The sequence below is a fragment of the Anabrus simplex genome, chromosome 5 (assembly GCF_040414725.1).
Source record: "Anabrus simplex isolate iqAnaSimp1 chromosome 5, ASM4041472v1, whole genome shotgun sequence".
NCBI classification, from domain to species: Eukaryota; Metazoa; Arthropoda; class Insecta; order Orthoptera; family Tettigoniidae; genus Anabrus; species Anabrus simplex.
Window position 1 is genome coordinate 91,065,668 of NC_090269.1, and position 72,089 is coordinate 91,137,756.

At 39.9% G+C, this 72,089-nt stretch overlaps 1 protein-coding gene across 2 annotated transcripts; it reads left to right on the forward strand.

The window, feature by feature from the left end:
• Positions 1–8,384: 8,384 nt before the first annotated feature.
• On the forward strand, positions 8,385–39,957 carry LOC136873773 (CCHC-type zinc finger nucleic acid binding protein). Of its 2 annotated transcripts, none has more exons than XM_067146983.2 (2): positions 8,385–8,536; positions 38,622–39,957. In XM_067146983.2, the coding sequence occupies exon 2, from the start codon at positions 38,642–38,644 to the stop codon at positions 39,074–39,076; it is 435 nt and encodes a 144-aa protein (XP_067003084.1). In that variant the 5' UTR covers positions 8,385–8,536; positions 38,622–38,641; the 3' UTR covers positions 39,077–39,957. The 2 variants fall into 2 exon arrangements, with proteins under 2 accessions (XP_067003084.1, XP_067003085.1); XM_067146984.2 differs by lacking the exon at positions 8,385–8,536 and adding an exon at positions 8,782–8,922.
• The last annotated feature ends 32,132 nt before the right edge of the window (positions 39,958–72,089 follow it).

Here is a 72,089-nt window from a genome sequence, read left to right on the forward strand (position 1 = left end):
CTAACTCCTTCCGCTGAGACGGCCAATGTTTCAAGTTCAGAGAAGGTTTGCGGGCACGCCGCGAAACACAAATATGACCTATAGGATTGTGAAATTCCTTCTACAATAGCCTGTACAATCTGATCTTCAGGAAAATGAAGAGCAAACACCCTAGTATAAAACTTAATGTCTTGTATGAAATCAGCCAGATTTTCATCCAATCTCTGTACTCGATAATAGTACTTCTGAATCAGAGATGACCTCGCGCGGGCAGGAATAAAATTTGCAAGCAAGTGTGCATGAAAATCTTCAATAGATGACTGTTCAGCTATGGCTCTTACTATTTTGTCAGAGAGAATACCAATTGCATAAGGATAGATGATTTGCAAAATTTGACATGGAGAAAGAGAAAAAACAAGGGCATGATCCTGAAATTCAACTAATAACCTTATGAAAGAAATAACTTCACTGGTGGTGTTGACAGAAAACTTCGAGATACCTCTGAGCAACATTGCCAATGGATGAGGCAAACTGCTGAACCCAGGTGACATAGTCGGTAAAGGTTTAAGTGGCAAAGAAGTTAATTCAGAACGTACATTATTCAATGAGTTACGGCGTTCAGACTCGTTGTCCAATGGGGCAGAGATAGTTTGAGCAGCAATGGTTATCCTATTGACTTCTCCCTTAGGAGGCTCTTCTTCGCTACCTGCATTCATCGTGGTGGGTTGATCGATTTTGGGAGGAACTTCCCCAGTTAACAATTGGGTAACCTTACTGGATAATTCAGAAATATTTTCAAGCAACATACTAGCTTCCTTCCTCTGAACGTCATTCAACTTCAGAGACAACAGATCGTTAACTCTATTTGAAAAATGATATAGCTTGGCTTGCACACGCTTAATTTGATTAGGAGAAGGATCATTTTCGTCAAAAGAACTAACTACAGATGCTAGCCCAGTAGTATTCTCGGTGATCGTGGAAAGAGAGTCGTCAATTTCTTTCTCTCCCAAAGTGGGGATGGAAATGGGCAAATCAAGGGACTCTCTAAGCTTGTTTGTGTCTACCGCAACCGTGCCTCCAGATTGCACATTTCTAATAGTTAATTCATAGATCAACTCCTCCTTGCGCAAATAGTTAAGATGGAGAACATCGCGAGGGCCGGGCATGATGACAGAACAATTTTGAAAAAATCAAAAAATTCCAGCAACTGAGAAAATTGTTAAAGTTCGGAACAAAACAATGTTTAGCCGTCAAAAGGGGCTAAATTGAGACCCATTCAACCACGCTCTGCTACCACTTGTTACGGAGTATTCCGTGGTAGTTAGAGGTGAAAGAAGGTGCGGGTGTGAACAGGTCTCAAGCTACAAAATTAGAGTTCATGTAAAATTTAACAAGGTTATATTTTTTTATAAAATCAAAAAAATAACAAGCATGGCAGGTACGGAGTAGCAAGGCCACTATTCGAGAATGTACAATTACAGAGTTACCGGATGGGCTCCGAGAGCCAAACCCACAATACTTGAACAATTAGCCCAATTTTACAATATACAGGAATTCAACAAAGGGGCAGAAGACCCCAATCATGCCCAGGAGCACTTCCCAGCTGGGTCGGAGATTTTAATGGCGACATTAATTCTTCTGGCTTGGGAACTGGTTGTTTGCGTTTGTCCCAACACTGTCCTCTTCATACTCGGACAACACACCATCCTACCAACTACCACCGAAACACGCACTAGTAATTACATCCCTACACATAGGGTTGACGTCAGGAAAGGCATCATCCATAAAACAGGGTCAGTCCACATGTGATACGGTTCGCATCCTACTGAGGCCTATTAAATGAGAAAAGATTAATTACATGGCCTCTAAAATAAATAAAGTTTTTCTTAATGTGGTCTTTCCTAGTAACACCACACATCCATCGCAGCATTTTCATTTCGGCTACATCCAGCCTTTTATTTTGTGTTTGAACTATTGACCAAGTTTCTGCGCCGTATATCATGGCAGGTCTCACCGCACTTTTGTAGACTCTCCCCTTCACTTAGACATTTAGTCTCCTGTCACAAAAGACACCAGACATCCTTTTCCAATTTAACCAGGCAGCCTGAATTCGGTGCGTTATTTCCAGATCTAGATTGCCATCATCAGGTACAGTTGATCCAAGGTACTTGAAACTTTTACTTGCGTGGAGTTGATTTCCATCCATTTTCACACTATAATTTCTCTTTCCACCGAGGCACAAGTATTCTGTCTTATTCTGGCTGATTTTAAGACCCCTATCCTCCAATGGTCTAGTTTAAGTTCAAGTTGTTCTCTATTAGTGCTGCATAGTACGATGTCATCTGCAAATAGCATACACCAAGGAGCTGGTTCTCTAAGACTTTCAGAGAGAACATCCATTATCAGATCAAAGATATAAGGACTCAGTGCAGATCCTTGATGGAGACCAACTTCAATTGGAATGGTTTCCGACAGCCCTACACTGCTCCTAACTAGGTCTTTACCCCATGATACATGTCCTGAATTATGCGCACATACTTCTCTGGTACTCCCTTGGATCTCATGCATCTCCATGCTTCTTGGTGGGGCACACGATCATAAGCCTTCTCTAGATCAATGAACACCATATGTAATTGTTTCTTCTTTTCTCTGTGTCTTTCCATGAGCTGTCTTAGAGACAAAATGGCATCTATAATTCCTTTCCCTGGCATAAATCCAAACTGCTCTTCTCCTATTATTGTCTCCTGCCTAAGCCTACTTTCAATGACTTTTTTCCAGATGTCCATAGTGTGCGACATGAGTTTTATTCCTCTGTAATTTGCACAATCCTGAATGTCCCCTCTTTTCTTTAAAAATCGGGGAAATGGTACTCTTCTGCCCCTCATCGGGTATTATTTCCTCTTGGAATATTTGTTGGAATAGGTTTAACAACATATCTATTCCCTCTTTTCCCAGGCATTTCCAGACCTCTACAGAAATTTCATCGGGGCCCGTTGCTTTTTCGCTTTTCATTTTCTTCATAGCAGTTACAACCTATATCCTGCATATGTCAGTGGTTACATTATAATTTGGAATGCCATCTTCAAACACAAGCCGTTCATTCTCCTCATTAAGCAGTTTTTTAAAATACTCCTTCCATCTCTTCTTAATTAGGTTATCATCTTGAATTACCATTCCTCGTTCATTCTTTATTTGCTTGATGTGTGTTAGATCTTTTGATGCTCCATCCTGTGCCTTAGCAATTCTGAAGAGCATTGCCTCTCTTTGGGCTCTAAATTTTCGTAGACTTCATTCCATGCCATTGCCTTTGCTCTTCCAACAACTATTTTCGCAGCTTTATTTGCTTGTCTGTAGTGTTCTCTATCTTTGGTCATTCCAGATTCTTCCCAGGCTTTCTTGGCATGTTTTTTCATCTTGATCGCTTTCTGGACCTCATCGTTCCACCACCATGTTTCTTTATAAAGTGGAGCGCCCCTCCCCGATGTCATACCCAGAACTTCCATACCAACTTTCCTGATAGCTTCAGCGTTTACTATCCACCATTTCTGAACACTGTCGTCTCTCGATGAATGCGTTATTGAAATTAATAATTTGTTGGCAATAGCGTTGTGCATTAATGGTTTTATCCAGTAAAGCCTGCAATCGCTCGTCTTCTCACCTTTGTGGTATACCGGAGAGTGCACTGCCTTTCACATTGAAATCACCACGTTCAAATTGTCGAAACCATGTCTCACATGTTCTAATCAATGAAGCGTGTTCACCATATGTTTCTACCAGCAAATGATGACTTTCAACCGCCTTTTTTCTTTTGATTAAATAAGATTTGATTTTTACAGCTGGTGGATTATTATCATTTTCCCTACTACGCGAAACGGAGAATAAATATGTCCTTAAATGCTGAAAAAATAAGAGCTTGTCTACAATATTTCTGTCAAAACTACGCCGGAGACTTGAATTGCAATATTATTGATATATCCACTATTTTATTATTAACTTTTACTCGATGAATAAACGAAGGTGCAAAGTACAATGTATGCCTGGGACTTAGAAGTAAAAATTATCGGAATGCATTAATCAGCTGATTCTTGCATTTATTCAGTCAACTTCCATATACCGGTACTCTTTGATCTCGTCGAAATGCAGCATACGATCGTCAACAATCCAAAGACTGTTGAGTAATTATCTAGTGAAATACCTCGTATTCTCTTTAATTTCTTTTTAAATTGACGTTTACAGGCGCATCGTGTTATTTAATGTAATAAATTATTACCTTCGTGATAGTTTGAATGGATATATATATGAAATACAGGGTTTATTGTCTGAACAATTGTAAAAGCTCCGGAAGTTACAACTCCTTATGAAAATCTGTCTTCGTAAGTATTATACCAACGAATCTATAGATCCAAAACCCCACTGCACTTAACGCCCTTGAAAGGGCCTTGGTCTGCCCAGCGACCGCTGCTCAGCCCGAAGGCGTGTAGATTACGAGGGCCGTGTGGTCAGCACGACGCATCCTCTTGGCCGTTATTCTGGGCTTTCGAAGCCAGGGCCGCCATCTCACCGTCAAATAGCTCCTCAATTCTAATCACGCAGGCTAAGTGGACCTTGAACCAGCCCTCAGGTCGAGAGAAAAATCCCTGACTTGCTCGGGAATCGAACCCGGGTCTCCAAGAGGCTGGCACGCTACCCCTACACCAGGAGGCCGGCGACGAACCTACAGATATGTAAAAAAAATGCCGGTATATAAAAGTAAGTATTACCCAGAGCAAATCGTGCTGCTTTCGTTTGAATCTTTTCTGGCTCTCGTATGAAGTGTACTATAAGACCCACGAGAGTTGGAGTGTGTCGTTCAGCGCCACCGACAAGAGAAATTTGACTAACACTGCTCGAAAGTGGTCTGTTGCTACGGCAACAAACACAGCGATGACACATTTAAGGAAGCTATCGCCACGTGGGTTGGCTTGCTCTCAATCGGTGTTGTGATATTATTCGGAATGGTACTGTGTTAGTTGTTGCTGCTTGATATATTTACGTGTTTGTTTTTTGAATAGTATTTCGTTGTTAGTTTCTTTTTCTTGTAAGTTAATCAGTGGCTAGTCGTACAATTCTGTTCTATATTTGACAGGTACATTTGTTGAGGTTATTGTCAGAAATTGACGAGTTTGGTGATTATGAAATCTCATATTTATCGGCAATGACGTGTTCTACCTTAAATGCTGGAATTATTAGCAGGAGCTTAGGCACAGACCAAAGTTTATTGAATTATATTAGACCTACACGTTTTATTAAATACTCTGTATGAAAGTGTGATACGCCGCAGTTGGAGGTAACTATGACAACGCAGAGTACTTCGTAGTTACTGCTTTCACCGCTCAAATGTCAGACTCCAACTCTTGTGGGCGCAACTGTAGTCCTGGTGTGGGTCCTAGTTATTGGAACCATGTCCTAATTGGGTTCTTACGAAATACTTATACGTCCTATCCTTTGCATCCCTTCTACAACCCCTAAATACTCCCATAACCATGTGAAGAGATCTGTGACCTTTCTTAACAACCTCGTCAATATGATTACCCCAATGATGATCAGGGGCTGCCTAGCCGAGGCGGTAAAGTCGTGCTCGGTTCGCCCGAAAGGACGTGGGTTCGAATCGTAAAATTTAAGAAACGAGATTTCCACTTCCGGAGGTGCATATGGCCCTGAGGTTCACTCAGCCTACATCAAAAATGTTCGCCCGAAAGGACGTGGGTTCGGATCGTAAAATTTAAGAAACGAGATTTCCACTTCCGGAGGTGCATATGGCCCTGAGGATCACTCAGCCTACACCAAAAATGTGTACCAGGTTAATTCCTGGGGGCAAAGGCGGCCGGGCGTAGAGCTAACCACTCTAACCCATCACGTGTCGCGGTTAACAATGGTGGTAGCCTTTACCTTCCACTCCTCCCTGGGCCTTCATGGCCTGTACGGAGGTGACTGTCTTTGTTTTGTCTTGTCCAATGATGATCATTCCTTATATTGAAATGAAATGGCATATGGCTTTTAGTGCCGGGATATCCCAGGACGGGTTCGGCTCGCCAGGTGCAGGTCTTTCTATTTAACGCCAGTAGGCGACCTGAGCGTCGTGATGAGGATGAAATGATGATGAAGACATCACATACACCCATCCCCCGTGCCATTGGAATTAACCAATTACTGTAAGATTAAAATCCCCGACCCGGCCGGGAATCGAACCCGGGACCCTCTGAACCGAAGGCCAGTATGCTGACTGTTCAGCCAACGAGTCGGACATTCCTTATATTTACACCTAGGTACTTACAATGTTCCCCATTATGTGCTATCACCCCATTAACACAGTGCCGTAGTTAAATCTGGGAGAACTTTCCTTGTTGGTGAAACTTAAAACTTGTTTTTCATTGCATTTACCATTTACCATTAATCGCTGCCCATTTCACATCATTGTCTCGGCCACAATCCTGCAACTCATTCACTACTGTAAACAATAAATATTATCCGCAAATTGCTTTATCTGTGGTTTCAGTTCTCTTCTCATCTCATTACAGGATCAGATAACACTTCACCTACAGGTACTCTAATTCTGTGAGTTCTATTTTGTAGAAAATTGTGTATGTAAACTGTGAAACCGAGAATGTGACAAATACCACGTAACACAGTGCACTAAAAGAACAATGTCATAAACTGAATGCAGTTAGATGTAACTGTTTTGTTTGGCTTTTCGGCTGCAATAAATTCTTTTAATGCATGGAATTAGTCTGTAGATTTTCATGTTTCATGATGATCAAATTTAAACGAATACCATTCATATATTTCTAAGTTTAAGTCTTCAGGCACTCCACTAGAGAGAGTTAACAAATTCAGAAACCTAGGATTTACACTGCAAACAACAGCACCATCATACAGTCTTCACATAGAAGAAAGGACAGCGGCTGCAATTAGGGCAATATGCTACATACAGAATATCAGGAACCTGTCTATCAGCACGGCGATGGTACAATTTAGAAGTGCAATGGCCCCGATCATCTGGAAAAAGTTAAAAATAGGTGAATTAACCAAAATTGAAAAGGTGAAGGCGATGTACCGTACATTAAAAGAGCTGTGGGAGTAGGAAAGACAGCCTCTTCACGACTTCTATACGAGATGATGGGAGAAACCTACTTCATAGAGGACATCGGTATCCAACATCACCTACCATCACCAGAGCCATATCAAGAGCTTCTAAGGAGCCGAAATTAGTAGAGAGAAGCAATACAGCTGGAAGTCTACAGCTTGCATGCTGTGGTGGAGTAGTCCTAGACCAGAGAGAATTAGAAGCAAAGATATGTAATAGCCAGACTTTCAGTACACGGCTTTCACTACAAGCTGTATATTAACAAGCGATTTTACAAACCAGGCGTAGATTGCATGTGTGTGCTGTGCGGCAAAAATTGTGACACATACCACATACCGTACTAAAGTGCATGAAAAGAATGAAGTCGATCACAGACTACAGGAAGGACTAAGATTCTGTACTATGTTCAACTGAGCGCACCTTCTTATTATTATAAGTCTTTACACGTATGTAATTTTTGCACATTACATACTAAATTGAATTGTATTTCAACCAACTGATCTTACAGTGATGTTGGACACGTCAATACAGTGACGAAGATGAAAACTGAAAATACAATCTTAGTAATGAAACACAGATAAACATAATACCGATATACAAGTTCTTTTACATGAGCTTAGTATTATTTAATAAAAAATTTGAATAATAATTTCTCAAATTTTGAACAACTTGACATGTAGTCTGTCCATTTATCAAAGAAATACGCTTCTCCAAACCTCAAACTTAATTCATAGAGCTTAGTTCTGCGTGGTTTTATGTACAGATCAAGTACAGTTGTTTTTACTGGCTATTTCTGGCATTGTACCTATGTACACAACTGACTTTATGGCAACATTGATTGGATGCCCTTTCATTATATATACAAGTATTTGGAAGATATCGTAACCGCATTGTTTGGAAGTTTCTTTACTTACATCTCAAGATAATATACAGTAATATATTTAAATTGAAAAAACCTCCAATAACGCTTTTTAACGCGAGAGAAAAATGTAAATTTCAATTACAAAAAATGTAGATTTCTCTCAAGTGTAATTGGGACGATCTGAAATCAAAAGGCAATCACGGCTGAGATAACTGCGGCATATTTAGACCGCGTTCACAAATTTTATAGCAGTACTGCAATGCGCAATCTGTGAATCTAATAGCATATACTGTTGGTTGAAGAGAATTATTGTGAAAGTTTGGAGAGCTATTCAATTAACTGAATATAAAGAATGTGCCGGCAGTTTTGAAGTTGCTGATTGAATGCTTGTTGATGTTGTTCCTTACGGTTTGATCGCTTGAATTTCCACAGGTTATAAAATAGTTTTGGAAGCCGGTTATTATTTCTGAACGTGGTCAATAAGACATCTGCACGTGCTGAGGAGGAATAAGTATTTGTCTTCAGCCGTAGGAGGGCTGATTGGGGAGAAGATTTTGGAATTTGGGCACTAGGTAATTGAATTTGTGATTAGTTTGGTACAACAGTTTTTTAGAAGTACATGTAAATTTTCCTTGCTTTGCGGAATCTGTGAAAACATCAATAACCGTGTGTGAATTTTCTATTGCAGTCATACCAACACTAATACGGGTAACGATATGGCATCGTGTATACGTACACTTTTCTTTAAATGTTGTCAGAATCTTACTATTTTTATGTCATTTAAAGTTTTTATTACCTTAGAGAACGTTTACTATGGTTATATTGCAGTATTAACCTGAGGTTTGCTAATCAGACTACAAAAATGGCTACGCTTCTTCCGTGAGCTTTGATGAGTGTAACCAACTTCCATGAAATTTGATACCGGGGAGAGTTGTGCGGACTGTGATTTGAATTAGACGTATGTGCAATTTGTATTTGTTGTTAATCGTTTCTATAGTTTAATGTAAGTTTGGATCATGTGTGATTCACTGTAAATATTTATAATCTCGGGAAACTGCATTTACAAGTCGGTGGCCCATGTCTTCCTTTAAGAAATTTGTAATGATGGTGTGCTGTTATCATTTGGCCATGTCTCAGAAGCGCGCTGTTATTGGAAATGTATATCGTTAAATTGAATATTTGCCGTCCTATTTTAGTGGTAGGGTGTACTTGCGTGCTGCTGTTAACTGGTTTGCTTAAATAATATGCTTAAGCGAAAATGCATTTCGTTTTGAGTTTGTCAGTATTTCCCATTATTCGGCTCTGAATTTGTTACAGCTGATAACGGAGTTGATATTGCTATGCCCGGTGCATATTACATTGGTTTTCTCCCATTTTCATATCTTGTTTTTACTGGTTATCTAAGATCATTTCATTTTAAAGTAGGTTGAGTTGCAGTTTAACTGTGTGTTATATTATTTCATTGTTTGTGTAGGTCATAGCATATTACACCAGTCTGTGAGTTCCAACTTAATTTTCAGTTCAGGTTAGGGTGCTTGGTTATAACATGTTAGTGAGGAGTGAATTTCCATTCATCGGACTATGCTGTGGTGGTGAAGGTGAAATATTTTGTAGATTTGACATGATGCACCATTTAGAATCAATGGAATATGTCCCTGTGATCTACATCCACTAAATGTGGAAAATCTCTTTATTTACATTCTCATGTAATTTAATCCTTGACAGTTTTTAGTTTGTCTTTCATTTCTTTCTAGGTTCAGACTGGAATTGTGCTTGTATTGTGTATTACTTGCACACTTTTTAGTGATAAATTTTTGTACAGGGGTAAGGAGGGAGGTCTCCTGCCAACTGAATGGAAATGCAATCTGAATTGAATCGATAATAGGATCGATTGATATGAATTTTCTAAACCTTTTTTATCTTAAGCCAACAACTGTCATATACACACATTATATAACATTTCTCGATATGAATCTTGTTCCTAGCATGAATTCTATAGTTTGGCTTTGCTGTGTAAATAACTGTACTAGTACGTAAAGTGTACGCCAGATGTCGCACAGCGATGCATAAGCGATTCATAGTTTGTGTTTCGAAGGTTGCCAATACGAATCTCGAAGATAAACGAGGTCGACTGATTCAGCACTAGGGTGTCCATCTATCACTGAAAAGTGTGTGAGTATTAGTGTGAAATGACTTCACCTAAGAGTTAGTTTCAATTTCTTTTTCATCCTAAATTGGGTCTTACGTTTATACTAGGATATTATCACTCTTTATATGAATTTACACTTGGGGCTGAGACATAACTTACCATATTTGACCTCTCAGTTCCATACACGGTTGGTTTTCTGTGGTCTCCCGTTTTAACACGAGGCAAACACTGGGGCTATATCTCAATTAAGGCCACGGCTGCATCCTTCCCACTCCTAGCCTTTAAAGATTATATGAGTGGGATCAGAAATGAAGGGATGCTAATCACATTGGTGTGAAGAGAACAGTTAGCGAAATTTAGACCAGAAGAAGAAATCGTTTGACAAGAAAAGTCTTGTAATACGTAGGATTTGATCATTTGGTTTCTCAAGGGAAGTGTTAGCCTAAAATATGAAAATAACAATTGGTGCATTTATTCTATGTTATTATTTCCGAGGATTCACAAACTTGCCCCTGAGAAGTTTACAGGATGTATGAGAACTGTGCTGACAAAAAAAAAAAAAATCAGGGTAAAAATTGACACCTGGAGACAAGATTTTTCTAATGTTCTAAGTGGAAATCAATGAAATCTTACTTGGAATGCGTCTCAGAGGAGAGATGTCTTCAGAGCGATATCCAGAAACCCACCATCCCACCCCCAGAAGTACATTTACGTTTATAACTTAATGAAGAGTATTACACACCATTTTCATTGCTGAAGTAGTTACTCGCATTCATTTTGGCCAACGTAAAGTGGCATGTGATCTTATTCCCGTCAATTATGATAATCATAATCTGTTACCAACCCCAGCATAATATAAGCGCAAGGAAATGTAACATGTTAAAGCCCCTTTGCTTGTCCCTATATCACAGGTCTTGTCCAGGTCCTATCGTAACCGTCCGCACGGCAAGAACCAGTCCAGACCAATGGCGCATGATTCAAAGTAACAAACTTGCCGTATTTGCTATGCCAGAGAGCCAGCCGCTGCCTGTTGCTGTGCGTCTAGAGTATGGAAGGGAGGTGAAGGGGGAGACTGAGGTGATGCTCAATGCAAATGCATAAGTTTTTCATCCTTGTAAGAGACAAGGACAGTCTTGTACGACCGAGCTCGATAGCTGCAGTCGCTTAAGTGCGGTCAGTATCCAGTATTCTGGAGATAGTAGGTTCGAACCCCACTGTCGGCAGCTCTGAAAATGGTTTTCCGTGGTTTCCCATTTTCACACCGGGCAAATACTGGGGCTGTACCTTAATCAAGGCCACAGCCGCTTCCTTCCCACTCCTAGCCCTTTCCTGTCCCATTGTCGCCTTAAGACCTATCTGTGTCGGTGCGACGTGAAGCCAAAAAAAAAAAAATCTTGTACGAGTCGAACGAGGGAACTCTTTCATATCCGCGGAAAATTATTTCTGTCTCCATCACACATCCTGCTTCCCCTCCCTCCCCTTCTCTTTTTGAAAAGAAAAATTTTCTCTGACAATCTAATTGCTCGGCCATTCTTAACATAACATGAAGAGCTTCCCTGATTTTTTTGTCGGTGTATTTCTGATACATCCTTTATGTGCTTTTAAAATCTAATATAATGATGCAAGCATGGGCTATCACTAGACTTTGGTTACCGCTTTTCGATAGTTGGTTTAGTGAATGTCAAGCCTTAAAAGTTTTCAGCCACCGGAGTAGCCTGCTGTATTGTCAAAGCTCTTTCACAAGCCACTGCCAATACTAAACACCTAATCAGTGGAAATGGTAGCCTAATTTTTAGCAAATTAAAACTCGGTTTTGTGGCTGAATGCTTGTCTTTGGTCTGATGGCCCCGGTTTAATTCTTGGAATCAATCTCCCCATAGTCTTAACCCTTTCACTCTGGCGTAGTGAGTACGGTGGTGTAACCCTCTGGACGCGAGCAGTGAGTGGCTCACCGAGCCTGCTGTACAGGGTACTTATCTCTCTCCACTCTCTCGTCCGCATACAGCTCGCGACGCGAGGAGAGAACAGGAAGAGGTTAAATGTATTTAGTTATGATACTCATGTTAAACAGCTGAAAGAATCTTAACATGCTAGCATTGCCCACTAAACTTTTCAGTCCGGAATTAGGCCTAGCTGTGTATATATGTTTCCTCGGTTCCAGATACTTCTTTTTCCAATTTAGGTTTTTCCTCGGTGATTCATGCACCTGGTCTTCATTCTCACTATCTTCATCTTCAGTCGAATCGCCGAAGTAGGCCGACCTTTTAGACGACGAAGCGGTAACTGAAGTAGAAAACGTGCCTGAAATAGGTGTGATTGAAGTCGTTCAGGCAACAGATTCAGATAAATTACTATCGTCATCATCTTCAAAGTTACTACCCAATATATGGGCAAGAGCTTCCTCCGCAGCATATCTTTCCTCTGTCATCAGGCCTTCGAACTGGATACTCCTTTCATCTGGTGATCGTAGCCATAACTACGGACTTCCAAGCCAGCCACGAGAGATGTCCAAGGCCAAAACTTCCCTAGCAGTCTATTGTTGCGAAACGGAAAATAGCCGAAAGAGACAGACTTCTACAGCAGTCGACCGGCTATGAGGCACAGCTCCAGCACGACTGCTACAGCCGTCCTCCGAGTGTGCAGCACAGCTCCTTCGTTACTGCTAGAGCAGTTGACCGGAGTGAAAGGGTTAATTCCTCTGGCTTGGGGACTGGGTGATTATGCCATCTTCGCCATTCATTTCATCCTCATTAGGTCACTACCAAGCCTTTCCAGAGGCTGTGCACTTACTATTATCAAATTAAAATGTAAAATGTTACAGCATTACCAGCGGTCATACCCGTTGTTCACTGGTTTATTAGCTTCCTTGGTAGATCTGTGGTGGAGCCTGACCCATTATTACCGATTTGATTCCAAACAACAGAAGATAACCCTAAACCTGAGAGATTGGATTTCATTTTAGCAGATCTATCGATAAAAATAAAAATTATATTACACCTATAACAACAGCCCTGCATTGTCTTCCTACAAGGGTGTAGAAATAGACAGTGAAATACCAGCACTCTGTTATCTATATAATTAAGTATGAGGTCAGGAAGTACATATTATGAGAAACACATGGTGGTTTGGAATCAAACCTGTGCTCTTGGGTTGGACACCACCACTAATCTACCGAGGAAGCTAAGAATCCAGTGGACGATGGGTACAACCGTTTATAATACTACAAAATTTTACGTTCTAACTTTATAATAATAGTCGTGCATGGCTTGGTGGTAACCTAATGAGGATGAAATGAATTGCGAAGACGTCATAAAATCCCAGTCCCCAAGCAAGGGTAATTAAAAGTACAAGGAGGTTGAAATGAAGATGAACTGAATTGCAAAGAAGTCATAAAATCCCAGTCCCCAAGCCAGGGTAATTAGAAGTACAAGGAAGTTGATTCCGAGGAAGTTGTGGGGTGGGCTTACCATTTTAAACAGTCATCAATTTATCTGTATACTTCAGTTGCAAGAACGGATTATCCAGTACCTGTTTTATTACATATGGTGCAGCCATTTTATAAAAGTAACCCCTGTAACTTAAACTAAAATTATTCCAAGAACAGTAATACAACTGAAATACACAAATAATTTTCTCAACTATAAACAATCAGCAGGATGTCATACACATGCAGCAACAAACACTACCCTGTATTGCATGGGTCAGTCATGTCAGTTTGTAGTCTCTCGCTCCCTAGTTAGCTGTGGTGAACTGACGAAGCGAAGCCTTGCCTACCTATCCCCTCAGTGCCTGCACCTATCGGATATTCAGCAACAAACCACGCAAGGCAAGTCCATGGAAGAGAGATGCAGCACTTCGGCTCCAATGCCTTTCACTCAGAAATACGAGCATTGTTAATTCTCATAGCTTTCAAATTTTGTAAATGAAACGTGTGTCAGATGCTTACATTATGTGCTTTAGATTTCCATCGTACTCATTTGAGTTTTGGTCTTCGCCGATAGCCTTGGTAGCCCTCAGTGTACGCCTCTGTTCTCCATATGTTCAGTCGCTGCAACATCTGCCATTGGCCGAAATATGCAAAATTATGTTCTTCCCAGAAATAACACACATTTCATTGCCAATCACCGCATAAGAAAAATTCCTAAATAATGGGCTGACAAAAAAAAACAGAAAACGCTAATGTCATTTGTGCTCAGGTTTACTGTAAGCATATGTACTCCCATTGAATTGCTTAGTGATTAGGCAAATGGTTTTTTGTCACTAGCCAAGGCACAAAATACACAAAATCCTAAATATTGGTAAGCCAGTGGCTGACACGAAGCAGAAAATATGTGTTAGACTGTTGTTCTTATATCAGAAGTTCTGCAAAAACCACAGATAAAGCAATTTGCGGATAATATTTATTGTTTACAGTAGTGAATGAGTTGCAGGATTGTGGCAACATCCAGGGACCCACCAGCCTGCCCCCCCTCCCACCCCAGAAATAAATTTACTTTTATAACCAAATAAAGAGTAGCACACGCCATTCTCCATTGTTTGAGTATCTACTTGCATGCTGTGGCTAACATATAATGGGTTATGACCAGGGAACGGATTTATATGTACTAATAATTATTGAAATATGTACATATATATTTAGTTATTTTTATTGAAATATGGAATTATATATGGACTTAAAATGACACATATAACATTAATTTCTATTTAATATTAAAGTTTGAAGAAGCTAAACAAAGTATATCTACATGCAACATAATGTTGCATTTCTCATTTTAATATATTTGAAGAACACACAATCCTTTATTCTCAATTACCAAAACAATGGATTACAAAATGTTCTTTTAAGTGCTGGAAAGTGAATCTTCTATTATTTCTAAGGACAGATTTATACTGAGTGAAACTGCGTTCAACATTGGAAGAGGTAATGGGGGCATAATTCACTTTCACAATATCTGCTGGGGTTAAATCCAAAGTTAATTTTACATTTAAATCTCCACACAGCATTGCAGAAACCTTTGTCATTTCTTTATATCCAGGGTTCTTTGAAAGTACAGTGGCCATCTTCATTTTTGCTACATCTGCAACTTTACCTGTACCACGATTTAGTTGTTCCACAGTTTTATTCACAATTTCACAACTTTCAGAAAGTGAGAGATGCGAGTTTTGGAGCCTTTTCAGTGTTTTTGTGATGCATGAAAAATTATGCTGAATATAACAAGTCATTTCTCACAATTGTATCACAGACAACTGTTTTCGCTGCTTCAAGTGAGGCTGCATCTTCAGAGTCCATGGCATGCAGAACGTTCTTAATACAGTCTATATATTCAACATAATATTCAACCGCTTGCAACCACGTACCCCACAGTTAGAATCGGCTTAGGCGGCAATGGAATCTCTGGGTACATTTCTTTCGAAAGATAAACTTTTCTGTGGGCTTTGAGAAAAACATTTTTCACTGAGTAAATCAATAAATCTACTTTGGGGTAACTGCCTCTTATCACTTTTGCCACACGATGAAAGGTATGTGCTACACATGTTAAATGAGTCATCTTAGGATATACAACACACAATGCTTCTCCGGCTTTTATCATATAAGGTGCGGCATCGCTAATAAAAAGTAACACTTTATTATACTTAACGCCCTGTGGCCAGGGGATACCCATAGCCTCATTGAACAGTTTTGCTATAGTTTTGTTATCGCACTTTTCTAGAACATCACAGTGTAAGAGAATCCGTTTACAATCTTCGCTTAACAAACCAATGATTACATTGCCAATTAGCCTGCCTTCTTGGTCTGTTGTCTCATCAATGGAAACCCAAATTGGACAGTCTTTAATCTCTTGCCTTATCTTCCGAACAGTTTCTTCGTATATGGCTGAACAGTACGTTTTTCTGAACGTTGACTCATCCGGGATGGATCGTTTAGTACATTTCTCGAGGAATTCCCTGAAGCACTGATTGAAAAGAGGTATGTCAGCAGAGATGAGAGCACGGCAGAGATCGGTGTTGAACTCGGACATTACACTGGAAGTTGCTGGTTGTGTCGGAAACAACTGTCTCTGCTTGGAATCTCGTTTGTTAGCCTGGTGTTTACTGGTTGAAACGTGCACAAGGAACCTTGAGTAGATGTCACTGTACAATGACACAAATTACAAAATAATATCTTACTGTCAGTTGATAAACCATCTTCTTTAAATTCTGATACGTAACTTTTCAATTTTAAACTGGTTGACTGAGCTACGTTAGGCATATTGTAACAACGTTAATGTCTTCTATGAATATCACTATACAACTGCACACACCACTATGATCCGTCTCACTGCTAATTCAGACTGTGAATGACTGGTAGTGAACTACATGGAGTTATGAAGCAATCAAAGGGAATGCCGGAATTATGAACTAATCCGGAAACCACTAGCACATCGTCGATGAATGAGATTTCCCTAGTTACTAAATTACGTCACAGACACAGCCGATGTTATATAATGCAGCTTATCAGTGCTGTAAGTGTGATTCAGGTAGTCACGGTACTGACCGGCTGACCTCCACCACTTCCGGGCTCAACTCCTCTTTCTTCGCACAGCTTATGAGCTTATTTTATCAGCCCAGACGTAGACAGGTGTGATAATGACCTGCACACCAGTTAAAATATTAATTTTTCGAATATAGATTTTAAATTTATTTCTCCATTATTGAGAGGACTACTTTTTAGTCGAAATATGGACTATATTGATTTTAATGACGAAGAATATGGAACATATGTGCTAAACTCCAAAATATGGAAAAATATTGAAAATGAATACTCCATTTTCAACTCCACACGTCATGATTCGTAAAGATAATGCAAAATATAATTAATTTTAGCTTCCTAAAGAGATATGTATTTACATATAAATCCGTTCCCTGGTTGTGACATTCCCATCAGTGATGAGAAATGTATTCCGTTACCAATCCGGGCAGAGTAAAAGCACAAGTAAAAAGAACGTGTAAATGAAACAATGTTGAATACAGAACAACAATATCTGTATATTGAATTTTTTTATGAAAACAAAAGTCGGTCCGGCCATTCTATTTGGTAGATTTCCTTCATTTTTTTAACTGAAAGGTATTCATGCACAGATTTGTCATCAGGTACTATAAATCACTTAACTTCCACCTTCTCAAATTTGTGATTTTTCAATTTTTTGTCTCTTTGAAGCAGTCATATCTTTGGTTCTAATTGAGGTACGGAGTTAATTTTGGCCGAAGAACACTTAGTGGATCAAGCTCTTTCATTTCAGCTCTTAACTGTTCAAATTGGTTGATTCTGAGGAAAGTTATGAGTGCACATTCAATTTGATGTCTCATTTCTTAATTTCTTCTCATTGAAGCAATCATATCTTTCGTTCTAATTGAGGTACGCAGTTTGTATTGGTCTAAAAACACTCAGTGGATCAAGCGCTTTCTTTTGAGGTAATAACTACTTAAATTGGTAGATTCTGAGAAGTTATGAGTACATTTGTCTCCATGACGATCTTTGAAGGAGTTTTTAACAGTTCGGTGCGTAGTGTTGTTCCAAGGAACGTTTAATTCAATTTCTTTGTGTGATGTATATTCAAGTGTTTTGTTGATATAATATTACATTCTATTACCACAGCAGATCATGTGCTTTATTTCATTAACTCGAAACTTTGGAAATACATCCGTGAGGTAGTAACGAACAACACCATACTTTGTACATCGCGGGCGGAGCCAGCGAGATCCTGCTAGTTCTTATATGAAACTTATCTTAGTGGTGCGGAGGAAAGGGGACACTGCCATGTGAACAGTGGCCCGTGTTGGGCCACACTCCCTTAGAGAGGCTTTTCTCTATGGCTAAGGTGCATACTGTTCACACAGCAAGAAAAATGATCATTTAGCCTTTTTGCTGCACTTCACAATGTACACCAATTGTCTTGTCCCCTAGTTTCTAAGTAGACAGGTTGGCATAGTGCACCGCACAATCACATCCGTTGTGAGGAAACAAACTACAGTCATACTGTGCCTAGATGTACGCAATGCAAGTGGTGGCCCATGGTACTAATGTTGCGTGAACCAAGGTAAAGCTATGCTAGAGGTATTCACTTTTCAATGGCGTGTGGCCTCTGAAAAGGCCTGGTGCTGGTCCTTTGAGTTGATTCTGTATAGGCAACATGCACATCTATGAGAAAGGGGCCCTATCTATGATGAATTTTGATGAAGCTTGGGGTCAGTTGGTCGTGAGAGGCTAAGCTGCCTCGCACCCCCGCTTATATACATGCGGGGAGTTCGCGTGTGAGTGAAGCAGCACAGGTGTTAGCAGCGAAGGGGCCCCTGAAGGGTGCACCCCCCTCCCTGTGCTCTTAATTATATAGACATAATGCCGTCCCAAATGGACAAGAATACTAAATAATTGCAAGAAATAAAAAATTCCAAGCAAGTAATGATGATAATAACAACCATCCTAGTACCAAGAAGGCCCCTATCAACAAAACTATTCTAAGCAAACGAAGATAAACACAAAACCGCACTGCTATTAATCATTACTGATCTGCATTTAGGGCAGTCGCCCAGGTGGCAGATTCCCTATCTGTTATTTTCCTAGCCTTTTCTTAAATGATTTCAATGATATTGGAAATTTACTGAACATCTCCCTTGGTAAGTTATTCCAATCCCTAACTCCCCTTCATATAAATTAATATTTGCCTCAATTTGTCCTCTTGAATTCCAACATGACCTTCATATTGTGATCTTTCCTACTTTTTTAAAGACGCCACTCAAACTTATTCGTTTACTGGTGTCGTTCCACGCCACTTCTGCGCTGACAGCTCGGAACATACCACTTATTCAAGCAGCTCGTCTTCTTTCTCCCATTTTTGCCCAGCCCAAACTTTGCAACATTTTTGTAACGCTACTCTTTTATGTCATAGAAAGAAAGAGATCCACCTTATCAATACTAAATTTATTAATGTTTTTAAAACAGGACCGGTTTCGACTTTTCACAAGTCATCCTCAGCTGTCATATACATACACATTACAATACATGTTTTAACAGTTGTATCTTACAAATAAATGTCATATTTGATAGACATTAGGTAGTATGTCTAGAAGTGAAATTCTGCTTCTTACGTCTTAAGTTTAGAGGATCAAGAATATATTAAAAAGATTGTTAGGTCATGTATACTGCAGTTGTATACGTGTATCTCAAATAATACATTTTCAAAGTTGCAACATTTCTGAAGATCCAACATTGCTAATGTATGTCCTCTCTCCTAAATTCCATATATCCTCGGTCAAACATTGCGAGATCCTTTTTATGTTCTTCCAGTGATTTTGTTTTAAGATTAAAGTGACAACTTCAGTAGTTCCTATGAAGGCAATATACAGGGTCTTTATTTATGCTTGGCAGGGACTTTCTTGCTCCACCTTGGCCGCCAGTGACGGTTCATTTGCCGGCTACCACACGTGTGTATGAACGGCAGAATACGGTGCTCAAAAATCATTATCATGCATTTTACTCACTCTGTTTACAGTCTTAATTCCGTTTTCGGTTACTCTACCAAGTTCTTCAGCACTGATGGATGCAATTGCAACTCTTACATTGTCTTTAAGTTCATCTAGTGTGTGAGGGTTGTTCCCATAAATTACATTTTTTAACATTCCCCACAAATAATCATATGCAGTTAAATCTGGGCTACGAGGGGGGCACAGATGTTTACTTATGATCCTCGTACCAAACACACTTCAGTAAGGAGATAACGACCTTTACGTCTATTTTATTGCTTACTGAACCTGTAAGTTTGAATCTCTTGGCCAGTTGTTTTATTGTCTGATTGATAGGAATGGGTCTCCCTGGAAATTTTGCTCGAAACTTTTGTCTTGTCCTAGCGCACGATTTTTTGCACTTAATGTAAGTGTTTTGCAGATATACACGTTCACGGAACGAATATTTCACATACATTACAGCACTACACACAATCTCAATAAAACACCATACAATACGACATAGAATACGCAGTAGCTTCATTGAACACCCTACTATTGCGGAGCTCAGCTCTCAGCAACTGCAGAAGTGCCGGAAATTGCGCGCGCCAGCGGCCTGTCATCGGCATCCAAGTTTGAGCGATAAAGTCCCTGCCAATCATAAATAAAGACCCTGTGTTTAATCAAGATGTTGCAATTAGCACAAGTGACCTTAATTGGAATGTGGAATAATTAAACCTCATGTATGTTTTAAGACAAATATTTTCCTCTACCAAGTGAGTTGGCTGTGTATTTTGAGCTGGCATTTGGGAGATTGTGGATTTCAACCCCACTGCTGGGAGTCCTGAAGATGATTTCCATGGTTTCCTAATCTCACCTCAGGCAAATGCTAGGGCTGTGTCTCAAGGCCATGATCTCTTTATTCTCAGTCCTATCCCATTGTCGCCATAAGACCTGTCTGTGTCAGTGCTACGTAAAACCAGAAGCAAAAAAAGTTCATAGATCATCCTAATGTTGAGATCAAGGCAGAGACTTTCATCAGAAGGGACCCACGTAATGTGGACTACTACTATGTTCACAGTGCTAGGAATTTTATTTCTTATAATATTTTTAGATTCTCTTCAGGCATTTGGTCAGTTCTTCTTTCACTATATGATTATTCTTCTATTGAAAAGGCATTCAAAATATACTGTTTGCAAATCAGAATGCTTTGATCTTACATTCTGGAAGTACTTGTGTAACTGATTATGGTCCCTTACACTTATCTTGATTGTCACTAGGTCTCCGTTTATGGCCATCAACCGAGAAAGGTGCTTTGTTGAAGATACTCAGATTTTAAAATGATTTAAGCAAAGTAAACCTCACTTCTTAAGTCACAAATTTCTTACTATCATCACAATATTTTCCACTGAACTACTTTCTTGAGCTTTCCCCTTTATATGGTGTATAAGCGTGTTGTGGGCTTTACCAAGTGAGTTGGCCTTGCAGTTAGGATCGCATAGCTGTGAGCTTGAACTATGAGATAATGGGTTTGAATTCCACAGTCAGCAGTCCTGAAGATGGTTTCCTGTAGTTTTATATTTTCACACTAGGAAAATGCTGGGGCTGTATCTTAACCCCTTAAGTGGGGAGCTCGGTACACTCCGGGGAGCAATTTCTCTGATCGAAGAAAATATTCAGTTACATGCTTAAAAACAATCTTCGGCTAAGAGAAATATTTACTTGAATACTGGTATAGTGTATTTATTGATGAAAAATTATTTTACTTTTTAATACTTCGTGCAAGAATGTACTAAGTGCTTTCTCACTGTGATACCAAGCTTGTTTCTTCCTAATAGGAAAGCTTTGATTTTTGTTTATACAGTAACTTACAGCTAAATATTTTTAGCAGTTTAATAATAATCTCTGCCAGGAAATACATTTTTTACACATGTAAATTGTAGATTTACAGAGTTTACATGCACTTCAAAGATTTAGAATGGTATATATTATAATACTCACAAAATTTTCTGTTATGTTGGTCAGCACCTTTGAAGCATCCAGTTTATATACCTACAGTTCATAGGTTACACACGTGGGCTATTACACTACACTACAGGTAATATTTAGTCTTCACAGCGTTATATCTTTTACAGTTGTTAATTATGATACACACAGAAGCATATCATGTTACATACCCTGTCGTGGCTTTGCATAATTTGTATGATTCCATTCAGAAGCATGATCATTTTCTTGGTATGTAAACTTCCCACACTAACCACCTTTTCCATAACAAGAGGTTCTCATCAATTGATACTTTGCCATCAGGGGTATAATCTTCCGAAAATTTTGCTACCAGGTTGTCATGTACTAGCTTTATGTTGTAAATTTTCAGAGGAATTTGTCTATTATAAACTTCATTGTCAAAGAACTGTAAAAAGGTATGGAGGAATATCTCATCTCTGTCTTCAGCTCATAGAAAAAAGGCGTGGTCAACAAGCAATTGCGGGGAAAATTGTTTTAAGTTAAGTTTCTGTGCAATCCCCTGCAGCAGCAGTATGCACATGGGAAGCTTTATTTTATCCTTATTTGTCGGGACTTAGTCTTGGTCTTCTTCGTTTCATCTTAAGCTGAGTATTATGTTCTGATTTTCTGCTGGGCATAGAGGTTTGTCTCTTGAGCTATGCCCTGTCATATCACATCATCAAAAAATAATTCATATATTTTGCTCAGTTTTGTTTTCCCTAAAAACTCTCCCTTTAGACCATGATGCAATTTTGGATCATTTTCTGTCTATGTTAATGAAGTTGCACTGATTGGAATGTTATCAATATTATTGTCACTACTGTTACTGTCATGATAGCTACTTGAACTGGAACTGAAAATGTATTCCCTCTTTTGCGACTACTGCTCATTCGCATTACCTAGGCCCAAAACCCTATACATTTGTGCCTCCAGTACTTGTTCCACGCAAATGCTAGTCACTAATTCTCCTTCGAGAGAACTTCATTAAGATCACTATCCTCCTCACTAAATTCCAACATTTTGTTAATCGTTGCCCATAAATCATCCTCTAAAGGTGGTGGCCGGTAATTCCTTTTAGACATTTTAGCAGAAAAATATAAAAATCAAATAAAACCCTCATCTCTGCGGTTTGGAAGGAAATCGTGAATTGGGCCTGTGTTACAGAACACATGCATGATGATAAATGCCGTATGACATTCATGGTAAGCACACGTTCCTGTCTTGAAGGAAGAACTCAAGACTAAGGATAATAAATTAGGTCACAGTTCTGTTATCAGATAGGTCTGTTCAGTATTATAATCACCACAAATCCCTTCTACAGCTATATTATTGCATCCACGAAATGATAAGGAGAATGAGCTAAAGCTTCAGCGCGAGGCTAGTAGGCTGTAGGCGTCCTTGCCCGGACATAAGTTGTGTTCTCTATGATGCAACTCGTGGATGACACATAGGTATTGGAAGAAAAAATTCACATCAGGGAGCAGACCCGTCCAGAACACGTTGCTGAAAAAGAAATAAACCTCTGCAGGCAGGCAACTGAGAAATAAAAATATAATTAGTATCGGCGGATTTATGTACATTCCCCACCGAGCAAGCAACTTGTACCATGGATTTTGCCACATCGCCTACCGAACAGGTTAAGGCTACAGCTGTTAGCTTTCTCATCCTTGCATCACTGAAAATCTTTGATGGGTTAGTGCAATGTTAAAACAACTAGCAAAATAACCTCCTAGGTTTTGATTTTTTGTTGTGTTATTCCTATGATTTGTGACAGTTGTTTGTTTCCTGAATCTGAAATTTCCAAGATTGTATTTCTATGCACTGTTGTTGTGAGGAGTGTTGGGAGATCTGTAGCTCTTTCACGAAGTTAGGGTACGAACATGCCGAGTGGATTACTCCTCACTCAGTGCTCATAGCAGTGCTCTTCACTCATCATTCAAAGGCGAACATACCGGGTATGAGACCCTCGCTCTTTCTTCATTAACGAGGAAACGTTTTCCACCCAGTTACGATTGTGCAGCATTCACGAGAAGATAGCCTTGTATTCTTTAAATGTAATTTTGTTTTATGAAAGTGTTCATACTCCTGTGTATACATACAGTAATAGTGCCGGGCGAGTTGGCCGTGCGGTTAGGAGCGCGCAGCTGTGAGCTTGCATCCGGGAGATAGTGGGTTCGAATCCCACTGTCGGCAGTCCTGAAGATGGTTTTCCGTGGTTTCCCATTTTCACACCAGGCAAATGCTGGGGCTGTACCTTAAGGCCACGGCCGCTTCCTTCCCATTCCTAGGCCTCTCCTATCCCATCGTCGCCATAAGACCTATCTGTGTTGGTGCGACGTAAAGCAAAATAGCATACATGATAGTTAAGTACAGTAGCAGAAGTGATGAACTTACGATAGCAAGCAAACTGTACTTAATTTCAAGTTCTGACAGAAGATACAGCGCACATCCAATTAATAAGAGAAAGCTGAGATTGGGTGAATTCCATCATTTATACCAGAAAGTGAAGAAAGACCCACAGAAATTTCATGACTATTGAAGAATGTCAATGCAGACATTTCAGTGTCCGACTCCTTGGCTGAATGGCTAACGTTGATCCCTTCGGTTCAGTGAATCCTGGGTTCGATTCCCAGCTGGGTCGGAGATTTTAATGGCGACATTAATTCTTCTGGCTTGGGAACTGGTTATTTGCGTTTGTCCCAACACTGTCCTCTTCATACTCGGACAACACACCATCCTACCAACTACCACCGAAACACGCACTAGTAATTACATCCCTACACATAGGGTTGACGTCAGGAAAGGCATCATCCATAAAACAGGGTCAGTCCACATGTGTGATACGGTTCGCATCCGCGTCCCCACAAGGTGTGGCAAAAGGCTGTAGAAGAAGAAGGTGACGAAGAATGCAAACATTTCAATATTTGCTGAAAGGAATTGAAGGCAACATGAGACCACGGAAGTACAGCAACTATCATGTCAATCATATTTGCATTGAAGAAGAACTGGTTATTACAATAACGTAAGCAGTAGTAATATAATATTATTCTCCACTTCAATAAAGCAATCTGTACTTCATCGAAAAATTAAATTTACAGAGTATAAAGATAATATTCAACAAGTAGCCTACTAATTTAATATGGATATTTTACCTTCAATGAACGCAGGCCGATAATATTATGAGTAGGCGGCCGTGGCCTTGAGCTAACCAATCACAGAACAGCGCTCAAGAAGCACATCGCTCCAAAATCAAACCGATTTGATTCTTGAGGGAGGAGCAGAGAGAAGATGGATGAGTGAAGTGCCAGCATGAACGTCACTATTGAAATATATGTATTTGTCTTGCATCTCCCAGCTTCCTGTGTGAAGAGAAAGGACTGATGAGCCCTGAGCGAGGAGTAATCCACTCGGCATGTTCATACCCTTAGGGTCATTTTCTGGTACAGTGAACTGTGAACAAGGTTATAGCTCCTGAATACACATTATTGGATTTGCCGATAAGCACTTTTCCAAACCCCACTATCCGCAATCGTGAAGATGGTTGTTCTTAGTTTTCCATTTTCACACCAGGGAAATGCCAGGATTGTACCTTAAGGCATCAGTTGCTTCCTTCCCAGCCCTATCACTTTTTCATCCTCTGTGCCGTATGATGTAAAACTAATTAAACCCTTTTCCAATAGGACATGCAGCTCTCGCTGTATGAATGGTGTACTGATTATGGCTTCCTTCAAAGGTAAATTAGTCTCTCATTCAGGTCTCCGGGTGGGGACTGCACGAAAGGGTAATAATCAGGAAGATAGATACTGACATTCTTCGAGTTGGAGCGTGGAATGTTAGAAGCTTGAATCATTGTGGTAGCTTAGAGAATCTGAAAGGGAAAACGGAATTAACACAGAATCAAATGGGGAAAATGCAGGAGTGGGTTTAATAAGAAGAAAATATGACAGTGGGTAAGGTACTATGACCAGCATAGTGAAAGGATTGTCAAGATACGCCAAACCAATCCCAATGCTTACTAGTTTAGGAGATGATGAAGAAATGAAAAGAATATATGAAGAGAGAAAAGATTCAATACAATATGTGAAAGGGGATGAGAACCTAAGGGCTGAATTCATACACAGCACTTATGCATACTGTAAGTGCCCCTGAAAAGCCAGGTTTCATTTCATATTACCTACTTAAATGTCCCACTTATTGCTATAAGTGGACCTCCCACACACACACACACACACTTAAGTGACTCACTTATGTCGCAGCTATATGGAGGATAATGATTTTGCTCAATATGTTGCATTTCATTCACAGAATGCTTTCCGTGCACACAGCAGAGATGGAAAATTCTGTCGAAATGTAATGTGACGAACAATTTAAAGAAGGTTTCGTTTTAGCAAAGTGAGTTATGATTATTCTTCCTTTGAGAGAGTGAACATAACTCACTATCTCACCATTAACAAAGATATTGTTTTGAGATTTTATGCCACCTCTTAATTTCAGGTTGTTATTATCGTCACCATCATTACCGATATTTTGCTTAATTGGAAACGTGTTACAAGTTAAGTTATCAAGACTGTAGGCCTATGGAATAGTAAAGAACTATACTGAGTTGTAAATGAACGTGTTTCACTACCACCATTTGGTTGATTTGTGCTAATTATATGAGGTTAGTCAACCAATTGTTCGCCGGATTATATCAGAAGTTTCTGAAATTATGGCATCGCACATCAAAACATACTATTTATATTTTATTGGGGAAGTAATTAGGTCTATTACAACGTAACGGCTACGGATATTTATCAAATTATTAAGTGTTGTAAGGCTAGATATTCTACATTTGGATAACTATAAATATATTAAGAAGAAAATTAGACTGGGCATTTTCGTAGTTTGCATTGTCCACAAGAATTTTTTTTTTTTTTTCACGTCTTTCATATTCTTATAAGAAACTGTGCCGTTCTGCTTGTTCTATATTTTGTGCATGTACTTCGACACAAGTTCTTGCAGGTGCCATCTCGGATTGCTAAGTGATCCCTTATTTAATTGTGATGGGAGACTGGAATGCATTGGTAGACCAACATAGAGAAGGTAATGTAGTAGGAGAATTCGAATTGGGACAAAGGAATTAAAGAGGAAGTCAGCTGGTTGAATTCTGCACCGATCATGATTTAGTTTTTGGCAACACTTGGTTCAGACACCACAAACAATGGCTGTATATATGGACAAGACCTGGCGACACTGGAAGGTATCAAATAGACTACATTATGATTAGGCAGAGATTCAGAAACCAGATGTTAGATTGCAGGACTTTCCCGGGAGCAGATGTGGACTCTGACCACAACTTATTGCTCATGAAATTCCGTCTGAACTTGAAGTAATTGAAGAAAGGAAGGAATGCAAGGAGATGGGGTCCACACAGGTTGAAAGAAGAGTGTGAGGGATTGTTTGAAGGAACATGTTACTCAAGGACTAAATGAAAAGGCTGAAGGAAACACAATAGAGGAAGAATTGACAGTCGTGAAGAATGAGGTCAGTAGGGCTACTGAAGCAAGGGGAGAGACCAATTAAGAATCAATGGATTACTCAGGAGATACTAAAACTGACTTACAAATGATGAAAGTACAGGAATGAAAAAAAGTCAATTATTGACTGCTATAGGAGAAACCAGCATGGTGAGGTTATTCCATTTAGTAAGATGTATGATACAGGAAATGTGCCATCTGATTTTAGGCAGAATGTTATATCTATTCGCAGCAAAGCAGATGCTGATAAGTGTGAAAAGGACTGCACCAGTAGTTAAGTAAATCGTGCCTGCAAAATTTTAACACGTATTATTTACAGAGGAATGGAAAGACAATTTGAAACAGAGTTGGAGGAACATCAATTGGGCATCACAACAATTGCAGCAATCCTTTTTAAATCTGATCTTAGAGGGTCGAATTAAGGAGGACAAGCTCGCGTACATGGCGTTCCTAGATTTAGAAAAAGCATTCGATAATGTGGATTGTACCAGGCTATTTGAGATTCTGAAAATTATCGGGGTCAGATACCTAGGAAGAATTGTCTAGTCATTTCGAGCTGGCTGTACCTTCATGGTGGGCATCATATTCCCAATGTGAAACATGAGTGATTGCTATTGTATGTAAATGCGGGCAGTTGTTTGTACTAGGTTTCACCCTGGACTGGATAAAAATTGTGTAGTGGTTATTGTGCTGCATAAGGTTGGCAAATTACTGGGTAAGATATTCAAGATATTGAATAAGTTCTAGACGCTCAAAATCTGAAAGAGGTTCAGGTATTGCATAATCCAGTGTTTCTTATAGACTGGAACTGTCAAAGGCTGCCCCGGGAAAGGAAGGCCATTCCTGATATGGATTCTGAAATTATTGAAAGCCTTGGCAAACCATGTGCACAGAAATCCAGTACGAAAGCAGTTATGGTCCGTGAATTAAAGATATCCAGAATGTCTCATATTTTGGGTAGTGACGTAGGACTGTGTGCTTACAAACTACCCAAAGGATATGACAATGAACTAGGGACAGGGTGAAGCCTGGTGTCAGCACATAGCCTACTGTATGTTAACACCAAGGAGTATGCTCAATGCTTAATGTCGCCATCTGAGACAAATCGACAACACAATCCTCAATTTGTAACTAGCTCTGGCCTTGTTTAGTTTATACCTCTTTATCGTTTTCTTGGTCTTCTACTTCTCCCACCCTTCATGACTGACTGCAGTTTTCTCCTAGGCAACCTATCCACCATTCGCCTCACAACCCCACCACCAAAGTTGATTATGCTTACAGATTCGTCAATAGAGTTTGTTCTTTGAGAGTACCCTCTTGCCGTTGTTTCCATCTGTTTGCACAGACAATCACTCTTGCTACTTTCATGTCTGTACTTCTAACCTATCAATAAGATATCCTGCATCGATGTAGCTTTCTCTCCCTCAAAGCAAAGTAGATCTGAAAACAAGAGTGGTGTAAAGTTTTGTCCGGGAGCTGACTTCTTTCCTACTGTATATTGTTTGCAACTGCGAACTCATTGCACAAGCTTTGCTGCGCCGTGATTCAGTCTCATATTACGATCCTGGAAGAATACACATTGTAAATACTTAAAATGATATACCTGTTCCAACATTGTATTCCGAACCTGACATTCAGTTCTCTTAGATTTCTTACGTTCTAACATCTTGGAAAGGCTAATTATCATATTATAGTATTGCATCCCATTTTAAATTTCTAAGATATTAGACTGCGGACTTTTGGCGCAATCTGCCGTTAAGGGCAATATATCGATTTTTTTTTTTTTTTTTTTAATTTTCTTATTTCGTTGCTTAGCCTTTAGAGATAATATTTCCAAAGTTTGGAATGTGAATTAAGTCTCTAAGTCCATTAAATAACTTAAAGCTGTTGATGATGCACATAGGCCATGTCCACTTTTCACAACATGCAGTCGTACTAGTTCAAGTCGTCTTGTATTTATTGCTATTTATCCTTGCATATTAGCAGAATTCTGTACTGGAAACCGTAATATAACTACAGCATGACCGGCAAAGTTCAGTACGACTGTGTTTATGATTTAGAAGGCTGTGAAATTGGCTCGAGTATCTCTGTGGTCGCCATATGACTTGCTATGTATTGTTGATTATCTGAGTGGTGTGCATGGTAACAGCTAATATGCCTAGAAGTAAAAGAATTTTTGGAAACACAAGAAATCTCTGGTCAATAATGTTCATCGGACAAAATGTGAACCTGGCAAAAGTGGCGTAAATAACATTTAGGCTAGTATCTCCACACCTCCAAGTGCGTCTGAATCCAAACTGAAGAAAGGCTTGGAAGGTGACAAATTATTACAGCGATAACTGGAGGAAGATAGTGGATTTAGGCTAATTGATATCCAGTCATAGTGTCTACCTGAACCAGTCTTACTAGTAATAAAGCCTGTCTGCCGAGCCCTTCTGAAATCCTGACCTTCTCTGCCAATGTCTCCATGGGAAAACACAAAATCTCAATGAATCCTGAACTGATTGATATGGATGCAATGTCCTAAAATTACCTTTTACTTCTTCACAACTGTCAAAATTACCACAAATGATGCTGTTCTCGTCTATAATGATGGAAATGAAGGAAGAATTGTCGACTGAATATAAAAACCGGGCTAAGTGCCAAAATCTTTCTGAGATAAACAGAAAAAACAATCGTTTTCACAGGTTCTATTTTCTCTTCCAAAAAGGTGTAAAAAAGTCAGAAGCACTTACATTATAAACACTCATGAAAGCTTAATGTTACCTAAGGAATATTATTCTTGTAATTACCTCTTTTGTCTGAACATTTTATGAAATGAGGTATGTGCCAACCAACCCCTGTTCCATTAAAACCGTGCCAAGTGCCGTTGAAGTATCACAATAATGAAGGGCAAAATTTACAAGAGCAGAGTTAGCAAACAACAGGTATGGATAACATTTCGATAAAGAAAGGAGTAAATCTTTTTAAAATGAATTCTATTCATAAAACAAAGAAAACTGTCATAATAGTAGGCCCTAAGTAAAAGGTAGTGTTCTTGAAAACTTTGTTGTAGAAAAAATTAATAATTTGAAAACAATGTAGTGTACAGTACTTTTTCTTTAGGCTATAATAATTGTTAAACAAATATTAAAAGTTTTAATACGTAAACGGTGTTCTTCAAACCATGGCTACTGTGTTCGTTCAGCGTAAAAAGGTTTGTTTTCTTCCTTTAGGTACGGAATCATCTTTTTCAGATCTTCCTTTTCAGGCTTCAATCTTGATGTCATTCCCAAGCGTGGCAGTTCTAAGTTTTTTATAGTTTCATTCGTTACCCCTTTTTTAAACAAGTTGGTTTTTGCCCAATGTTCAAAATCACTGAAAGTTTTTTTGTGTGTATGGTTCCTGGATTTTTCTTAGTGACTTTGACCCCAACAACCTTAAAAATTTCTAAAGTTGTCGTATTAAGGCAACTTTTAGCTACTGTGCTGAAGTCATAAAAATCTTCATCAAAGTTTTTTTGCAGGCTGTACAGAGAAGTCTGATAACATTCAAGGGAACCTCACATTTCTCAACTTTTTTTCTACGAGACCCAAGTCACTGTCGCAGCTTACGTAGGAGTGGCCTGGGACAACATACTTATGTTGAACCTCATCAACATAGTTATTAGAAACCAAATATATCCAGAGAAACAATAGTATCTTATTCTTATAATGGCCCCCACTGTTGTAGCTCCATACAATCAGTTTTTTATTGTTATGTTACTTTTAATGTCTCTGCATAATATTCATATTATTGCATAGCATATTTTGCAACTGGCGATTTCATTACGTCCCCAGCCACTCAAACCCTCATGCCAAACAAACATAAATCCCTGATTGTTGTCAGCCATGTGCAAACCCAGATTAAAACAAGACAATTGTCATAAGTAATACATTTGGGAGTGGGTTAGTGTTGGTAAAGAAAACACTTGCCGCAAGTCGACTGTAATTGTACAGGCAGTGGCGGCTCGTGAAAAAAACGTCCTACGTGCTACAAAAAACAAGCTGAATACGCTGTTTTAAATCTGCATATTGCCATGATGAACAACGCATACTGTCTTCAAACTTGGTAATAATAATAATAATACAACTTTTCTCACAATTTATAACTCAGAACAAACAAAAAAAACTTTAATTTGGAAGCAGATGAATTCATCGACAACTGTCTACGAGATAAATAATTCATGCGAGAAATATTGTTTTTACTAACCTAATGGCGCAACTTACATCAGTGCAAATAGAATCGTGGGAATATAGATCCCCACTAAGAACACTAATTTAATTTCAGTTTATATACACTGTAGTGGATAAATAATTTGAAAAATCTCCGTATAAACTTTAGCACTAACACAATGACAGAAAAAACACGCACCAGTAATATAACCGCGAGATTAAAAACCACACAAAGCAACTGAAAGAGCTGCCAACTGATTCATTCAGACCTCCCTTATTACCAGAGTAAATGTCCGGCTCCATGGCTAAATGGTTAGTGCGCTGGCCTTTGGTCACAGGGATCCCGGGTTCGATTCCCCGCAGGGTCTGGAATTTTAACCATCATTGGATGTATGTGTTGTCTTCATCATTTCATCCTCATCACGACTTGCAGGTCGCCTACGGGCATCAAATCAAAAGACCTGCATCTGGCGAGTCGAACATGTCCTCGGATACTTCCGGTATTAAAAGCCATACGCTATTTCATTTCACCAGAGTAAATGACATTGTAATGCGGGATAACATTTAGGGTCAGTCAGAGGTTCTTTGACTCGCCTACAAATTCCTTATTTTTGACACAAAAGGAAGATGGATATTTTAATAAGCATGTGTGAAATAGATTGCCTCCACTTACGCTTCACTTTCGAGCCCAGACGATGCTACTCTCTAGTGGCAGACTCGCTTACCACGTTCAACATCAATGTAGCAGGAGACATCGAGTATTTCTATCCCCTTGCGGGAGAGGAAGTAACTATAGACGGGATCAGTGAAAGTTGATCCCGGTTTATGGTATACTCCGCCGGCTAGGGGGAGTGTTGCAAGTTTGGCTGCACCTGCGTATTGCTTCCTTCAGGCTACAGGCAAGGGCTCACTTCACATGAGCACGAGCCTTGTTCCCCGGGAGAACGGCGCTAGGTGTTCGACAGATCTCGTCCTGATTTTCACAAAACACAAATTCATATCGTACTCAAAACAACGAAAAGGCACCAGGATAATTGTACTGTACATAAATAATATCCCTTACAGTTCCAAGCTACGTGCTGGAGCCCGGTAGCACGTACTGACCGGCCGCCACTGTGTACAGGTATCACTTAAGGGAAGAGCTGATTCTTTGTGATCTAGTTTCATCATTTCCCTGCCTCGATCTGCTTTCCTGTGGTCAAGTTCCAGTGAGGCTCGGTGTAGTTTGTTGTTCCTCTGGTCATTTTGTATTTTGTTGTGCAACAAATCGCAAGTATTACACGTCTCTTTTCTCGGATTCCGAAATCTTGAGTTTGGAAAGTATTTTGTCACTGTTTCTAAATAAAACCGGTACTGAACTGTAGTATCATGATGAAGTTCTCTAAAAGCTGTATGCAAGTTATTATAGTTCAAATCTTCACTTAAAAACAAATTTGAACTCCTGGCCCTGGTATAGTGGCTTTCCTCTTTCGGTAAACTTTCATTATGATCAATTATTAGCTTTATGTCTTGAGCAGTGCATTTCCTTCTTTAGTTTTGTTACCCCTACGTTCAGTATAGGTAATATCACCCCGCTTTTTTGCTGCAACTAGGGTTTCAACTCTTCGCGTTGTGATACTGTGAACTTCAAGGAATGTACTTTTACACACCTGTGCGCAGATTCCTTTGCCATCAGGAAGTGAAAAGTAAACAGTTGCCTGCTGATGACTTTCTTCTGGAACTGTGAACGTACCATGCCGCCTACATTTAATATCACTAACGCCTAAGAGTCCCTTTTGCTTCACGTGGTCTGCCAGGCTCAAAAACTGGTTAAATATATTGATATTTTGTTCATAACCAATGTTCTTACCTTCATAACAGCATCGGCATACAACCTAAAAGTAAAAGTAAACCAACAAGGCATCAGAGGCATAACTATTATTGCCAAAATTAACCTGTTTGCTAAGTTACTCTGCACAATACAACTAAAAAACTAAAGCCTTAGAACAATCTTAGGCCTACTCACACAATCTTGGAATAAAGGTAGCCTATAAGGTTAACATTAGCATTCTAGGCCTACCTCAATAGTTCCCTCATAACTTGTCCCCTTCGACCTCCGCTTCTTAAATTGGGAAGCACTTCTTTCTCCACTTTTACGGCGGTTTTTAGGTGCACCCATTATTAAAACATCACAACACGCTTAAAACACTGGAACTCACACCAAAAAGCAGCACACAATACGTCCAAGTAACTACAAAACCAGTCGCATGGCACTTGGCACATAGCCTGGATTTTGATGCATGGTAGGTGGCACTTAGACCCAGGCGAATTATTGTGGCTAAAGTTTGAACTATTTGCAGACTGAATATCACATAGCCCGGTGTTTGCCGCACAGGCATAGGTACATAGCACACGTTTTAGCAATAAAATGGAATTTGATTGTTTTGGCACTTGGCCCGGTTTTTATATTCGGTCGACAATTAATGCTATTCTAAAAATGGGTCTCAAGACTGGAGTCTGCACATGCCGCATCCTCAGAACTATCGACCAAAAATCGTGTTACCGCAGCCGAAACTGAAGTTCTGGCTGGAATGAAACAAAGAAGGCAGCAGAATAGGGGTGAAAAGAGAAGAGCAGAAAATGAGGTAGACAAAGACTACAGTCCTAGAGCATTTTAGCTCAGTAGAATTTTATGAGTTATCAACTTTCATTGATGATTTCCAGTATTTCCACATTTTTTTTTTTTTTTTTTTTTTTTTTTTTTTTTTTTTTGCTAATGTTCCTTTTTTTTCTGACACAATGAAAGGTAGCTAAATGCAATTTCTTACACTTAATAAACTAATAACACATATTTTATTGCAACAGAAATGGTATATTTGACAAAATACCATTTTCAAAAGGCATTTTTTGATTATTTTTCACTAATTTTTTAATGGAAAAGTTTTCAAAACATTAATACAGTCAAGTCAGGAATCTCCTCTGGGACGGCAAAATACCACAGAAAGCGAAAAAATCATGCACTACACTTACTTCGTACCGATCCTCACGTGCCGTTTATAGGCATGTACCCTACTAAACAAAGACTTCAGTAGAATCCAAGCAACTGAAATGAGATTCATGAGAACCATGAACCAAACAACCAGAAAGGACAAGATCAGAAATGAAGTGAATAGGAAAGTAGCTGGTATTGAGGTTCCTATTATCAGTGTCGTAAAGAAACGCAGACTTCAGTGGTATGGGCACGTAATGAGAATGAACAGGGAAAGACCTGCCAGAAAATATTTCGACCTTAATCTCGTAGGAAGAAGACCACAGGGAAGATCAAGAAAACATTGGATAGAGACTAAGATCAGATGTGGAGGAGAGAGGATACAAATGGGAGGATGTACTTACTGGATCAGAAGATGTATGAAGACAGGAGGAGATGGCGAGCGCTTGTACACCACACCCGGGAAACTGGAGTTGGGAAATGATGTTGAAATGATACCAAGAAAAATATCCTTGCGTCTATTTGTTTAAACACTATTGGTGAGATCATTAACAAAGTGATCTTTTAATATCTCTTAAACTTGAACCAATATAGCCTATGTAATCTTTGGAAAGAAGTGGGTTTAAAGCCTGATAAAAACAATCCAATCATAACGATTGCTTTACTCGCCAACGTACCTAAATAATATAATACTGTATTGATTTTACGTCCCCATTGACTACTTTTACGATTTTCGGAGACACCAAACAAAACATACTATACGTTAATTAAAAAATATGGAGGCAACGAACGTGCAAAATTAAACATTATGATAGTAAAATGCATTACTGCCACATCTATAGATATCCATAAACGCGACAAGCTTTCCTGTTATTTTTATTCTTTCAGTCGTGGAACTTCAACACTATCTGGGCACTTAGTAGCATACCTAACCTAAACAATGCAGTCCCTCTTTATCTCAATTACAGCTGTTTAGGCAAATCCTGATGTGATAAATGTAGAGAACCAGCATGGAATATATTAAAAAAATAAAGATTGGGCTTTCAGTAGTGCTTCCAATCACTATGTATTAAATTCGGGAACTAGTTATCAGCTGGTGCGTTGGCACGCTTTTGACAGCACGGCTTTATTCAGAAGGGGTGATTTATGCTACACATACACCAACTGCGAATGACATAGACCATCTCCAGAAAACATTTGCCAATAGATTCTCTCTGTTTGGACTCTGTAGTCGGGAACAAAACTATTTTTTTTAAGTTGCAAAAAGGAATACTTGCAATTGCCGTGAAATGTAGCTTTGAATAACAAGCCGGTAGCAGGGAACTTGGTGGCACAATACAACGATAATTCAAATGAAAGCAATGATCATGTTTACTATGTAGTAGGCCTACTGCTTAACACGTTCACGCCCAACATCTGAGTGGGCTATTTAACTGGCTGGCCCAGCTGTTCCAGCTGTTAGTGGCACAGCAAACAACTAATTATTTTCCCAATAAGTTCTAACTGAACAAGATATGGAAACAAAATTTTGCACATACCTTAAACAAGTCCTCTAGTACCTCTGGAAGTTGTGGTAGCTAATGTTACACCTTCAGGTACTGTGTTTTCTGTCACGTGATCAGGAGAATCTTCACTGTCACTTTCACTTAGTTCAGGAATTAGTTCATCACCTGAGTCATTATTAAATAGGATGTCTGCAATTTCGTCAACACTTAGATTGTCCGTAAGCGTCTAGGTTGCACTTCAGAACGTGGCTATACACACACTTGTGCTATCACAAACCAACTACGCAGCTAGCTTGGCCAGCACTAGCCTTCGTTCAGAAATGGAATCAAAATTGCATTGGAAGGGAAAATCTCAATGGCCATGTGGTTTCTGGTGAGCAGAAGCAGGTAGAAGCATCCGTAAAGGTATTACCCTCATCTCTGTTGCACATATTTGTGACAAAAATAAACTACAACTGTATAGGAATGGCTACAATTCAAGGTTGAACTTCTCCGGGCTAACTCTGATACGGTCCAGAGCATGGACGCGCTATAGGCAATAACTCTTGATACGAGCGTGAATGTGTTGACTGCCATTACGTTCGTTTGTATTAATACTGCATAATATGATATCCTTATCCATTTTCTCTACGGGGTCGAGTATGAAGCGATGCGAATCTTCGTGGCGAGCTTTTACAACAGCATACCCTTCCTGGCAATCAACCTCATCAGAGGAGTTAGAGATGAAATGAATGATTTAATATGAGTAACTAAAACCGACTATATTTACTTTATATCTAGGCCTAAAAATCATGTGTTCACATTCTTTTTAAATTTAGAAATACTGCCTTCCAACAAAAATAGCCAGAAAAACTCTGAATATATTTGTAAGTTTGTCGAAGAATAGTGTCGAATGTTAACATGTGTAATTTATAGCTCTAATAGCCTAGAAGTCATGTTCACTGCACAAAATTTGAGGTAATTACAGATTGGACCCCTCCCCCCTTACTTTTTTTTCTTTCTTTCTGTATGTGTGGGAAAACTACCATAAAGAACATTGGTATTCTTCAATTCCCTTATGCCTTAATGTGTCATTGTTAGCTCGTTTTTTTTTTTTTGCCACTTGGTGCTATTTGCCCTCAACCTCTTCATTTCCACCTGTTTTAGCAAGTTCCTGTCCTGTCCTGTAAGGTCTTCCTTGTCAAGCTCTTCCTTCCATTCACATTTCAAACATCTGCTTCACTTTTCTTTCTTCTCCTGACATCAATACTACTACAACAGACTTTCCTCAGGCATCACGTGCATTACTTTCTTCTGTCCAACTTCTTCTCAGAATCTTATCTCTACTAGACTTTCGTATTGCTCACCTTGATAACTTTATTTCTGTGGCAGTGAATTTTTTTTTTTTTTTTTCCCCGTTTTTCTCGTAGTGATAGACTTTCCATTTCATACAGCTTAATTGGGACCATGATTGTAGTGTAGAACTGAATTTTTGTTTTCATGCTTTTCAGTCTTCTGTACTATAGGTAGTATTACTCATTTTGTACCAGGCGAGTTGGCCGTGCGGTTAGTCGCACAGTTGTGAGCTTGCATCCGGGAGATAGTGGGTTCGAATCGCACTCTCAGCATCCCTGAAGAGGTTTTCCGTGGTTTCCCATTTTCACACCAGGCAAATGCTGGGGCTTTACCTTAAGGCCACGGCTGCTTCCTTTCCACTCCTAGAAATAGCAAAAGAAAAAAACAACCAACCTCATTTGGTAGTAAGCTGTTAATGGTTTCTTAGTTCAGTGAATTGATTTTTGAGACAGTAAATTAACTGCACAAAACCTTATCAGAAACTTGATTTAATATTTCAAATCCCTATGTGAAAGTATATAGTCTTCTATCATTATACTGCTCCTGTAATGGTATGACCAAAGATCAAGATTTGTTATGAAATTAGTAAGGCAGCAGCACACTTAATTTTGAAAGCCAACAAGTAATTAAATGCACTTCGCCATGGAAATGAGATTCAAGTCTATATGGTCTGACATCGTTGTTGAAAAAATATTCACCATCAGAATGTAGGCTGGCAGGGTAGCAGAGGTGGTGGTATAGTTTCTAATTGCTAGATTGCATGCAAAAAGCCTGAATTCAATTCCAAACCTCGCTGCGGTGTTTGTATAGAGTGAGGACGTATGATGCTGTTGGTAATTTGTCCATTTGATGGAGACGGTAAGCCTTGAGCAGACCTCTTGGTGCTATTTAACAGGAAGGAGTAAGCTTAGTTATGTACTGGAACCAAGTTTCACCCTTTCTCTTCAGTCTGTCATATATAAAATAATTTTATCCCATTAACTCATTGGATGAGGTTGACGTCATGAACGGCATCTGATTGTAAAAGCACACTATGAAGATTCATCTCCTTTTATACCCGACCCCGTAGAGGAATAGGGTAAGGTTTGGACATACATATATTCTTACATATCCTCTTTTTGCCAGTAAGTACTAAAGCACAATTAGTGAATGTTCCAGTTTATTTGTACAAGAAGGATATTCCAAAGCTTAGGCTTACTAAGCTCATCTCTTCATTTACCTCATTCCTGCACCTCATAATTTCAACATACAGTTTGTTTTCTGGCATATTAAGTTTTTCAATTTTATAATGCTTTCATAAATGAAAGAATATGCAGTATGGTTAAGTTAGCATCATTCTGCATATTTATATCATCTGTCTGGTTGTAGCAGCAGCTTAATAGTCCTAAGGATAGGATGCATACTTTGTAACACACTTTTTGATTAATCTTGTATTTTGTTCATTTCAGTGTTTTGTGTGTTTAATGGCATTACTCTGCCAGTGTGTACTTAAATACTTTGTGTGTAGTTGCAGGTTGTGTCCCAGCCATGAGTTCGAGCGTGTGTTACCGCTGCAATCGTACGGGCCATTTCGCCCGCGAATGCCCTGAAGGTAGCTCTGGTGGGGGTGGTGGCTATGAACGCCGTGGAGGTGGTCAGCAGAAATGCTATAAGTGCAATCGATTCGGGCACTTTGCCCGTGAATGCAAGGAGGACCAGGACCGCTGCTATCGCTGCAACGGTGTGGGTCACATTGCTCGTGATTGCCAACAAAGTCCCAGCGAACCATCTTGCTACAACTGCAACAAGACGGGGCATATCGCTCGTGAGTGTCCAGAATCTGCATCCTCAGGCCCGTCCTGCTACAACTGCAATAAACCTGGGCATATTGCCCGAGATTGCCCCAATGCATCCAGCAAGTCCTGCTACAAGTGTGGCAAGACTGGTCACATAAGTCGTGAATGTGATCAAGATGATAACTAAGGAACTATATAAATGCTGTTATTTGGAGGTACTCGACAATTTTTTCCTTTTTTGCTATAAAGCGTAAGTGAGGTTCCAGGGATATCATGTAATCCTGCCGTCGGCTTATCATCCAGACTGATAAGTTCCTCTTAAGTTCTTGTGGGCCGACTTGGGTTTTGTGGATGGACTCTTTAAAGTGTACATATGCAGATGTTTTGTACTGTAACTCCCCTTTTGAAAGACTTCACAGTTTTTGTTTGGCTGCTGCTGCTGCTGCTCTCCATCCTGGAATGAAAATGAAATTTTTTTTTAACCTTTTATGTAGATATGTTCTGCATTAATGTTTTGTATTGTCTGAATTTAATATTGTAACTTGTCGGTATTGGGATTTTATTGTTTCATATCTGTAATAGTCTTGTTTACCATCAGTACCATGCTGCGTTTTAAGTGAGGAGTGTTTCATCTCTGCAGTAGTGTATTCCAGGGACTTGCTAGTCATGTCTTTCATTGCTGTACCTAGTTGTGTGGCAGTGAAACACACACTACATATTTTAAGAAATCTGATTCTTCCTGCATTTTTTGTTCAAATGAAACCATCTGCTCTTTGTTTTGTTCATTTCTTTTTGTTGATAATTTCCTTTAATATTGTCCATCATAGTCACATAACTCAATTGTGTATTAACTCAGTGTCTGTTATTCTTTAAACAATTTAATACAACTGACAAATCCTCTCTTGTGGCATTTATTTGATTTTCTTGAAAGTATTCCCTTGTACAGAACTTAAGGAACTTGTGATCAAGTAGACAAGGTGAGGAGGAAATGCCACTGCCTCTTGTAGAAATTGGAAGTGAGCCATATGCTTGGAGTTTGTTTTGATGTGAATAAATCATGTAGTCATCTCTTTTAGTTCTCTTTCAACCTTTCCATCCTTACAACAATGTTATGAGTAGTTCTTCCTGAGTAGGTATTCAGCCATTATTCAGTGTGCTAAAATGGTGGCAATTAAGCCATGCTGTCTGGTGAAGTGTAATTTAACTTTCACCTTTCAAGACTGACTGTTCAATGTTTACTATGAAATTTTTACATCAGTATTGTGTAAGTTTTACACACCAGCCGAAATAATTTATTTTTCAGATTGATGACGGAGCATTACATTGTATACTGCATAAAAGTGTTGTAGAAATTGTTGGAATACTGGTACTGTTTCAAGATAGAAATCAATGTAATCGATTTAACAAATATTCAATAAAAATATGTGCCAGTTACTCTTGTTTTCACCAAACCGTTGATCCTGTCAGGTATTTTATGTGCATTTAGTTCAATATTTATTTGCACACAAGGTTTCTAAGGTCTCTTATCATAATGTACATCAGTTTAACCACATAAATGGAGACGATTGACTCTATGCTCTGATTGAGATCTGAACAACTGAGATAGGAGCACTTCAAAATGGTTCTGAACGTTGGCCCCTGGAAAGACATCAGGACAGCAAATTGCAGACTGGGCGAGCTGGCTGCGCAGTTTTTGTCACATAGCTTTGTGCTAGCCTTTGGCGGATGGTGTGTTTGAACCCCACTGTCGGCAACCCTGAAGATGGTTTTCCATTGTGTCCTCATTTTCACATCATGCAAATGCTGAGGTTATACCCAACTTAATGTCATGGTCGCTTCGTACACAGTCCTAGTTCTGTCCTATCCCATTGTTGCCTTAAGACCTGTCTGTGTTGATGTGACATAAAACAAATAGCACAAAAATTTACAAATCTGAGGTACTCCCTCAGACGGAGAACCCATTGCACTGATATGGACAAGTCATGGTTGGAACAGCTCATTACCTGAAAAGTCCTTAATGTCCCTATAACAGTACATGGAACAGATAGACCCCAGTTACATGATCAAGTGTAATTTAAAAAAGAAAGTGATCTGAAAAATGCCCGTGTAGACCCAACTACGATGGAAAACCATAGATTCTGGAACTGGGGACTAGGAGAGCTGATAATTAATAAATGAATAGAGGAGCAGAAGGCTATAATGATGTCTTCGTTTAGTGTGATGAGAAAACGCACAGCAAGACAAGGTCATCCATCCCCACTTGTTCCATATGGTTCTGCATCTTTCCTGTAGCCACATATTAAAATTCAGAATGTAAATACACAAAGAAATGGGCTCCTTTTAAAGTTCATAAAATTCTCAGAAATCCAGCTCAGGAAGCAATGTTGGATATATTGTAGAGGTCTTGTAGTGTATCTCTGAATGCATGATGTGGTATTCAATGCTATGTGGTCTATAGTCAGGAAGGCGAGGTCCTCCGTCCCGATTTGTTTGGTATGGTTCTGCATCGTCTCTGGCTAAGTCTGATGTGATTCAGAATCCTCCACTGAAGTTTGGATTGTTGGAATCCAGGAGTTTGCTCATAGAACTAGATAATGTGGTGATTTGCTGTAGCCACTGATGATTCCAGGCTTTGGAAATGTTAAAGGAGCTTGCTTGAGTAGGTTAATTGCTGTGCACCTCAATGGTAGTCTTGTTAGCGACTTGTTTGAGGGTGTAGTTACATCATTGTGTAATGGCAGTAGGGATTGTTCTAAATTTTCTTCCATGTGTTCAGTACTGATGGAGGTCATCTTAAAGGATGGTGGTGTGAGGATGGATAACCAGTATACAAATAACCCCACCTTGATTTTGAACTGCTACAGTTTACAGATTACTTTGGTGTCATAGTTTCAGTGCATATGAGTTGAAACTCTTGATACAACACTCTTCATTGGATCTTGGTAAGCAACTGCCCTGCTTGCTAGAGAAATATAAAAGTCTTTAATCAATTTTTTAAAGATAGTTTCAAAAACTGTTTAAATAGATGCTGTATTTTCCACCTTTAACACATTGGAGGTGGCCATACTTGAATGTGCTACCCTCTTGAAATAGGAGAAATTTTAATAATCATAATAGTGCAGAAATGTTCAAATAAAAATTTAACGAAAGTTTTAAAGAAAAAAAATATTCTGATCCATCTATGCACACCACGTAGATTAATATTTTTTTAATTTGGTAAATATTGAGGGGACATCTACTAAAACATATTAACACAGATTCTAACCTAATTGGTGAATTGGCACAGGTATCCTTGTTTACAACCAGTAATTTACTGTCCCTCAGCTGGTTTATAGTCTAAATTTTGTACACTTAAATTAGACATGCTAAGTATCCACAGTGATGACTAAAACAAGCCTGCTTCTCACACACACTTCCAATCCGCACACACGTATTTTCCTGCTCATTTCAGAGCTGAGCGTGAACGATGACACAGCCTCGGGTTATGTAGCAACTTGGCTTATCAATCCTTTGAAAGAAGAGCCCTCACCTTATGCTCATAACTGGTACATTTTAAGCTTACAGAAGCATCCATCAGAATTTTGGTGAAGCCTCAGCTCGCTGAAATAGTGACTACTATTTCTAGCTACAGTAACTTTTGCCCGTAGATCTTACGGGTTGGTGTCTCGAATGTGTTAAATTTGACAAAAACTAAAGTAGCTGCTGATCAGGAGTGGGTGTTTACTCCACATTTGGGGCAGCAGATTTTAAAGTGATGTGGCGATAGGCTGATATTGGTTATTTTATGTTTTATTTATGGAATTTTGAAATGGGTATTGGGGGGGAGGCGAGGGGAATAAACTTTTCCATAATTTTCATGCCATGATTTGGAAAAGATTACCATCATTTATGTGCTTTTCTCTTTTGTACAGTGATGTAGACCTCTGTTTCAATGGGCAATCATCAATTTGTAGGCAGTGGGTGAGAAGCACAAGCAGTAACACTGCTTAAATGGGACCGCTTGGCATGCACTGCTAGTACGCTTGTTGTAACCACATGCGACATGGTCACTTGGTGTATCCAGTGATCAAATTTACAGAAAATCACAGGAAATGTGATGCAGTGTACTAGTTATGTGTAGAGCAATCACATGTGCACTACTAGGATAAAAAAAGAGAAACAGTTGCAGTGAGTGAGCCCTATCATTTTGCGAACCAAAATCAGGCTAGTATCTAATTTGGAGAAAGAACTGTTAAGATATGTACCTGGATTAAGAAACTGCTGCGATTCATCTTCGCTGAACTGCTACAGTTATAGATGTGGGAGGTTGGAAAGAAAAACTGTATGGTTTTAAGCAAGCAGAGTGTGGCTGTGTATATTTATGAAAAGAAAAAGGTTTGTCTTCAAAGCAGGACACAACGCCAGCAGTTGCTGAAGGACCATACTGAAAAAATCCTAACTCTCTTCAGTCTCAAACTAATTCAGGATACAGAAAGTCAGATGATACGAAAAAAAATTTTTTACAAATTGCTTTACGTCATACTGACAGATGTCGGCGACGATGGAATAGGAAAGGGCTGGGAATAGGATGTAATCGGCAGTGACCTTAGTTAAGGTACAGCCCCAGCAGTTGCCCTGTGAAAATGAAAAAAAACAAGAAAATCCATCTTCAGGGCTGTCGACGGGTTCAAACCCACTGTCTCCCTAATGCAAGCTCACAGCTACGTGCCCCTAATCGCATGACCAACTCACTTGGTTTTTACCTAGTATTATGAATTGATGAATTATTATTAAGAAGTGTAAAAATATTTGTTTTAAGTTCTGTGCACACTCTTCTAATAGGTGACTCATGTTAATGAAGTACCTCTGTGCTCCCTCTTTCCTCAGTAAAGCTAAGAGTACTATACATGGCAATGTGTTGTCGTGCGGCTGGTTTACCGGTAACTTTCCGTTATGTCATGTTCCTGTGATATCGGCTTTTGTGGAACTGTGCTTGTATCATTACTTCATTGGGTTTCGGCCATCTATGGACCATGTAAAATAACTTCATGTTTTTATCTCTCTTGATTTTTGGTCTCTCGCCTTCATACTTTCACTGTGTTCTTTTCTTCTTTCATCTGACCAGACAGTTGCATTGCGTGCTTATGTACCTTCTGCATTTCCACAGCTGATTGTTCACATGACCAAATGTCACATGGAGTTCAAGGCTGCACAACATTGCAGTGTCTGAAATTTTGCAACAAAGTGGTGAAATTCTGTCACTTCGTCAGTATAATCTGATGGAAGCTGCTGGCACAGTGATGTCCTTCCCTGCACACTTCGTTCATCTCAGTGCATAAAGTGTTCTGACAATCTTCTGCTTCCCCTCCATGATTCTATTTTTCTGATTTTTTAAAATAATAATTGAAAATTAAGCTGGGGTTATAAAATACAGTATTATCATGTTTTTAATTGGTTTGGAAATTATCTAGGAGCTGTTTAATGAGCGTTAGTGAATTATTAAAGTATATAATTTAATAGAGTTTGAATTGTTCTTTACTGATCATAATCGTGTAACACTTCCCAGCTTGCCGGGCAGGGTGATGCTAAACGAGCTCTTGCCAGCGTTGTCTGTCCCTGTAGGTATCTCTCTCCATGACTACTCTCTATTCCCTCCCATCTATTCAGTCTATTTTCAGTTGGTCGTCCTTGGTCATCCAACAGGTCTCCTGCTGACGTTCCATATATGGATATCGCGTCTTAAGTCTTGCAGATCTTGGTCTTTCTTCCAGAGTGCTGCACTCCCAAAGATGATCCGACACCCTCCTTTCTCACATGATCTTGCCGTGGTTTTTTTTTTCCACTCCTAAGAAATTTCATTTCGCATGCCCGCAGTTTACAACAGTCTGTAGTCTGCAATGTGCCCGTTTCTAGGCCATTACAAGATATATCATTCTGTATTGACGGTTTTTCACTCTACAAAGGAAATTTAATTTGTCCTATTCAGTACATACATATATCTGTATTGAATAGGACATATTGAATTTCTTTTGTAAAATGTTTCTAGGCCATGCGTGAGTATGGGAATAAGATATGATTTATACAAAAAACCTCTTGATGTGTAGGGATACCTTCTTGTCCAAGATAAGATTTAATTGTGCGTGATGGTTGAGGTTACTCTGGTTGGTATTTTGACATGAATATATCTTATGGCTGGGGTCATTTGAAAATTTGTGTTGCTGAAGTTAATGTAACGGAAGTAACCCTAGCAACTGTACAGGTTGTGATGTAAGATATGGATGGATTGCCAGACATTACTTAGCAACCATGCAGGCTATGTCTTATGGCTGGTAGTCATCTGAAATTAGCAGCCATTGATGGATGGCCGTGACGGAGAGACGTATTTATGATCATTTTATTTTTGCAAAGGGTATTTCTGCCTCCTTCATATTAAGGGCCTGTACTACGACTGTCAGATAAACATCCAGATATGTAGGCTGCAGTTTTGCAAACTAGAAGTTTAATATTTTCTGCATACTATCAACGGATTTTAATGACGCTATTGTTATGCGGAAGGTGTGTAACATTTTTATTGTGTTGGTAGTAAGATTACTGAAAATATAGTGAAATTTAGCACGGTGGTATATGTGTTCCATGGTGTTTTCATTTGTTTAGCGCTATTCCTTTTGAAATTGTTACTAGACTCCATACTCTTTGGAAGTTCAGGTCAAAAACAGAATTAGGACTGAAATCTACACATATGAAGAAATGTTAAAATGAATTAATTATGTAAGGAAACTTAGAAATTGGTGTAGAAAATAAAGAGACTGAAAATGTAACCCAGACGCAGAAGTTAAGATTCAGGTTATGTATCTTATCAAATAACTCGTATCGCACAGTATAATTTTTTTTGGTCTAATACTATTTACGAGGATGCAGGTTGTGGTGAAAGTAAAGTTTATATTCGTAATTAATGCCACACTATGTGGCGTAGGATTACTAATTTTATTAATACATTAGTTTCCTTTTTTTCATGACTATGTCAGAATAGTGACTGGCAAGCATTTATCTCACTTTAAGTGTAAATAATTAGATGTAAGTTGTTATGAAGTCAAAGAAATATAACCTTAATGACACGAATCACCATGAACAACGTTGTATACCTTTACTCTATATTTGCATCACAGATAGATTTGGAATAGAACCAAAGCTTTTGACACGCACTCTGATGATTAGGAAATGTGTACTATCACCTCTAGTACCTTACCGACTAACAATTTAGAAGGTTAAAAAAAAATGTTGGGCTATTGGGACTCGAACCCATAAATAACTGCGAGGCAGCATCAAACGATGTTGTAACGACTACAGCTACGTAGGAAGCTTGCTGTTGAATTGCTTGCATGCAACTCATATAGTCGGTAGCAACGACTTGCTAGCTTGGGAAATCTTCAAAAATTCTGTGATAGCCGGACAGGATGCATGTTGTATTTTATAAATGTATAGTGTACATAGATTACATTATAACAACTTATTTTTCGTATAGCATCATGCAGATGTAGATTCATCTTGATGTTTAGCTGTCTTGATTCTGACAGTAGCATCCCCGATAGGAGCAAAGTCCCAGATAAGAACGTTAACTGAATCTCCAACTTCGGCATGGCAACTCAATATTCTCTCAGATTGCACATAAAAGTCTTAGTAGGCATTTTCAACTGAACTTCCAGATAAATGTGCAAACTGCCACACAAATTTAAACCCCACTTTTATCTGACTGTCGTAGTACAGGCCCTTAATGAATTTATTTTCCTTGTGTAATATTTTAAGATCTCTGCTGATGTCTGTGAAGTGGTGGGTGTCATCATGTATGTATTCATAGGAGGCTGAGTGTTGTGTGTGTGATTGCATTTTTGTGTTCTTTGTACCTGGTGTGGAAATTACATACTGTTTGGCGAGTATATGTGGCGTTAAAATTTAGTTCTTGGCATTTGAGTTTATATTCCTGCTTTGGGAATAAAAGTCTTTTCTTATTTAGGTTTCATTTACTAATTTGTTTTTGTAATGTGTTATTGTTTGTTCGAATGATGTTTAACACTTTAGCGTCGACGTGTACATTTGCTTTTTTCGTGGTAAACTGCTGAAATGCGATATACATTTTTCAGGTTGTTGTTGGCTACGGATGTTCGTAATTTCATTCGTAGATGATAATCAAAGACATAATTCATCTTCAAAGTTACTATTTTTGTCCCCCCCCCCCCATTGGGGTGACATGGTTATCAAGTTGACTATGCAACAGAGAAAGCGCACGTCACCCTTACAGGGGTGACAGCCTTTTTACCTTTGTTGTGGAACACTGTGTTCTGTGTTGTGAGCTGTTGATTTACGTGCCTTTCAACGAGTTCCTTGTAATTGACAGTTTTGTGACAAGAATTTAATTGATATTACGTGTTTCTGTGTTGAGTAAGCCATGATTACCGACAGAGAGATAGAACAACAACTTGAAAAGGGTTCGAATGCTGAGTCTAGAGATGTTGACATTTAGGATTTGCAATGTGATGCCACCTTTTCCGAGTCAGAATTCGACAGTAGTTCGTGTAGTGAGGACACTAGCAAAGATTCCGGAGCTGCATCGGGCAATGATTCAACCAAATCACCAGCCAGTGACAATTACTGGGGAACATCCTCAGGTTTGCAGAAACATTGTATTTATTTACACGTAGCCCCGGTTTACAATTTCATCCGAGTGCTAAGTCTCAAGCAGTATGTAAGAATAAAGCAATAATAAACTCCAATCCACATTATTTTCCTTGCCATTAATAACTGAATTCTGATGGTTGCGTATGTCACCCCATACGGGGTGACAAATGTCAGAGAAATTACACTGCTTGTTGCGCAATGCACAGCATGCCGAGAAAGGAATGGGCACTGCGCTGCACTCTATGAACACCTTACGTGAACAAGCAATGCAATACAACAGCGAATGGTAGTGCTAGTTTCGTGCAACAGCCTAAAGTTGAGAGGCCTGGACACATTACCGTGTCACCCCTTATATTTTGTATGAGGGTCCGTCACCCCACATGGGGTGACATTGTCTTCAAAGTGTTAAAAACCTTGCATTTTGAATATGTTTGGCATTTTGTATGTGTTTTTGTTTACAGCTCAGAACTATATATTTATCATTTTCGTGTGAGGGATTTGTGTAGGCAATTTAGTAGCCATCTCAGTAGATGGTCTACTGTGTCGGGTGGATGGTTGTTTTCTTCAGTAATTTGTATTATTATTATTATTATTATTATTATTATTATTATTATTTGTATTTCATACCCTGTACGGACCTGGGTTTGGATCAACAGACTCCTTTAACCTGGTATTTTTTTTTTTTTTAATACAGGTTCTGATGATTATTCTTTCACTTTTAATTTGGAACAGGGTATCATAAACGTAAGTGACTTCCGGAAGTTACGGTTTTATAGTGTCTATTGACAAGTATTTATTACACGTTGACCATGTTAGGAATTGGGCTTTATTCATTTTGTTCTATTTATCCAGGTTTCTTTCTCATTGTGTGTGATTATTTCTCCAAGATATTTAAATTGTAGAACTATGTTAACTTTTTGCTGAAGACTTGATGCTGTATTTAAAAGAACATTGAAGGATTATGGATCACAGAAAATCTCAATTTTGGATGCCATGCGTTTCTGAAAATCTGCTTGGGAATCTATAAGAAAGACCACAATTCGAAATTGTTTCCACAAAGTGGGCTTTGTTCAGCCACTGATGACTTTTCAATGGTAATAATGGAAAACACACGTCATATGGATGAAGAATGTAGCTAGCTTGGAACTGATGAAGAGGTGAACTTTGCCATCTGGAATATGATGACAATATTGCAACCTGTGAAGTGCAGACAGATGAAAATCATGAACAGCTGATGATTGATAAAGACAGTAAAAGAGCAAGAACCGGAGGGTGAAAATTAAACCAGTGAGATATGCGTAGCACTACCAATGCCATTCAGCAGCGGTAGAAGCTGTGGACATAGTACATCGTGTCAAGTTTTGTTGTTGATGACAGTGAAATGAATTACGTTACCAAACTCTATACTTCGTATGTAATTTGGAACAAAAGAAGCAACAATCTACTTAGACATGTTTCTTTATTTTGAATCAAATTCTTAACAATTTTTGTGCATTTTTAAATTGTTATTTAAATACTGACATGTATAGTTCACGTTTCTAAGAACATTTGTCCTTGATAATTTATTATGATTGGCTTCTTAAAGTGTATTATTTCTTTATTCATGTTATTAGTTATAATTGTAGACTTTTTTCCTATCATAATTGAGGACTTGGATGCAATAACAGCGTAAGTAGATTTACGCTATTTTAAGAAACCGGCATGTAAAGTTTCAGTTTATTGTACCTGAAGAATAAATCTGAAAATAAGATTGAACGTTCTTTCAATTGCTTTTCAGATATAAGATGAAACATTCCTAATCTGATAAAATATTGTGTGTGATTTTCTAGGACTTTATAATGAATTTAAATTCTTAAATATACGCTGTTATTGCATAAAATACGGGGAATATGTACAAATATACAGTTTCACATAAATATGAAGAAAATTAGGATCTGCAATGTGAAGGAAATAGGTCGAAGGCAGATCAAATTAATGACTCGCTACTGAATTTCTATAAATGTTTTTCACATACACTGGTACAGTCTGGCACAAAACTTCCAATAATCAGTGAACACAGGTAATGTTTTCAAATCTCTTTCACAATGAAAATGAAAACCTACAACCTGTTTTCCAGTCTTTGACCGGGTCAGGGATGTAATAAATGAAACATATATAGGCTGTTATTACAATGGGGTCGCCACTCCCAAAGTGATTAATGAGTGAGAGTGTTGCTGGAATGAAAGATGACAGGGATAACCGGAGTACCCGGAGAAAAACCTGTCCCGCCTCCGATTTGTCCAGCACAAACATCACATGGAGTGAGCGGGATTTGAACCACGGTATCCAGCGGTGAGAGGCCGACGCGCTGCCGTCTGAGCCACGGAAGCTCTCTCTTTCACAATATCAAATTAAAATATTAGGAATAGCACACGGCTTTTTGCGTGTGCTTTGATGCCCTTGGTTTTGTTAAGCTTCTGAAATTGAAACTATTTTGAACTTTGTACCCATGTCTGTATTAATCATTATTGAAATCAGATTCTAGATCAGCTTCGATTTCGGAATTTTCAGGATCCTGGGTTACAGATAAGGTGTTTTCGTACCACTTAACGTTTTCAGGTTTCAAATACTTCATCAAAAATAGTACATCAGCTCTTTTCTGTGCCTTTAAACCTGGTTTTATTATATTAGTCAATTTTAGATCACTATAATGAAGATATTCAGCCTTAATATTTATGTAAGTGAATGGCTTGAAACAGAAAGTATAATGTCTGAGATGCTGAAACTAATGATGGGCAGTCTGAGACTATTTCTCGGGATTTCTCGAGAGCGTTGTCCCCGCATTGTGCGGCGCGCAGAGTGTCGTAAGCCTGCTGTACAGGTAGTCGGAGCTGAATGCTGTTTGTGCCGAGTATGCCTTCTCAATTTCGTAAATACGTGTCAACAAGCGATTACGGCGTTCATTTTTACAGAGTTCTATTTTGACGCAGTATAACAATTATGAAGGATACGCATTCTGGCATTGTACACAGTGATGAGTACACGAATGAATAGGCAAAGTTCAGAAACTGATGGCTACTGTAGGTATAGTACGCGAATCTTTTCTTGAGCCCTAGTTCCCATTCAGCACTATGGAGCTCAGGGCTCAAGAAAAAGTTCGCGTAGTATACACCTACCTGGATACTAGATGCGTGCATTATTCGAACTCGAGACGAGGCAAGATGCGCCTTGCTGCGTATGTAACCACCATTACGCATGAGTGGAATGTGTAATCTAAAGTGTTTCAGTTTGTTCCAATTCTTTCGACAGATAGGTGTACATCGATATCAGACCCCCACATTCAATAACATATGACCACTGTAGTGATGGGCAGTCTGAGACGAGGTCTCAAGATTTCTCGAGACTAGCGCAGGCATTATTTCTCGCGAGAAATCTCCAGAACGTTGTCCCCACAATGTGCGGCGAGCAGCGTTTCGTAGGCCTGCAGGTAGTCGGAGCTGAATGTTGTTTGTTCCGAATTTGCGAATAGCCAACCACGGGTCTTCTCATTTTCGTAAATGCGTGTTAACAAGCGACTAGGGCGGTCATTTAAACCGAGGTCTATTTTGACGCAGTATGGCAATTATAAAGGATACGCATTCGGGCATTGTATGCACTGGTAGGTACACGAATGAGTGGTTTAAGTACAGAACCTGACGGCTACTGTAGGTGCACGTACCTGGATACTACATACCGACAACAAACAAAAGAACCCTCGGCTAGTTCGCGCAGCTTGTTTTCGGTTCACTCCGATGTTACCCGACGAATCAAGGACAAGCACACGCGCAGTTGGCTGACAGGCTGTCAAACTGGCGTTAACACATACTGCAAGTAGCTGCAGTCAGGCTCTTAGATTGAGATTATTCTTTCATTAAAGCCGGAAACGCAATGCAATTAAAAGAACGAAAGTAAATGTAAAGTGGTCAAAAGTATTAAGCATTGGGTTAAATGGAACTATTTACAATACCCAAGCTGTAAACCATATTTTTAAAAATATAAAAAATAAAAATATACTGTTCCAATAAGCGTACACACAGAAGACAATGTGAATAACAAAAAATAATTCATGCACGCTTATGAAGGAAAAGGATTAAGTCATACGAGGCAGTGTGACATACCTGCCATCTCACCATCGTCTTCCTGATTACTGCTTTCATCCTCGGACTCTGATTCATACTCAGAGGGGCTGCCATCATTCACAGAAATAATGAAGCTATCAGTGGCGTCATCAATGAGGGCATCTTTGGACCAATATTTATCTTCTATGTCGCGTACGTGCATGCAACAGTTTTTCCATTTGGACACTGAATATTCAGAAATTGCTTGCTCGCAAAGTCTACACTTCACTTCTAGAGAGTCTGACACAGATTCACCCACTCTTCCTTTGATGTCTGACCACACCAACTCAATAGGATTGAGATCTGCGAGATAGGGTAGCAGACGTAAAACACTGTGACCGGCATTGGCTCACATTTTATCAATTTTGTAGGTCTTCTCACTGGGAACATTTTTTGCTATCATCATCATCAATTCCGCTTTGGTCAAACTTCCTTCAAATTGGATGTTGTTGCGCGTAAGCCAATCAACGATGTCTTTTTTTGAGCGATGGCAGTGTTGGCTTCCTATTCTCTTGTACACTGTGATAACTAGCGTTGTCTAATACTATCACACTGTTTGGACTTAAGTTCGGTAGCAGTTGCCTTTCCACCCAGGTTGAAAAATTGGTTAAAGTTCATGTCGTCATGGTAGTCCCCTGTTTTTTGTTTTGATTTGAATATCAATAAGGCGTTGTTTACAAAGCCTTCCTCTCCCCCAGCGTGCACAACACTAATGCGAGGACCTTTCCCTATAGCTTGTAATTTTTCCACCTCTGTATCAGATTGCCAGCATGATGGGACAGAGTGAGTAGAATGAATGAATGTCTCATCTAAATACACTATTTTCCGACCATTCTCTCTGTACTGACGAATTTGTCTGAGGTACCTTCCCCTCCATGCCACGATGTCAGGTTTCTCTATCAACAACGTTTGAGAACTACGGCACCTAGTCCACCGGAACCCCATCTCCTTCAATAAACGTCGAAGATACTCTCTGCTACAGTCAAGTATCTTTTCCGATTTTAACACACGCTTCAGTTTGTACAGTGTAGGTACAGTTTTCTTCACCACGTAAAATTCGCTTACTTTCCGACGTATCACACCTTTTGTGAAGTCGTCTGTTTCGATCCTTTTCTTGTGGACTGTTTTCTCGCCATCAGATGTAGAAACATGCAAACGACCCTTGGCCATAGATGTCTTCATTTCCGCTAAAATACGTTTCACCAGTGACTTAGAAACCCCTGTTGCTTCACTTGAAGCCACTACATTATAATTCAGTTTATGAGCTGTTTTCTGTTCTCGTGTAGGTGAGCAGCTACGTTATATACTACTAGCAAGATACCCGTGCTTCGCTACGGTATTATACTGAAATTTATAATTGACTGTTGTTTTAGATATATAATCAGCCGAAATTCGAGATCTGAATCGTTTTCTGCGAGAATCCGCCAAAATTCGCGATCTGACTCGTTTTCTAATAGATTATGGCAAGTTTCCTCCCATTTTTCAATCTTTACTTCCAGCAATCGATTTCGTACTTCCCAGGCTAGGTCCAGGTATTCCACCCTGTCAGTTGGGTCCCTAAATCTTTGCCATCTTTTCTTATAAGCATTTTTAATATGGAACAAATCCTTCAGGAGATCCGGCGTGGTGTCGTCTTGGGTGCCTTGGCGGTACTGAACCCGCGGCCAGACTGCATTCTTAGTCATTACCCGTCCAGGACCCGTTTCCACCGCGGTCCGCACATTTGACGACGGTCCAGAACATTATTATTATTATTATTATTATTATTATTATTATTATTATTATTATAGATGTTCTGGACCTCACAGCAAGATGCAAGACCGCTACTTGGCGGTAAATTACATCTGCTGCCATTGTTATTGTTGAGAATTTGACCAGCACCAATGTCGCGCGTAGGCAAGTGTGCCGGATTTCTGGCGATACGAATGACATACTTCCGTGCATTATTGACCTTATTATAGAGGTGAACAATTGGACGGTCAATCTCATTCCTATTGTTTATTTCAAATGTGTTTAAATTTTTATTCATATGCCAGGAGAATCTACTGTAATATAAGAACGTTCTCCGAAGGAAAAGTTGGCTGTTGAAAACGAACCCAGGAAAGATTAAAAGATCGATTTATGATCAGAATAAGTACATCGAAAATATACAGCCTGTTTCCAGTCATTCGACAGGGTCAGGAATGGAATGAATAAAGCCCCATCTAGCGGCGACAGTAGGAATTGTGCCGGCTGCCGAAGCACTCCTCTGGGGCAATGATCGATGAATGACAAATGAAATGAAATATTGGACAGTGTTGCTGGAATGAATGATGACAGGGAAAAGCGAAGTATCCGGAGAAAAACCTGTCCCGCCTCAGTTTTGTCCAGCACGAATGTCACATGGAGTGACCGGGATTTGAACCACGGAACCCAGCTGTGAGAGGCCGGCGCGCTGCCGCCTGAGCAACAGAGGCTCCTTATAAGTGCATTATGAACAGCAAAATCAATTGGTCTCACTTCCTTTTACACCCCACCGCCGTTAAGTTTATTTACCCCCCCCCCAAAAAAAATTAAAAGAAGGAGTGTTTCTTTATGTTTAAAGGAGATTCCAAACCCCAATGTTCACGTCTATTACCTTGAGTTTTGAGATATAAGTATCCCCATAAAAATAATTCGCTTTTGTTACTTCCTTTCACACTCCCCCCCCCCCCCTTAAGTGAATTTTCCGGCAAAAAATACTTGTTTCTTTAATAGTAAAGGATCTTCTAAATAGCAATTATCACGACTCTAACTTCTTCAGTTTTTGATTTATGTGTCCTCATGAAAGGAATTCAACTCCTTTCCACTCCTGCCCCCCAAGATGGTTTCCCCCACAAAACGCGTATTTCTTTGTTTTTAAAGGAGATCAAAATACCAATTTTCACGTCCGTAAAAACTTTAGTTTTTATTAGATGTATGTATTCTCATACAATTAAGTCAATTAATTTTAGAATTCTTCCCCCCCCCCCCCCTTTCATTGGATTTTCCGAGAATACGCGTTTCTTTATCTTTAAAGGAGATCCCATATACACATTTTTAGTTCTGTAATATATTCAGTTTCTGAGATATATGTATCCTCATTAAAGGTGTACCGCGACCCCCGCGCCGTTAATTCAAACTTTGCGCCAGTTGGAACTCCTCTACTGGAGGAAACCTGAACTTTAACTACTGTGTTAATTCTCAAGTTTCTCAGAAGATGTCCCTACTTGTAAATTTTGAAGTTTCTGAACTGTGTCGTTTCCGATGTATTTTTGTTTTGCCTGTAGTAAGAAGTGTGAACATTCTCTTCTAGAGGACACTACTGAAGAATTACAATGGTGCACCCTAGTGCGAAGTGAAAGAACTGTTTTTTGGAGAAATTTTGAGTTCAAAAGTTTGTTCCTTGTTAAATTTCTTTCTGTTATTGTTTAAGTTGGCTGTATAACCCTGCTCTTTCCCCTTGTTTTGAATTTACCAATCCCGAATTTCTCGAATTAATTTTCCACCAATAAGGTGTTTCTTCTTCATCTTGTGTAGGGGTTCTCTTGGTTAGCCAATAAAATTCTTGTGGAAGGGTGTTCTCATTCTTGAAACGCCTCGAACTTTACGCGAGAATATATAAACTGCTAATTTTCGGGTCTCCGCGCCACTTCAGTAACAGCTATCAGTGTGTAAATTACGTAGCAGGGGGCGGGAAGCGCCTCTTTCTTCGGGCAGCAGTTCAACCACAAGGTAATGGCCTTTTAATAACTTCTTTTCTTGCTAGCTCAGCAGTTTAACTCTCGGGGCAGGTCCGAAGCCTTTTCCATGTAACTTTCCCTTAAAATGTAAAGACACTCGGTATCAATTCTATCTGTTTAAACTATAAATTGGGATAGAGAGTGCTTAACCCTCTCGAGCTCCCACTCATATTGCTTCGAGGTGAACTTATTTTCTCAACCGTTTCTTCTAGCGTAATGTAAATTGTCTTCTCATACAAGTCACCTCTTTAGTATGGGATTGGCCCTTGCATTAACGGCCTAGTGCCAAGTAGGTTTTACACAAAATGTATTAGGAGTGCAGCTTCGCCTCCTCTCAAATTGGTATTGTCGAGGCCATGTAATATTTCTGTTTCTTCACTTAATAGGCCTCAGTAGGTTGGGTATCTTTTTACCCCTGTGTCTATGTCCTTGGAGGACAGCTGGAAAGTCGAGTTTGGTGTGGCCTTTGATAGGCTTAAACTTTGAGAGCGGATTGCTCTTTTGAAATTGATTTTGGGTGCCTCGAGGAGGCTTTATTTTGTAATTGGGAGCAAGTGCTCCTGAACATGATTGGGGTCTTCTGCCCCTTTGTCGAATCATATTTTTGGGTAAAGTTGGGCTAATTGCTCAAGAATTGTGAGTCCGGGGCTCGAAGCCCAAATCCTGTGAATACTGTAATTGTACATTTGTTGCCTTGCTACTCTGTACCTGCCATTCTTGTTATTTCTTGATTTTGCTAAGAAAATATAACCTTGTTAAATTTTATCTTAACTTTAATTTCGTATTTTGAGACCTGTTCACCCCCGCACCTTCTTTCACCTCTGCAAATCCACGATACTCCGTAACAAAAGGCATTCAACCCACTATTCACCCTTTTACACCCCTCCTACTGGGATTTACAGAAAACGAAAAAATACTTATTCCTTTACTTTTAAAGGAGATTCTAAATACCAATTTTTACATCTGTAAACTTTTAAAGTTTTAAGATATAAACACAATCATTTTAAAAATTCACCCCCCCCCCTTTTTCACCCCCCATTATCCGGATTTTTCAAAAACGAAAATATACGTGTTTCCTTATTTTTAAAGTGGATCCCCAATACCAATTTTCAGGTCTGTAATATCTTCAGGTTCTGAAATATAAGTAGCCTCGTTAAAGGCATTCAACCTCTTTTTCACCCTTTTCCACCCTTCCTATCGGGATTTTCCGAAAACAAAAAAAAAACGTGTTTCTTTATTTTTAAAGGAGATTCTAAATACCATATTTTACATCTATAAACTTTAAAGTTTTGAGATATAGATACACTCATTTTTAAAATTCACCCCCCTTTTCACCCCCATTATTTGGATTTTCCAAAAACAAAAAAATACGTGTTTCTTTATTTTTAAAAGAGATCAAAGGCACCAATTTTCAGGTCTGTAATGTCTTCAGTTTCTGAGATATAAGTATCCTCATTAAAGGCATTCAATCCATTTTCACCCGCTTTTCACCCCTCCTATTGGGATTTTCCGAAAACAAAAAAAATATGCGTTTCTTTATTTTTAATGAAGATTCTAAATACCTATTTTTACATCTGTAAACTTTAAAAGTTTTGAGATATAGATGCACTGTTTTTAAAAATTCACCCCCCTTTTCACCCTCCCATTAATTGGATTTTTTTTAAAAAATACGTGTTTCTGTATTTTTAAAAGAGATCAAAAGTACCAATTTTCAGGTCTGTAATATCTTCAGTTTGTGAGATATAAGTACCGGTATTCTGATTAAAGGCATTCAACCCCCTTTTTTTACCGTTTTTCACCCCTCCTATTGGGATTTTCTGAAAACAAAAAAATACGTATTTCCTTATTTTTAAAGGAGATTCTAAATACCAATTTTTACATCTGTAAACTTTCAAAGTTTTGAGATATAGATACACTCATTTTAAAATTCCACCCCCCTTTTCACCCCCTTAGCGAAGGAATATCCAAAAATCCTTTCTTAGCGAGCACCTACATCTTAATATGAATCTATGCCCAAAATTTCATTTCTTTATGTCCAGTAGTTTTGGCTCGGCGATGATGAATCAGTCAGTCAGTCAGTCAGTCAGGACAAGCTATTTTATACATATAGATTTCTTTGGCGTGTCCCCTTACAGGCCGTTCAGATTTGCTACCAGACTTCGAAGTAGTAGCCATAACTACTGTACACTCAAATGACACACTCACTAGAATACTATATAGCTGAAAGACTGGGCTGCCGTCAATTATTCTGCTGCTGAGCGGCTTTAGGTGTGTGTGTGTGTGTGTGTGTGTGTGTGTGTGTGTGTGTGTGTGTGTGTGTGTGTGTGTGTGTGTGTGTGTGTGTGTGTGTGTGTGTGTGTGTGTGTGTGTGTGTGTGTGTGTGTGTGTGTGTGTGTGTGTGTGTGTGTGTGTGTGTGTGTGTGTGTGTGTGTGTGTGTGTGTGTGTGTGTGTGTGTGTGTGTGTGTGCATACCAGTTGCGCAACTGCCGATACTTCTAATTCTGTTTTTTACACAGTCAAGAATTTAGTTTATTCACCTGGTTAATGTGCTCCGTAATGAGTAATGACCCTTGAAGGTCGCTAGGTAACACTGTTTAACACTATGTACATAAAAACATTTACCAATACAGTACACGCGAAGGAATTATAGGACTACAATTACTACAACTAAAGAAATAAATGTGAATAAAACTGACAAAACAAGAGTGCTAAAACGGATACAGAAGTGACAGCGAAACTTGTGTAACCGCGCTTCACAGTGTGCGCAGTACGGTGGCCAGACAGCAAGTGACCCCCTCCACTACTCCCTATGATGTCAGACATCCTCTCGGAGAGAATGCGCGGGGAAGTGAGCTTTGCGCAGGTTCTTTTCTTAGTTGCAGGGTAATAGAGGCATGCATTATTCGAACTCGAGACGAGGCAAGATGCGCCTTGCTGCATATGCAACCACAATTACGCATGAGTGGAATGTGGAATCTAAATTGCTATAGAGTATTCGCGTCATAATCAGGTAGGTACCGTACTTCATATATGACGGTACAATGTGAACTGTGTCGAATTTTAGGCGACAACTTGAAGACGATGTCCAAGACGCAACGTAAGTCGTGGATGTCGGTTATTTTTAAGAGATGTCACGTAGCACAGCCCACTGTGTTGCTTATTCAAAAGAAGTAAAATACATCGGCAGAAATATTTCTGGGATGATCCGGCACTTACAAACGCATAATATCAATGAAGAGGAATCGTCACAGAACACCTCCGGCCCGGTCTGAACCACAAGAAACTACCCTGCCGACAACGATTGTGAGGCATCCAGGTAGGTTTACATCCTAATAATGACTATTAACAAATTATACGTGTTATTCAGCTAAGAAGTCCACTTGACATAACTCGTGAACAGTTTAAGATACTGGCATTCTCTGTTCACTTTCGTTAATGGTAAGGAGCTCATAGTTCAACATGCAGTGCTTTCGTAGGATTTTGATAAAATTTATCGTCGCACGCGTTTCCATGTGAGAACTGCTGATGATAACAAGCTTACATTAGTAGTTACTGGGACGTCTCACAGCTCGCAGCACACGAGAATCGGTCTCGAGAGCGTTGCCCATCACCCCTGTTACACGTTCCACTCATGTGGGTTGCGTATGTAGCAAAGCACATCTTCCCCGTCTCAGGTTCGAATAATGCACACCTCTAGTATCCAGGTAGGTGTATATCCTATCTACAGTTATTCACACATTATGCATTGTTATTCACCTAAGATGTCCACCCAAAATAAGTCGTGAACAGTTTATGATACTGACATTCTTGTTTTCACTTTCGTTAATGGTATTAAGGGGTTCATAGTTGAACACGCAGTACTTTTCCTGGCTTTTGACAAAATGTATTGGCTCACACGTTTTTATAAGAGAACGTTATTTCACGCAATAACTGCCAATGATATACTATCATTTTTACAGTCGTAGTTACTGGTACGTCGCACAGCTTGCGCTGCAGGAGGATCGGTCTCGGGATTCTCGCGAGAGCGTTGCCCATCACTAGACCACTGTTTTGTTTACCGATATTTTGGTGACGAAGGAAATAATTCCTTACAATGTTATAATAGAGTATTCGCGTCATAATTAGGTACTTCTCGATATATGACGGTGCCATGTGAAATTGTCTATAGTTGTACGCGACAACTTGAGGACTATGTCCGAAACGCAACGTAAGTCGTGGATGACGGTTATTTTGAAGAGATGTCACATAGCACAGCCCGCTGCGTTGTTTATTCAAAAGAATTAAAATACGTCTTCAGAAATACTTCTGGGATGATCCGACACTTAAAAAAACATAACTGAAGAGGAATAGTCACAGAACACCTCCGGCCCGGTCTGAATCACAAGAAGCTACCCTGCCGACAACGATTTTGAGGCACCCAGGTAGGTTTACATACTAATAACAGTTAACAAATTATACGGGTTATTCAGCTAAGAAGTCCACCTGACGTAATTCGTGAACAGTTTAAGATACTGGCACTCTGTCTTCAGTTTCGTTAATGGTATTAAGGAGCTCATAGTTCAACATGCAGTGCTTACGTAGGCTTTTGACAAAAATTTATCGTCCACACGTTTCCATATGAGAACTGCTGATGGTAACTATCAAGCTTACACTCATAGTTACTGGGACGTCGCACAGCTCGCAGCACACGAGAATCGGTCTCGAGAGCGTGGCCTATCACCCCTGCTGAAGGAATTGGAGCATAGTCTGTCATTTCAGATTACACGTTCCACTCATGTGTAATGGTGATTATATATGTAGCAAAGCACATCCTCCCCGTCTCAGGTTCGAATAATACACGCCTCTAGTATCCAAGTAGATGTACATCCTATCTACAGTTATTCACGAATTATGCATGTTTGTTCAGCTAAGATGTCCACCCCAAATAAGTCGTGAACAGTTTAAGATGCTGACGTTCTGTTTTCACTTTCGTTAATGGTATTAAGGGGTTCATAGTTGAACATGCAGTACTTTTCCAGTCTTTTTACAAAATGCATTGGCTCACACGTTCTCATATGGGAACGTTATTTCACGCAATAACTGCAAATGATATACTATCAAGTTTACAGTCGTAGTTACTAGTACATCGCACAGCTTGCGCTACAGGAGCATCGGTCGCGATAGTCAGTCTCGAGCGAGAGCGTTGACCATCACTATTTAACAGCATACTTTTAAAAATGTTTAGTACTTTTCCTCTTTGACGTTTTTCGGTCCCCAGGAGAACATCCTACGCAGTTTTGGCTGTACCTGCTCCAGTACAACTTTTTTTCTTATTATTGGTTGCTTGAGTTTGTTCTCAGTGTTGTTTAGGAATATGTTTTGGGGCCGATGACCTTATAGTAGTTAGGCCCCTTTAAACAACAAGTATCATCTTCAGGAATATGTTTGCAGTTATTCCTGATTATGGTAATCCCATGGCTACTCCTTCCTTTATAGAATATATTTTGTTTCTAACATATTGATTTCTTTTTATTGTTGCTGGTGGTGAATTCGTTTCTTAGATGCTTTTCTATAATTTTATGTATAATTTTATGCAGTCCTTTTATTGGTTAGTATACATGTTGATGTCCAAAGATATAATTATTGTGCTTTTTGTTATTTTCAGTTTATTTATTTCTTTGGTTAGTTCTATGTTTTTAATCAACCATGATTATTCTTAACTTTATTTGTCCCCATTGGACCACTTGCGTCATTCCAAGTTCACTTTCTCGTTTGTTCTGATCGTAATTTTCTCAGTTCATTTGAAATCGCTATAGCCATCCATGTGTCATTTCTGCTGAAAATGTGTGAGTCTTAAGAAGGGTGTTAATTTTTTGTTACCTGCTTCTGCTGTCTCGACTCCAACTGCTTTGAGATCTTGCTGAATTTTGTGGATCCATTGCCATCCTGTCTTGTTTCCAAGATTTCTCATCACTAGTTGTAAAATCCGGTTTCCTGGCAGTCGCAAGGTGTGAATGAAATATGAGATATTTTTTTCTTCAGGTGTGCTGGTGATTGAGTCAATCTGTGAATAGACGGTTTCATACCTCCAGTATAAATCTGTTCCAAAGCATTCTTTTAATGATGTGAGCAATTGCTTCAGCAGCAAGAGGATCTTGTACAGACTTGTGTTTCATTTTAAATTTGGAACTGGGTTTCACAAGCATAAGTGGTTTCTGAAAGAGTTACAGTTTTATAATGTCTACTAGCTGATATACCCGTGCTTCGCTACGGAATTCTACATTGTATACAGAATTCTAGGTTAGGTAGTGTACACGTTGTGAGCAAGATTGTATTAAATTGCAGAGCTCGTAGCGTTGCCGTAGAAACGTGTCGGGGAATTCACCAAACGTCTATTCTCATATGAAGACTGGGTCAGGGAATGTTCATTGTAATGGTAGGCCTGCTTGCCTACCATCAATCACAGTCAGGTTGGGGAGTTTTCATCATAATGGCACTCACTCTCCACCTTCCTTTTTACATCCTCAGAAAGACTGTCTTGGCGGTTTTCCCAACTGAAATGAACATACGTCATTACAATATCAGTAGGAATGGCGCAGTTAAAAGCAATGCTTTCATATGAAATACTTGATCAAATGAAAAACCACACATTTTCTTGCTTTTAACGAGCAGTAGGCTACTATGCTGCCGAACTAAGAATCCAAAGTTCCAGAGCTGGAATGAGCAGGCCGCAGACAGCCGTGATCACTCTTCGTCTTTCATCGGCCGGTGTGGGGGGGTCGAATATAGGAGAGTCCCAGGGCAAAAAAATATGCCCTTTTACTAATCTGTTTGCTAGAAGTGCCCGATGAGTCGGGAAATCTCAATTCACTACACTGGCGGAGACAATCTGATTTGGAGGCAAATTTTTCCTCCAAGCCAGATCAGAATCCCCATCTTCACTGTTAATTTGGAATAAAATTAATGTAGAATTTCATTAAAGTTAAGAGTTTTCTTAAGAAGCGGCTTTTCTTAGGGTTGAGTTCTGAGTTATTTAGTGAATTGTAGTGCTATAATTTGGAATAGGCGTAAATTGTAATTCTAGACCTGGTCATACTACCACTATTTAAACACCCATTCTTTCATCGGCTCTGGGGCGAAGCTTATGGCTTGTCGACCTCTGCAGGTCTTGAATGCCCTGTCATAGAATTGTTTTCTCTAGCTTTAATGGTGTTGGTGGGTGGGTTAGCGTACTTTTTTTTCTTTCATTGGCCAGTGAATGGGCTGGCGCAACGCGCCTTTGAGAGTTAAGCGGCAGTACGGACGTTAGCCACCCATCCTGTGAGTTACCACGCCCGTTGTTGGTGCTTAACTATCAGTAATTGCTATGCATCTGTTCCAGTGCTGTAGGAAGTGAGAGCTTTATGTGCCGGGGTGGGTGTGGGTTAATTTTCGTGGCGGGGTCATTTTTCTTGGTGGAATTTGGTGGGTTTAGTTCAAGATTGTCTGCTTGGCATGGTGGGGGGGGGAGGGTGCGGGTTTTGGGCCGAGAGTAACTTATGAAGTATGTTAAATAGGGTGGAAGTGTCTTCGCTGGGCTGGTTGGTATGCTCATAGGTGAGGGGACCGGGGTTCGAGTGTTCGGGGACTTTGAGGCTTAATAGTAGGGGAGGTGTGGTGTTCGTGCGTTTAAGTATTGTGCGCGTCTGTAGTGGGCTTTAATTGCCTTTTTTAGGAAAGGGCAGCCAGGGAATGAGGCGGCATGACTGCCGTGGCAGTTAGCGCACCTCGCCTAGTCCCGTGGTACCTTACAATCAGTGTGAGGGTGAGGACCACCGCATCTGTTGCAGCGGGTGGGCTCCAAGCAGGAGCCTGCAGTGTGATTAAGTTTGAGACAATTAAAGCACTGTGTTACGAGTGCAGGTCTGGCGGGGGGGGGGGGGGGTCGAGTTTCTAGTGTGGGAGTGTTGCATGTTGGCGTTTTCTTTGACTTGGGAGCAGGTTTATTACATCTGCTCTTAGTCTGGGTGTATTTGGTTTGTGTCCGTGCCCGGTTGTGAAACTAATGAGATCTCAGTCCCGGGTTCGGTTGCTGGTTGTGGGGAGAGGGGAAAAATGTCTGTGTTTGATGGTAATGTATCGTCGGTTTGTGTTGCTTGGTGTATGTTGTTTTCGGATGTTGGTTGTGGGGAGAGGGGGGAAGTGAGAGGAGAGTCTGTGTTAGGTGGGAATGTGTCGTCTGTTTTTGTGGGTTTGTGTATATTGGGTAAATTTGTGGGGTGGGGGTTAGTTTGTGTTGCTGTGTGTTTGATGGCAGGTTTAGTTTGAGTTTCTGCGTCCATTGTTTCGACGTTGTTTGCACAGATTTTGAAAAAGATATTGTGAAGTACTAATTGGTCGGCGATTTTGTGGTAGCTTTTTTATTGTGAGCTAAAATAAGAATGTAGCCGTTATCTATTTCTTGTAAGAGCTGGATGTGTTCTTGAACATTGTGAATGGCTGTGGATGTGAGTTTGCGGTGGTCGTGACGTGCTTGTAGTCGTTGTTGAGGGTCCAGGTGTGGATTGAATATCATGGGGACAATAAAGGGGTAATGTCCGGTAACGGGTGCGTTGGTGCGGATTAGTAGAGGTTGGTGATAGGGTGAGTAGAGATTTAAGAAATCTGAGGACATGAATGTAGTGGGTTGGTTTTATTGTGACACTACCACTACTAAGTGAGCCTCTGCCTAAGTGTGCACACGGCTCATTCAAAACAACGCGTCAGAGTAGGGATCGAATAGCTGGAATACTATGATGAACCAGTGTGTTACATACCAACAGTATCAGAAAATGCATGAGCCAGAGGGATGAAATGATAAAGAAGAAAGTTTTGTAACTCCCCAGTCATTTTCCGCCATTATTCAGTCAGGCTGTTGTACTCGGTACGCAGCAGTAATCCCCATCTATCAGAGATGAGTGGCAGCATAAGAGACAAAGAACATCACAACAATGGTCAATGTAATGTTAATGTTGCTCAGTGTTATGCGCTTTCAATATTATAGGCCATCACATTTAGTTTTCTTCCGACTCTGAAATACCACTCTTATCGTAGTCGGCACGGTAAAACTGAATGAAACATAATCAGAAATTGTATTCTCTATAAATTTTATTATGTAGTACTTTTTGATAGGACCAATATAATATTTAAAAATTAAATTTTAGGTGCCTTCCCCTAAACTACAATTCCATCCGGGGTAAATAAAATTGTTTATAGCTTACTGTAGTTTCTTATTCCCCGACTCTATATACCGATTTTCATTAAATTCTGTTAACCCATTTTCTCGTGGCTCGGCGTTGATATGGACTTAGCAGCAAAAACACGAATTCGTGAATATCTGTGTTTATCATAGCCGGTACGACAAAAATGTATAAGACATAAATTGTCGCAAATTTAATTCTATATAACTTTAGTTAACTTTAACGATAGGACCACTAATAATACACTGACTGACAGAGCAAATGCAACACCAAGAAGGAGTGGTCAGAACTTTATGCCAATTGCAGGGTAGACTGACGTCACTGAGGTATGCTCATGATGTGAAATGCGCCGCTGTGCTGCGCACGTAGCGAACGATAAATGGGACACGGCGTTGGCGAATGGCCCACTTCGTACCGTGATTTCTCAGCCGACAGTCATTGTAGAACGTGTTGTCGTGTGCCACAGGACACGTGTATAGCTAAGAATGCCAGGCAGCCGTCAACGGAGGCATTTCCAGCAGACAGACGACTTTACGAGGGGTATGGTGATCGGGCTGAGAAGGGCAGGTTGGTCGCTTCGTCAAATCGCAGCCGATACCCATAGGGATGTGTCCACGGTGCAGCGCCTGTGGCGAAGATGGTTGGCGCAGGGACATGTGGCACGTGCGAGGGGTCCAGGCGTAGCCCGAGTGACGTCAGCACGCGAGGATCGGCGCATCCGCCGCCAAGCGCTGGCAGCCCCGCACGCCACGTCAACCGCCATTCTTCAGCATGTGCAAGACACCCTGGCTGTTCCAATATCGACCAGAACAATTTCCCGTCGATTGGTTGAAGGAGGCCTGCACTCCCGGCGTCCGCTCAGAAGACTACCATTGACTCCACAGCATAGACGTGCACGCCTGGCATGGTGCCGGGCTAGAGCGACTTGGATGAGGGAATGGCGGAACGTCGTGTTCTCCGATGAGTCACGCTTCTGTTCTGTCAGTGATAGTCACCGCAGACGAGTGTGGCGTCGGCGTGGAGAAAGGTCAAATCCGGCAGTAACTGTGGAGCGCCCTACCGCTAGACAACGCGGCATCATGGTTTGGGGCGCTATTGCGTATGATTCCACGTCACCTCTAGTGCGTATTCAAGGCACGTTAAATGCCCACCGCTACGTGCAGCATGTGTTGCGGCCGGTGGCACTCCCGTACATTCAGGGCTGCCCAATGCTCTGTTTCAGCAGGATAATGCCCGCCCACACACTGCTCGCATCTCCCAACAGGCTCTACGAGGTGTACAGATGCTTCCGTGGCCAGCGTACTCTCCGGATCTCTCACCAATCGAACACGTGTGGGATCTCATTGGACGCCGTTTGCAAACTCTGCCCCAGCCTCGTACGGACGACCAACTGTGGCAAATGGTTGACAGAGAATGGAGAACCATCCCTCAGGACACCATCCGCACTCTTATTGACTCTGTACCTCGACGTGTTTCTGCGTGCATCGCCGCTCGCGGTGGTCCTACATCCTACTGAGTCGATGCCGTGCGCATTGTGTAACCTGCATATCGGTTTGAAATAAACATCAATTATTCGTCCGTGCCGTCTCTGTTTTTTCCCCAACTTTCATCCCTTTCGAACCACTCCTTCTTGGTGTTGCATTTGCTCTGTCAGTCAGTGTATGAATATTTGAAAATTAAGTTTCAAGCCTTCCCCTAAACTACCATTTCACTCAGCGTGAATAAAATGATTTATAGCCTAGATTGTAGTAGCTCATCCCCCGATTTTACATACCGATTTTCATTAAACACTCTTCAGTCGTTTTCTCGTGTTGCGTGTACATACATACGGAAAAGTAAAAGGTGCATTTCCGTGTTACTGTGGACATGACCGATACAGAAATACAATGTGTGTGTGTGTGTGTGTGTGTGATTATAAGAAATTCGGCTTTTTTCATTTTGTTCTGTTTGTCCTGGTTTCTTTCTTCTTCAAGTTGTGTAATTATTCCTCTCAAGATATTTAAATTGTAGAACTATGTTTTTTTATGAAGACCTTGTTTATGATGTATATAAAACAACATCGAAGTTTTTTCATAAGAATGCTTACAGAAAAGTATTGGGAACATGAACAGAATCTTGTGATTACATTTTTGGGCATTGAAAAGGCCTATGACATTGTCCCTCGAAATAAGATTTAGGAATGCCTGGAAGACCTTAAGGTGACAAAGTAAAGATGCTATACCGATACCAGAAATATTACAGCTGTGTTCAAATAGGCAATGGACAATCAAAATGGTTTGAGACACAGAGAGATGTCCAACGAGGAAGTGCCCTATTACCACACTTGTTCATACTAATAATAATAATAATGGGCAAGATCATAAAGCCTATTAAAGAAAATGGACAGCGATCAAATGCTCTGGTTTTGAGGATGATGTGCTGCTAGGGGTAGAAACAGAAACTGAAGAACAGAATAATCTGGCTGAGGGCCGGTTCAACCATCTGCTGGTAAACTAGCTGGCAGTTACGCAGGAGGTAAACTGCCCGGGGGTGTAAATCAGCTGGCTTTAGTGATGGGCAACGCTCTCGCTCGAGACTGACGTCGCAGATCTCGAGAATCTCGAGACCGATCCTCCTGTAGTACAAGCTGTGCGACGTACCAGTAACTACGACTGTAAACTTGATAGTATATCATTGACAGTTATTGCGTGAAATAACGTTCTCATATGAAAACGTGTGAGCCAATACATTTGATCAAACGCCGGGAAAAGTATTGTACTGCATGTTCAACTATGAACGCCTTAATACCATTAACGAAAGTGAAAACCGAATATCAGTATCTTATACTGTTCACGGCTCATTTGAGGTGGACATCTTAGCTGAATAACCCTGCATAATTTGTGAATAACTGTAGATAGGATGTACACCTACTCTGGATACTAACCCCCTGTGGGTGGGGGCGGTAGAATAACACCTACGGTATCCCCTGCCTGTCGTAAGAGGCGACTAAAAGGGGCCCAGGGGATCTGATCTTTGGAGCGTGGGTTGGCGACCACGGGGCCCTCAGCTGAGTCCCGGCATTTCTTCCACTTACTTGTGCCTGGCTCCTCACTTTCATCTATCCTATCCGACCTCTCTTGGTCAACTCTTGTTCTTTTCCGACCCCGACGCTATTAGGTTTGCGAGGGCTAGGGAGTCTTTCATGTTCATGCCCTTCGCGGCCCTTGTCTTCCTTTGGCCGATACCTTCATTTTTCGAAGTGTTGGACCCCTTCCATTTTTCCTCTCTGATTAGTGTTACATAGAGGATGGTTGCCTAGTTGTACTTCCTCTTAAAACAATAATCACCACCACTACCACCACCATCTGAATACTAGATGCATGCGCTATTCGAACTAGAGAAGAGGAAAGATATGCTTTGCTACATATGCAACCCCCATTACACATGCGTGGAACGTGTAATCTAAAATGACCGACTTTGCTCCAATTTCTTCAGGAAGGGAGATGGGCAACGCTCCAGAGGAGTGCGACAGGCCTCGGCGGCCGGCACAATTCCCATCCTCGCCTCAAGAAGGGGGCTTCATTCATTCCATTCCTGACTCGGTCAAACGACTGGAAACAGGCTGTGGATCGAGACGGATTCTCGTGAGTTGCGAGCTGTGCGACGCGACGTCCCAATAACTACGAGTGCAAGCTTGATAGTTATCATAAGTAGTTTTCATGTGGAAACGTGTGTGACGATAAATTTTGTCAAGAGCCTAGGAAAGCACTGCATGTTGAACTATGCGCTCCTTAATACCATTAACGAAAGTGAAGACAGAATGCCGGTATTTTAAACTGTTCACGAGTTATTTCAGGTGGAATTCTTAGTTGAATAATTCGTTAATAACTCTTATTAGGATGTAAACCTACCTGGATGCCTCACAATCGTTGTCGGCAGGGTAGCTTCTTGTGATCCAGACCGGGCCGGAGGTGTTCTGTGGCGATTGCTCTTCATTGATATGCGTTTGTACGTGCCGGATCATCCCAGAAGCATTTCTGCCGAAGTATTTTACTTCTTTTGAACAAGAAACACAGCAGGCTGTGCTATGTGATATCTCTTCAAAATAACGGACATCCACGACTTGCGTCCGTCTCGGACATCGTCTTCTAGTTTTGCGTAAAACTAGTACAATTTCACATTGCACCGTCATATATCGAAGTACCTAATTATGACGGGAATATTCTATAACACTGCAAGGAATTATTTCCTTCGTCACCAAAATATCGGTAAGCACAAGCAGTGGTCATATGTTATTGAATATGGGGTCTGATAACGATGTGCATTTATCTGTCGAAAGAATTTGAGCAATCTGAAGCATTTTAGATTACACATTCCACTCATGCGTAATGGTGGTTGCATATGCAGCAAGGCGCATCTTGCCTCGTTTCGAGTTCGAATAATGCACACATCTAGTATCCAGATACGTGTACCTACAGTAGCCGTCAGGTTCTGTACTTAAACCACTCATTCGTGTACCTACCAGTGCATACAGTGCCAGAATGCGTATCCTTTTTAATTATGTTATACTGCGTCAAAATAGACCTCGGTAGAAAGGAACGCCCTAGTCGCTTGTTGACACGTATTTACGAAATGGAGAAGGCCCTTGGTTGGCTATTCGCATACTCGGCACAAAAAACATTTAGCACCGACTACCTGTAGACCTACGACACGCTGCTCACCGCACAATGCGGAGACAACCCTCTCGAGATCTCTCGAAATTTCTCGCGAGAGATAGTGCCTACGCTAGTCTCGAGAAATCTCGAGACCTAGTCTCAGACTGCCCATCACTAGCTGGTATTTTGGCTTGCATGACACCACCTTTGCGTAAGTGCTAGGTAGCTACCCGAAGCTAGACACCGATATACGGCATCGGATGGACTGATTTTGAGATACTTCCTGCTCTCGACAGGTGCTATCGTCAGATGTATGAAACTCATTTCGATAGTTTATTTTCCTGAGCTTCCATCTGCTGATTATCGTCAACAGACCTAACAAGGGGAGTCTGTAGAGTTATGGACTACAATCTATGTTCAACTTTTGTGAAGTTAATACGAGGACAGTTCAAAAAATAAGTTGCACTTCCCAGTTATGGCCATTTATTACACCACCTATACAACAGCAACACGACTATAACGACATACACTGTAACGTCACTTTTCCACATAGTTTCCAAGAGACCCCAAACATTTCTACGAACGCACAACCAACTTGTCGATGCCGGATGCACAGAAATTTCCTCCAGCGTAAATGCACTCGGAGACGGTGGCCTTCACCTCCTCATCTATCTGGAAACGTCGACCACCGAGCTCCATTTGGAGCTTACCGAACAGATGAAAGTCACATGGCGCTAGGTCGGGACAGTAGGGTGGATGCTGCCAGACCTGCCACTTGAAACGCTGCAGCAGTTCTATCGTTTGGCGGGCCTTGTGAGGTGTTGCGTTATCGTGTAACAAAATCACACCGGCGCTTTTCTTTAATCGCTTAACGCACCCGGTGCAACGTTTGACAATACGACGCCGCGTTGATCGTCGTTCCTTTTGGCATGAATTCCACGTGCAGCAAACTCTCCCTGTCAAAGATACTGTCGCCATAACCTTACCGGCTGAAGGTTGAACCTTGGCCTTCTTTCGTTGTGGTGATGAGGGATGCACCAATTCCATTGATGTTCGCTTCATTTCGGGGGTGAAGTGGTGGACCCACGTTTCGTCGCCTATGACGATTCGCCGCAGAAACCCGTTGCCGTCTGCGGCATAGCGTTGCAAAAATGTCAGGGAGGATTGGAAACGTTGTCCCTTGTGCTCATCGGTGACAGGACGTGGGGCCCATCTTTGACACAGCTTACGATATCCAAGGTCCTCGTGAACAATGGCGAATACACTGTCATACGACATGTTCAGCTGTGTCGCGATTTCTCAGTTTAATGCGCCGCTCCTTCTACCCCTCAGAACTTCCCCTCTGCAGCCACAAGCAGCAACTTCAGACAAACACGGAACAGTGCTCGACGTGCTGCCGAATAGCACACATCAAGTGTCAACATCTACAGTAAGTTCACGCACATCCATTCCAACTTCAAAACAAACTTGGCAGACGCAACATTTCTAACACTATTTCTACTTACATATACAAAATACGTGCTACAACACAAAGTGAAGAAAGAAGCTTTCACGCTAACCAATAAACGCAAGATATGTTGAAATCAAGTAATACATATTGATATTTGAGAAAATCAAATAACTACGGGAAGCACGTCGCTAAAACAACAACCTATCTACATTTATATACCGTATTCTATCAAATTTTATGGTCAATTCAGTCTTAACATAAACTATAGGCTTTATGAATATATCGACGAGGTCCCGCACTAAACACCGGACAACTACCTGATTTCAACATAAGTGTTCATATTTCCTCAAGAAGCTCATACTATTATTCCACCAATAGACGAACACGGCTGATCATAGCATAGTCGCATATACAACGCACCGCAAGAATTAACCTGTATTTCGAAATATTTTATTCATCTAGTCATAGGTTGTAATATGGAACAGTGGACACTTCACATCAACAATATTGTACATTCAACATAATATGTCACCTGCGCACATATTATTATTGCACAGTTTTAACTTCCATGCCGATTAACGTAGAAGAAGATAAGACGAAAACATTTGCAAATTGATAACGTTTCTATCTATACTATGTGACATCTTTATCATTTAAGAAAAATGTATTTTAACATATATCATTCATGTACATATAGTAATGTTAAGTTTAAATTATTATATCAGTTAATGTAGACGATTATTTAAACTAGAACATTTGTAATGACAATGTTTTTACCCATATCATGTGACATCCTTATTGTGATAGTTTAACTGTATGTTATGATTGTCAGCTGAAGATGACCTTCACAAGGTTGAAACCGGTCCTGTAGAACAATAATATATAAATATACGGTATGTATTGATTAGGTGGACGCTTCAATACTTCACATTTGTGAATATAATCAATATGGAAATGAAACTTATAGATTATAATACCAAAGTTTGCAAGTAAAGTATTGTAGCAGGAAAAGTGATTGGGCACAAGAGCATGGGAAGGATCTCAGGTAGTGTACGGTCTTTCTGGAGCAGGTACAGAGAAGGGAGCTTCGCCGGTGTTAACATTTTTCTGATAAATGTATTAATGATTTTTGAAGAAAAATCGCCCTGTTTCTATTATTCATTCAAATACTAAAAATTGTCTTGAAAGTAAATCTTCCATTTACATGTTCAGATTGAAATCAAATTGCAGAATATTAAATGCTGTTAAAATTGAACAAAATATAATCTCCGTTGCATATTTCCACTTGATGTTTGTAAAATGTGCAGAATGAATTATTGTTCTCAATAACGTTTGTTAAATAACCCTAAAGTCCAATTAAATTTTCATTAATGGATACAAATTAAATAAAA

What these genes read in the sequence shown, in the direction of transcription:
- LOC136873773 (XM_067146983.2), top strand. Translation starts at nt 38,642, where the DNA reads ATGAGTTCGAGCGTGTGTTACCGCTGCAATCGTACGGGCCATTTCGCC.